Source organism: Pollicipes pollicipes, unplaced genomic scaffold (genome assembly GCF_011947565.3).
Source record: "Pollicipes pollicipes isolate AB1234 unplaced genomic scaffold, Ppol_2.1 Scaffold_7261;HRSCAF=8764_pilon_pilon_pilon, whole genome shotgun sequence".
Classification (NCBI taxonomy): domain Eukaryota; kingdom Metazoa; phylum Arthropoda; class Thecostraca; order Pollicipedomorpha; family Pollicipedidae; genus Pollicipes; species Pollicipes pollicipes.
The window spans coordinates 44298493-44370581 of NW_023597054.1; positions in this window are offsets into that span (position 1 = coordinate 44298493).

Consider the following 72089-nt stretch of genomic DNA (forward strand, 5'->3'; position numbering starts at 1 on the left):
ACAAATATGAAGAAACAGAGACAGAAGGGCAAGGCTGTGAGTCACAGGAGGGTTAGTCACAACGGCAAGGTTGATAAGAATCACTGATGATTCACTTCATAAAATCTTCTGCTATTACTTCAACACACCTTCTGTTTCACAACTTCAAGTACTTCATAAAACCTTTTGCTATCGCCCGTGTCTGCTCCACACATTAAGGCCCGTCAACAGAAGTGATAATGAAGCCTTCCAGAGCCGTCAGCAATTGTTTGGTGTAAGCACTTCCGCAATGCAACGAGCGAAATTATACCGTAAACTATTGGGCTCAGAGACTACTCGTTCATCCACCCATCAATAGCATGGTGCGACGTGAGCAGCCGTGGTCAAACAAATGGACGTGGTCGTGCTGCCAAGCCTTTTGGTTGCGCTGCCTTTGGTCCTAAGCGTGCGCCGAGTCGCCGCGAAACCCTGAGCATGCAAGCCATATTCCCCACCACAAGTTCCAGTCGGCTATGATTAGTAATTACCGTCCATGACCTGCAAGGGCAATGGCATTCGTCGGGTTGATGGCAGATACTGCAAAATGAATAGGTGTTTGATGATTGAGCACCAGTTCGGCAAAGAAAGCGTCCCTCCTCGCTTTAGTTTATTCGTGCCGTTGGCTTGCCGCCAGATGTGAGCGGTCTTGGTCTCGCAGCCAATCGCAAGCACGCTTCCTGTCGCTACAAGGCCAACGCCTTCCCTGGAAGGCGTGGCCTTGTGGCCGGTCGGTTTGTTCGCTGCTCGCGGCGAACAAACCGACCGGCCGGCCGGCCGCGTCAAACGCTGCTCACACGTCTGCTCGGGTGGACATGTCTGCCGCCGTGCCGCTGCTGGCCGTCGCCATGTTGGTCGGCGTCTGGTCGGTGCCGGAGAAGTTCCATCGCGCGGCGGCCGAGCCGAGCTCCGGTGTGACGCTGCTCTCCGTGCCGGCCGTCTCGCCGCTGCTCTGTGCACTCCGTTGCTCGCTCGACCGCACGCCCAGCTGTGGAGGCTTCGCATTCGGCGGCGGCGCGTGTCGCCTCGTCAGAATGTGACCGCTGCTAAGCCGGATGACCCAGCCCAGGTCGACTTCGTGCGCCAGCCGGCGTTGGTGGCGCCATGCTGGGCCACCTGGCACCTCTATCGGGATGGGTGCTACCTGCGCGGCAACCAGCCGGCCGGCGGCCGCGGCACCTGGACCGAGTCGCGCGCCATCTGCCGCGCTCAAGGCTCCGACCTGACCACGCTCACCGACCGCCAGCAGACCGTCTACCTGAACTACCACCGCTCTCGACCAAGCTTCGCGGAAGCGCTCGAGCGTACTTGCGAAACGATGTCATCACCAACATCGATGGAACGGCACCCACTAACCCGCCTGCACTCACACACGTGTGGGGTAACGGCACCATAGCCTTGCGCTTCCGTCGGTTCAAAGGACCCCTGTCGTCGCAGCCATTGACACACTTGTACCTTGGTTTTGTGTGTCGGTCACAGGCGCGCTGCCAGTACCGGCAGCCCTGCCCGGCCGGCTGGCTGAGCTTGGACCGGCACTGCTACTCGCTCCACCTCACGAACGCCGCCTGGGAGCAGGCCGAGCAGCAGTGCCGCCATCTGGCCGGCGCCCAGCTGGCGGTGCCCGCTGACAGCGGCACGGCGGCTATCCTGACCGCGCACTTCCCCGCGAGGCAGCCGCTGCTGTTGGGAGCAAGGCGTCTAGGGAACGAGGACGGATGGATAGACGTCCACGGCGTCTCGGTGAAGCTCGACTGGGCCGCCAACGCGACGGCCGCCGGCGCCGACAGCTGCCTGGCGCTCGACTCGGGGCTGGCCGTGGCCGCCGCGTGCTTGGATCCGTTACCGTTCCTCTGCCCAGGCGCCGGTCCAGCCCTGCTAGGAGAAGAACGGTCCGCACCACACCGCTGTTGTCATTCACGTCGGCGCTCTCAAGACAAGGTCGGCGTGCTAACCACTGCGCAGATGTGACGTGCGTGGCTGTCCAGTCAGGCCCACCGGCCTCGTCCCAGCGCATCGGCATGGATGTGGATCGAGTGTGGATGGGGACGGAAAATGGAAGTGGATAGACACAAACGTGGATGTGTGTGGACGTGAACGTCGTACGGACGTAGAAGTAGTGTAACGTGTACGGGGGTGGGGACGTGGGCGGCAACAAACCTGGGAAGGATGTGGACGCGGGCGGGGTGTGGACGTCAACGGGATGCCAACGCGTACGGGTGGATGGAATGCGGACGTGGTTGTGGTGTGGACGTAGACGGAGTTTAGACGTAGGCAACATGAGAGCGTGGATGATGCGTGCGCGTAGACTGGGTGTGGATGTGGATGGTGTGTGGACGTGGAAGGCGTGTGGACACAGACAGGGTGTGGATGTGGACGGTGTGTGGACGTGGACGGCGTGTGGACTCAGACAAGTTGTGGCTGTGGACGGTGTGTGGACGCAGAGAGGGTGTGGACGTGGACGTTGTGTTGACGCAGGCAGGGTGTGGACGTGGACGTGGATACCTCGAGCGACTAGTCCGCTCGTTTATCACATTATATGTAGAGATCACTGTCGACTACGTGTGACCACTGTGCTAATTTCGTCGTCGAAAACTACTTGTATCTCCAGTCTAAGACAATCTAAAGGCTTCACGTGCGCTCCATAGAGGCTCGTTGCCTCGTCCACGTGTTCGCGGTCCTTGAGGCGGCCCAGTTCTTTTTTCAGAAGTTCAGAGGGTGACTGTTCGGGCGAGCGAGGAGTCTACAGAACGGCAGTCTTCAGGCTAACGTTCGTTCCAGTGAAATGTTCCTCCGACAAGTCCAGTGAAGCCCGTGTCGTGTGCGGTGTCGCCCCGTCCTGCTGGAGCCAGTCTTCATCCCAATCAATCCCGTGAAGTGTCGCAAGGACTACCCAGCACCGCATCAGAGACGTACCGATGGCCTGCTACGAGGTGGTATTGACAGTCCTCATCCCAATCGATCCCGTGAAGTGTCGCAAGGACTACCCAGAACCGCATCAGAGAGGTACCGATGACATGCCCCGAGGTGGTATTGGCGGATCACTCGTTCTCGCCTTTGAAAAAAGTGTGTGCGGTACGATTGCCTGGATGTTTGATAACTGACAGCTTTCATTGTTCGACAACATGCTTTGCCATCGAAAAACAACTATGTGGGGTGCGATTTGCTGGATGTTTGCCAACAGCTATCATCGTTCGATAATATGCTTTGTCATCGATAGCATGTTTTGCCGTCAAAAAACAGCTGTATGGAGAGAGCTTTGCTGGATGTTTGGTAGCTGATAGCTATCATTTTTCGATAACATGCTTTGCCATCAAATTAGCATTAGGATACCACCACAGTCTTGATTATGCGAAAAATATATTTGGCACTGCTGAGGAAAGCGTTTGTTAATTTTATCTGGGTCACCCTATCTGGGAGTGCAGAATACTGATCACCTGGTATTTGCCTGGTATATATTAATAATCTTTTCTCAATGCATCCGTCCCGGGCGAAACGTCTGGGACGGATGCATTGATATACGTCATATGCAACGTCATATGTGATAGCTCACTCCAGTACTCAAGACTCAGTGTAGATAACCCCCGAATGAGCAAAAGCGCCAGAGCAGATTATCAAAAGGGGCCCGACAAGAGCGTAGGGCGCTCCATTCAAATTTAAAGTACTCAAGACCCAATGAACAGACTCCCCGAACGATCGAGTGTGCCAGAGCACGTTATCAAATGGGGCCCCGACCAGACCGTAGGGCCCTCTATTTAAATGAGAAGATTGCAAAACCTAGTGTGGAGGGCCCCCGAAAGGTTGAGTGTACCCAAGCAGGCTATCGGATGGCCCCGACAGGAGTGTAATGCCCTACATTCAGATACCGAAACCCAATGTGCATGGCCCCTAAACCATCCCGCTCACCCGAGCAGGTGAACAGATAGGGGGCCGACAAGTGCATAAGGCCCTCCATTGAAAAAGGAAATACCCAAGACCCAATTCATTTTTTTCCCCAATTCGGACGGCCCTGAACGACCGAGTGAGCCCAAGTAGGTCAACAGACAGGTCTCAGACGAGGGCGTAGGGGCCCAAGCAAGTGTCAGAACATTGGAAGGGCCCTGGACCAATAAAGACCGTGGGCCCGTCACTTTCGCTTGCGACTGTTATTGGCCGTCTGGAAACCCAAAGACATCCAATATTCTTGCGTTCTGTGGAAAAAACTGCGTCTCTTCGGCCGACTATGGCCCCTCGGAGCCCCCAAGGAGCCCATGACCCCGTGCTCCCCCCCCCCCCCTCTCTGGATCCGCTCCGATCAAGCAAGAGTCTGGTGAAAGAAACTTAAGTCATTACTTAGGTGGGTAGGCAGGTAAAAGCAAAATGCAGGTGTGTGCATTAGTTCGGATGGCTGGCATGGCATCAACGAAAAAAGATCGGGCGATCTCGGCGCATGGCTGGCTCGTGATCGGCCCGCGTGAGAAGCCTCTTCAAAGGCGTCCCAATCTCCATATGCCATGCACCTTTAACGAGCTGAACAGGATGGCATACACCACTTATTCACGATTAGGTGCCTCTGGATTCTAGCGCTGAATTTTCAGTCAGGCATAACAAGTTCTGTGTGAAGTGGTTGTAAAGCCAGTTGCTGATCCAAAGATAGACGCTAAATAAAGCAAAACAAAGTAAACCACTGAAAAGCATTCATCTGTAGAATCAGGTTTTGAAATTGGCACACCTGACTCAACATACTCTGGAGATGAGCATAAAAACGGATGGGAGAAAAAGCTCGCACGAAGAACGTTCCCAGGATAAATTCCTTTATCGTGATTCGGACACAGAAACGTCTAACATCTATCAACTCAGATGTATAGCACACCAAAGGTAGAGAGCCAGGAGCATAGCAAGGCAGATTTCCTTAAACACATGCTGTCAGCACAGGCTAACATCGTGAGCAATGTTGTAGTATTGATGCCTGAACGACAAAAGCACAGTCACGAACGAACGAACGCGCCCGGTGTGTATGTTTGCCTATCCATCTGTCTGTTCATCATCTGTTTCCCCCGGTATGTTAGCAAAAATTACTGGACCCTCGGGCGTACCTAATTTACCGACTTTGGAGCATAACTGAATAGGCCACTTATATGGGCTCCCTGCTTGCTAAACATGAAGTGATTATTAGGCTGTACTCACAGACATCAGACCTGGAGATATAGGCGTAGGGACGTTTCAAAAAGTGGGGGGGGGGGGCAAACGCCGGGCGTACATCAAAAACTTTTTCTGGCAAGCAAGCCCGATGACCGGGGGTGGGGGAGGGGGGGCTACAGTTGGAGGTTGTTATCGCTCTTTATTCAAATTTAACGGGTGCTATTCTAGATATGCATCTAGAGCTGCTTCTCACTGGCGTACACTCTTGCCTATCCGACTCATCTATGTCATTTGGCAAATAAAGCTATCCGGCTTCCCAAGATTATTCGTTCATTTCAACGTTGTCTTTCCTGGGGAGCCGAAATTCCACGAGCGGGTAGGTATTTTGGGTCAATGAGGAGCCATTTGTCTCCACAGGGTAGATGCCAAAATATGGCCTGAGCATAGGCTGGGGATAATTTTGAAAGTATATCGATGGTTCACAGTACAACAAATTTTGCATGCGCGTTCATTTCGCTGGCTGCTTTTCAAGAGATAAGACTTTTTGTTGGCGGCCACTGTCCTGGCCCGGTTGTCTCCGAATGACTGACCGCGAACTGACGGTATGGCTGCTTTGTCGCACATTTTTGGAACAGCAGTGGTACTAATTGGAATGTAAAACATGTGTTGGACACCTGCAACAGTACCTTTTCCGAATTATCTTTCCTTACACCACACCACCCTAGAAAAATGCTGCCCGACAGCCGCCTACTTAAGTTATGAATTGTCTCAACGGACATTTAATTGGCCGTCTTTCAACGTAGATGATTTGATTTGCTTTTGTGTGTAGGCAGGGGATAGCCAGAGCCTTGCTACGAGGAACACAGGGTTGAAAAAGTCCCTTTTATGGTGATGCCCCGCACAAAAAATTGTTCCCGGATATAGTTTATTTGTTTACAAGGGTTACGGTTTTCTTCGTTTCATTGTTATTTTTATGTTGAAACCAGAACAGAAACCAGAAGCTACCGTGAAATCTATTATGTTTACATTTTTAACACGCACCCGGCCGGCCGGCCAGATACCCCTCGCTCGGGTGGGGGTCAATTTGGCCCCCCTGAGATCTCGGGGACTAAGAGAGCTAGAGTCACTTAGTTCACAGAGTTGGTTGACTTGTAAGCGAACTCACTAAGGTCGCTTTTTGAGGTTCCTAGGTCATGACTTTCGGGTCAAATAAGGTCACACAAGGTCAAATTCCAGGTTGGTCTCCAAAGTGCCCCCAGAACCCAGTCAGCTCTTTCTAAGCAAAAGATCTCATGTTCAGTCAAGGTCAGTGACCTTTTTTGGCCTTTTGAAGGTCTTGGTGACCAAAATCATACAAGACTGCTCTGAGTTTTGCATTTGAATAAGTGAGAAACGTTACGCTAGGTAGTATGTTTCTAAAAAAGTCCTGACCTCGGTCATCTCAGGTCAATGACCTTTTCTGACGTCTTAAAAGTCCATGGAAGATGGCTAATGCGGTTCCTGCTATCAGTGAGTCGAAATAAGCACTAGAAACTATCCCGTACAGCAAGCCCTAGAGTAATAAAACAGGTTAGTTTTGACCTTGATCTGACCTTTATACCTGGCCTTAGGTCAACGAAATTTGCTCATTCAATATCTGTGTTGCCTAAGAAAGTATCTCAGAGATGTATGGCTTCGTCTAATGCTCCATTGTTGCATCAGATTGAACGATTCCCTGACTTTGACCTGTCAGAGGTCAGCGACCTTAAAAAGAACATCTACATTTTTATGCCAAACGATCCGCTATGCAATTGTCTCTGGGAGCTAGAATCGCTTTAGAACTAGGGTGGGAGTGAAAAATTACACCGCAAAAAGACCGTGCACGAGCGAAAAAATCGATTCACAAAGGATGGAACTTACGAGCTCGTGACTGATGTTCCAGCAAACAAAGACATGTTTTTCAAGTTGGCATGGACGTAATATTAGTAACCTGACAAAATCATTTCGTTGTTTGCATCTTAGGCCATGAAAGTGAAACAGAATACATTAACACGCGCTCGGGTGTGGGGGCAAATTGATTTTTGATTTGGGCAAATTGGGGGCAAATCGGGCAAACTGACCCCCCCCCCCCTCCCGAGGGTTTTCCCGAATGATTTCTGAAAGGCGCTGCATAGCCGCGCCAAATTTTGCAGAGCTGTAGACAATTGCATAGCGGATTTTTTGACAAACAGTTTTTACATGTACCTTGCAAGGTCGCTGACCTATGACAGGTCAAAGTCAGCCTATGATTTCGGCGAAGGCAATTCCTAGGGAATCGCTCAATCTGATACAACAACGGAGTGTTTGACGGAGACATACATATCTGAGATGCTTTCTTAGGCACCACAAATTTTGAATGAGCAAATTATGTTGACCTAAGGTCAGGTATGATGGTCAGACCAAGGGCAAAACCAACTTGATTTATCACTCTAGGGCTCGCTGTATGGGATAGTTTCTGGTGCTCATTTCGAATTTATTGGCAACAGGAACCGCATTATGCATCTTCGATTTACCCCTTAGAGGTCAGAACAGGCCACTGACCTAAGATGACCCGGGTCGAACGTTTTGTTTTAGGAACACACTGCCTAGCGTAATCATTGTCGCTTATTCAAATGCCAAAAACAGAACAGTCTTGTATCATTTTGGTCACCATGACCTTCAAAGGGTCAAACAAGGTCAATGATCTAAATGGGCTTGTGACCTTTTGCTTAGAGACAGTTGCCTAGGTTCTGGGGGCGCTTTGGAGACCAATCGGGAATTTGACCTTGTTTGACCTTATTCGACCTGAAGGTCATGACCTAGGAAGATGAAACCTAACCTAAGTGATTTCACGTATAGGCTAGGACACCCTGTAAATTTGATGTCTCTAGCTTTCTTAGTTCCCGAGATATCAGAGGGGGGAGGTCAAATTGACCCCCTCCCCACCTGAGCGAAGTGTATCTAGCCGGCCAACCGGGCGCGTGTTAAAGCATGGTAGTTTCATGACAGTGTTGACATGACATGACATGACAGTACAGCATAACGAATTATTAACACCAATAATTTGATGCTGCACTTTCAATTCCCTTCCACAGCACTTCTAAAACAAAACAAAGCAAAGGAATTCAAGAACAAAATAACAACACAAAATTCAACAAGCATGAAACTCTCAAACAAACAAAAAACCTTGGACTCCTACACATCAGCCCATCGCCAAGTCAAACACACATACTTCTGGCTTCTGTTAAGATGGGGTCTGGGAAAACAAACGTTTTGTCACTGTTTCTTACAAAATAGCAATGCTTATTCCATGAAAGTAGCCTATGCCTGACCTAAACAGGCCTTGCATCATCCCATCCTGTATAACCTGTTTGTATCACAGCAGCAGTTGTGAGTTACTGATTCTTGCACAATTCCTATTGCCACTTGCCATGCACTTGACCAACTTAACCTAACTTAGAGTAGCCCATATGATAAACATCATCTCAACTCACCTGTCTGTTGACAGCAGCACTTGTGGTAAAAACATGATATTTAAGGCTAGTTTTTGGCTGGTTTCAACTTGCATTTTTATTCAGTTCATTTGTGTATGCTTGTTGACATCAGACCAAGTTGACAACACACAAATCAAAACACTTTAAATCACTTTGAACAACTTATTTTGATTGTCATGGCTAACCCATGTCAAGGGGAACAATGGGCATACTCCACAAAACAATCTCTCTTCTCCAAAAATAACACAACTTTTAGATGAACATGCCAGTATTGTTGCCTGCCTTTTCAGCTGCACCAAATGCATGTTTGGGCTTGTTTATTCATTTGGGCTTGTTTATTCATATCTAATGACAAAGTTTGATATGTTGGCTTCACATTTTGAATGGGGTGGTCTATTTGTTACATATCAATATTTAACTCACATTATAAGTGGTATGCGGCTTAGAGTATTACTGTGTTAAAAATATAGCGCATATATACAGTAGTCATTTGCCAGTCAGCAAACCATGACATCTACAGAAAACATCTGGTTAAAGCAGTCATGAGGAACCACTTTAGGAAACTTGGGGAAAATAACCAAGAATGTGGAGAAAAATAAGCCCTTTGCAGGCCTTGTGGCATCATAATTTGTCTTAAGGCAACACTCGATGTATTTAAACAGGAAATGGCTAACTCTGGTTACCAATCATGTGTTGAAAGCAGGTGAGGCAAGCAACTACTTGGTCCACAGGAGACTTACTGGCTTCTTCCTGCTCCCCTCAAAACAAAAATTCAGTACATTTTGCGTGGTCTGCTGGCAGACAGGGTCATCCGACTCACCGTGAAATATAAATATCAACGATGCCCAGCAACCTTCGAGATTAAAATGCGAAACAAGTACAAGATGTGCATGATAAACATCTCCGGAGGGCAGAATTTCGCCATCAAACACTTTGTATTAGCTGCGTCAGGTCTGTCCCAAGGCTCTTTATGGCAGCATTATAATAGCCTTGCCAGGTAGCCTGGCGAGTCAAACACTCGAAAGGCTTGGAATTATCATTATTGAGCCCGGCCATGAACCAAGAAAACGGCTAACCGAAGGTTTAAGAGGGCAAAAATGGCGGTAAAAATAAGTTCCGTGCTTCAAATTGTCTCCTTCACTCCCTGTGAATTGTTCACGCTTGGGTGCATATCAAACATGTTTGGGCGGCTGGCGAATTAATCCAATTTGTGTATGAAACGCGTACAAGTTTGCAGTTGGAGCATCTTGCAGAGAAATTGGCTAAATTTTAAGCAGCAGATAGCACCTCTAAAGACCATCGAAAAAGAGGGAAAAATAAAGTGATATCACACTGGCATGATACCAAGAAAAGCAAAAGTAGCTAAATAAATATAAAGACTTGTACTTTTCTCGCAAAATTTTGTGATCAGCTGATTTGACTTAAAATCTGTTAATACAAGTGCTCAAACGGTGATATTCATCTTGCAAGTTAAATTTAGAAGACATTTCTTGAACTTTTCACTCATGTATTTCGGGAGTGATGCAATTTAGTGGTCAAGTTTCCTCGGGGAAACGAAAAACGTGGAGTAAAATCTCTACCAGTCCTTGCTGGTGTTTGCACCAGGCTCTGCTTTCGTGGTGTGGTGGTGACACCAAAAAAATGGGCGATGCGTGAAAACCTTGTAGTTGGCGCACAGCTGCATTTTGTGATGCATTTTGTAAACAAACCCAACTTAATGCGTGCAAGCGGCTGGGGTCGCTGGGGTTCTTGGGCTTGGAGGTACCTGGCGCCCTTGCTCTGTGCATACATAGACATGATTCAGATGTAGGTGAGCCAGGACATAGCCATAGGTGTCCAGGTTCTGCTCGTTTATGCTTGGTGGTTTTAAGTGAGCTCGGTTTGGGATGACATCTGAAAACCTCAGAAAGGGAAATAGGGGTTTGGCATGTGCGATTAGACAATGTCAGGCAGGAGTAAAAAATTCACATAAAATGTGGGGAAAAGGAGTGAAAAATTTCTCCTCATAGGGTGTTGCTTTACACCCAAAGTCGGCAACTCTGAATTGTCTAGAGTTATGCAAACCATGGTGCGGCTGTGCCGCGCCGTTTGAAAACCATTCTGGAAAAACCTTCCGAGTGCGAGTCAGTTTGAACCCTCATCAGAGTGCGTGTTAAAGTCAATTAACTGCAAAAATCGGGCGTTTAACGACCGCATGGAATAAATCACCGGTGTCCTTAACTTGCAATGGCTTAGTGGACTCTTTCTAAACCGACATAATTCAGAAGCTTTTTCATGTTTTATCTGCGTTCTACAGACATTGAGGACATGGCGAATGTAGGTTGCAGATCGATATGTTGGATCTAAATTTGAGGGTGAAAATTTTGATTGTAGATTGAGTCGTCAACAGTGTGTATTAACATCGCCAAGCCATGTTTGTCTGGAAATGTTTAATATTCATTCAGAACCCAGTAGTGACACATTTTATGTAACGTGGTTTTTAACATGCGCGCTCGCAAATCTAAGCAACAAAAACGTCTGCACCACGCGTTGCAGTCACCATTGTCCGCGGAGCGCTAGCTCAGTGGTTAATTTTTCGTCATGGTTCACCGGTGGACGAAAATGATAACGGTTCTGAAATAATTGCCTTCAAACGCTTGCATCGGTTAGTAATAAAGTTGTGACATAACTTTGAGCATGCGTGCTCGCAAATCTTAGTTTTAAAAAACCTCGACTCCAGGCGTTGCAGCCTCCGTACGTCGCGCAGCGTGCGCTCAACAGCTAATACTGAGTCGTGGCCAACGGGTGGATGAAAATGATGACGCTTCTGAAAGAAGTACTTTCGGATGTTTCCGGACATCAAGCCTTACATCTACAAGGCAATCTGGGCGCATATTTCACGTGTGCGATTTTTAGACTGGTGATAAGAACAGATTGGCCCTTAAAGCACCGCAAAGTGGGGCCGGAATCTGGTAGTGGAACTGGAAGGGTAAAGGTAGATTCACTATTTTTCGTGTTTCTGTAACTATCAATCTGTCCAGAAGACATTAGTACGGCGCCAGCCGTCTGGTGGCACTTGCAGTGACGGACGTCGTTCGGTTTTACGGAAGCTGCAATCTGGACCATCGCTGTCCCTGCTCTCGACTTTGCGGGCGGGCATGTTCAAACCTTTTGGTGCACTTTTTCACTAGAGCATTCTGAAAAATGAGCGTTCTTATATAATATTACATAATACAATTTAATTAATCATATATTATATTTAGATTTGATGTATTATATAGATAGATTTAATTTAATTAATATTATATGATAAACATTATAGGCAAACATGCGATGGCTTTGTTTTCGTTTTCTAAATTAATTTCGACCTACTCGTTTCAACAATAATGAGACCATCATTCTACTCAACAATAATGAGGCTCCTTACTTCCTTCCCGGCAAGGGGCCCCTTGAGTAGAACATCGAGGGCACGTTATCGGTTCCGGTCAAGAGCTGAAGGGTCACTCCGTCCCATCTCGGAGTGTCTTCTGGCTGTCATTCTAGTGACACGGGACGGGGTTTCCAGGTCGATCCGGAGGCAATTAGAAGGATATATCATATCACATTGTTCCCCTCCCTGACACGGGAAGCCTTCTGGGCCGCGCAGTTGGTCCCGGATCAGCATAGGAACCCTCAGTGACACAACAACATCTCTGATCGCCAAAGGCGGTCCAATAACTCTCACACAGGTCCCAATTCCGTGTTTTTCTGTTTTCTCCAGAGATATTGAGGAATCCCTGCACGTAGATTGTACATGAAATGGCGTCCTAAGCTCGTATTAACATGGCTAATCCATGTTCGTCTTTAAGTGTTCAAGATTTAGTCAGAACTAATTTTTGGTAAAAAACTATGTAATATGGTTTTCAACATTCGCGCTCGCCAGTCATAGCAACCACAGCCTGAACGCCCGACACTGCAGTCTCCATAGGCCGAGTGGCATGGGCCTGCAGCTGTGACACTAAGCGACGGCCAATAAGCAAACGAAAAAGATGATGCATATTGAGGAAGATGGCTGGTGAACTAGGTAAACGCGCATGTGCATTTAAACGTGGTGCCAAAGTAAGCTAAACACAACCTTAATCTGAGAAGTCGGGGCCAGTTAACACTGCCGGCCCCCCACCTTGAAAAGTGGGGGCCATGGTCCCCCTCGCCCTCCCTCTGTTCCGACACCCATGCCTGGAGCGCACAAATATGAAGAAACAGAGACAGAAGGGCAAGGCTGTGAGTCACAGGAGGGTTAGTCACAACGGCAAGGTTGATAAGAATCACTGATGATTCACTTCATAAAATCTTCTGCTATTACTTCAACACACCTTCTGTTTCACAACTTCAAGTACTTCATAAAACCTTTTGCTATCGCCCGTGTCTGCTCCACACATTAAGGCCCGTCAACAGAAGTGATAATGAAGCCTTCCAGAGCCGTCAGCAATTGTTTGGTGTAAGCACTTCCGCAATGCAACGAGCGAAATTATACCGTAAACTATTGGGCTCAGAGACTACTCGTTCATCCACCCATCAATAGCATGGTGCGACGTGAGCAGCCGTGGTCAAACAAATGGACGTGGTCGTGCTGCCAAGCCTTTTGGTTGCGCTGCCTTTGGTCCTAAGCCGGCGTCGAGTCGCCGCGAAATCCTGAGCATGCAATCCATATTCCCCACCACCGGTTCCAGTCGGCTATGATTAGTAATTACCGTCCGTGACCGTGCAAGGGCGGCGGCCTCCCCGGGTTTGATGGCAGCTGCTGCAAAATGAATAGGTGCCTGATGGTGGAGCACCATTTCGGCAAAGAAAGCGTCCCTCCTCGCATTAGCTTCTTTATGACGTTGGCTTGTAATACGATGTGAGCGGTCTCGGTCTCGCAGCCAATCGCACGCACGTTCCCGCTGTCCCCACAAGGCCACGTCCTCCCTGGCAACGCTGCCCGCTGCGAACAAACCGGCCGACCGGTCGGCCGCGTCAAACGCTGCTCGCACGTCTGCTCGGGTGGACATGTCTGCCACCCTGCCGCTGCTGGCCGTCGCCATGTTGGTCGGCGTCTTGTCGGTGCCGGAGCAGTTCCATCGTGCCGCCGACCCGAGCTCCGGCGTGAAGCTGCTCTACGTGCCGGCCGTCTCGCCGCTGCTCTGTGCACTCCGCTGCTCGCTCGACCGCATGCCCAGCTGTGGAGGCTTCGCATTTGGCGGCGGCGCGTGTCGCCTCGTCGAGAATGTGACCGCTGCTAAGCCGGATGGCCCAGCCCAGGTCGACTTCGTGCGCCAGCCGGCGTTGGTGGCGCCTTGCCGGGCCACCTGGCACCTCTATCGGGACGGGTGCTACCTGCGCGGCCACCACCCGGTCGGCGATCGCGGCACCTGGGCCGAGTCGCGCGCCATCTGCCGCGCCCAAGGCTCCGACCTGACTACGCTCACCGACCGCCAGCAGACCGTCTACCTGAACTACCACCGCTCTCGACCAGACACCACGGAAGCACTGGGAGTGTACGTGCGAAACGGTGTCATTACCAACATCGATGGAACGGCACCCACTGACCTGCCCGTACTCAAAAAATGGGAGATCAACGGCACCGTATCCGTGCGCTTCAGCCGGATCAAAGGAGGCTTATCGTCGCACCGTCATGGCAAAGAATACCCTGGTTTCGTATGTCGGTCACCGGTGCGCTGCCAGCACCGGCAGCCTTGCCCAGCTGGCTGGCTCAGCCTGGACCGGCACTGCTACTCGCTCCACCTCACGAACGCCGCCTGGGGGGAGGCCGCGCAGCAGTGCCGCCATCTGGCCGGCGCCCAGCTGGCGGTGCCCGCTGACAACGGCACGGCGGCTATCCTGACCGCGCACTTTCCCGCGAGGCAGCCGCTGCTGCTGGGAGCAAGGCGTCTGGGGAACGGGAACGGATGGGTCGACGTCTACGGCGTCCCGGTGCAGCTCGACTGGGCCGTCAACGCGACGGCCGCCGGCGCCGACGGCTGCCTGGCGCTCGACTCGGGCCTGACCGTGGCCGTCGCGTGCTCAGATCCGTTGCCGTTCCTCTGCCAGGTGCCGGCCCAGCTCTGCTAGGAGAAGAACGGTCCGCACCACACTGCTGTTGTCATTCACGTCGGCGCCCTCAAGACAAGGCCGGCATGCTAACGACTGCACCGATACGACGTGTGTGGCTGTCCAGCCAGGCCCATCGGGCTCGTCCTAGCGCATCGGAATGGATGTGGATCGAGTGTGGATGTGGACGGAATATGTAAGTGGATTGGTACGAGCGTGGACGTGTGTGGACGTGAACGTCGCACGGACATAGAAGTAGTGTAACGTGCACGGGGTGTGGACGTGGACTGGTTACGAACGTGGGAAGAGTGTGGACGCGGACAGGGTGTGGATGTCAACAGGATGTGGACGTGTACGGGTGGATGAATGGATGGAATGTGGACGTGGACGTGGTGTGGACGTAAAAGTTTGGGCGTGGACACCATGTAAGCGCAGATGATGTATGTGCATAGACAATGTGTGGATGTAGACGGTGTGTGGACACAGATACGGTGTGAAAGTGGACAGTTTGTGGACACAGACAGGGCGCTGACGTGGACGTGGGCGGCTCAAATAACTAGTCCGCCCGTTTTCGCGTTATATGCAAAGATTACTGTCGAAGATGTGTGACCAGTATGTTAATCCTGTGGTCAAAGACGACTTCTATCTCCCGTCTACAGGCAGCCGAAAGCTCCGTGAAGGCTCGCTGTCTCGTCCACGTGTGCTCGGTCCTTGAGGTAGCCCCGCATCTGGCGTACAGGATGACTGGTCGGGAGGGTAAGGAGTCCACAGAACGGTAGTCTTTGGGCTGACGTACCTGCCAGTGGAATGTTCCTCCAACAAGTCCAGCGAAGCCCGTGCCGTTTGCGGTGTCGCCCCATCCTGCTGGAGCCAGTCCTCATCTCAATCGATTCCGTGAAGTCGCTTCGGGACCGCCCAGAAGTGTAGAGTGGTACCCATGTCACGCTTCTAGGCAGTGTTGACGAAGTACTCGCTCTCGCCTTCAAAAAAACATCTGTATGGGTACGATTTGCCGAAGGTGTGTTCGCTGATAACTAGCATTGATTTGTGGCATCATTTTCCATTGAATTGGCATTCGCATGCCACCACAGTCTTGAGTATGTGATAAATACACTCAGCACTGTCGAGGAAACTTTTTTTTAAAAATCCATCTGGGGTACCCTACCACTTATTTAGAAGTGTATACAGCTGATCACATGGTATATGCTATGTATTCGCCAAAGCTTTATTGAGCAGAAATACCGTGGGCGAAAAGTGTGAAAATGATATGTTTGGGGTGTTTCTTAGCATCCAACGCTATGGGCAGGCGACAAATTTTCCATTGTTGTGGAGATGTGTCTTCAGTGGTGTTACCAACGACGGAGCTAAAGCCCTTTTCAGCACAATAAGTCCTTTTTATGTCTGCATCCAGCATTGATGCCTAAGTCACTTCATATGCAAGACCACACAGCAAAGGATTCCGTTTTAATGAAATTCTATCCTGGAATCGAGGGACATCTCTAATCAACATCTGCGTCGCCTAAAAATCGTGCTGCGCTGCTGGAACTCGAGTCGAAGTCAGTTTCATGCTAGCAGCAAGTCGACATTTACTAGTGGGATCAATCACGAGTCTGGTGAAAGCAACTGAGTTCCTAAATTCTGCGGGTAGACAAGCAAAAACAAAACGCGGGTGTGTGCGTTAGTCCGGATGGCTGGCATGGCATCAAGGCAGACAAGATCGGACGCGTTCGGCCCATGGCTGGCCCCTGATCAGCCCACGTGAGCAGCCTCTTCATAAACTTTCCAAGCTCCATACGTCGCGCGCCCCTACGAGCTAAACAGAGTGGCACCCTCCATTCCTTCACGATACTCTAGACTCTAGCGCTAAGGGTCTAGACTTTACTGTGAAAAGTTTTTTGTGTGGAGCAGTTAAAATCTATTTCAAGAGCCAAAATGGAGCAAAACGAAATCAAACCACTGAAAACATTATCCCCAGAATCAGATTTTGAAACAGAGGCACCTGGCACAACATCGTCAAGGGAAAATTTGGAAAAACAAATGAGAGAGGAAAGCTGGGGCGAAGAACGCCCACCGGATAAATTCCTTTGTTGCGTTTCGGACACAAATGTCTGAGTCGATTAATTTGGATGCGTAACACACCAGAGGTAGACGACAGTCAGAAGGATAGCGAGGTAGGTTTGTTTAAAGGCATGCTGTCAGCACAGAACAACATTGTGGTCAATGTTGTAGCACAAATGTCTGAACGACAAAAAAAATTGTTTGGTGCTGACCATCCAACAGCAAAACAGAGAGCCCTGCAGAACCCCTTGAATACGTGCTCGGGTGGGGGCCGAATTGACCCTCCGAAGATTTTTCCAAAACGGTTTCCGAACGGCGCGGCGAAGCCGCGCCAAATTTTCCATAGCTGTCGATATTGGGATAGCGGATCGTTCAGCATCAAAAACTTAGATGCATCTTGCAAGATCGCTGACCTAGGACAGGCCAAAGTCAGGCATTGGTTTCAGCGAGGTCAATTCCTGGGGAATTGTTCAATTTGATGCAACAATGGAGTTTTAGACGAAGCCATACATCTCTGAGATGTTTTCTTAAGCAATACAAATATTGAATAAGCAAATTACGTTAACCTAAGGTCAGGTACAAAGGTCTGACCAAGGTCAAAACCAACCTGTTTTATCACTCGAGGGCTTGCTATATGGGATAGTTTCTGGTGCCTAGCTTCAATTTATTAATAGCAGGAACCGCATTATATACCTTCCATAGACTTCTCAAAGATCAGAAAGGATCGCTGGCCTAAAATGACGCAGGTTGACGCTTTGTTTTTAGAAACATGCTGCCTAGCGTAATCTTTATCGCCTATTCAAATGCAAAACACAGAGCAATCTTGCATAATTTTGGTCACCATCACCTTCAAAAGGTCAAGCAACGTCACTGACTTTAAATGAGCATGTGATCTTTTGATTAGAAACAGTTATCTAGGTTCTGGGGGCACTTCGGAACCCAAGCTGGAACTTAATCTTGTTTTACTTTCTTTGACCCGAAGGTCATGACCTAGGAACCTCAAGCTTTGACCTAAGTGAGTCACGTACAGGCCAACACACCCTGTAAATTTTGTGTCTCTAGCTTTCTTAGTTCCCGAGATCTTAGGGGGTCAAATTGACCCCCACCCCACCCGAGCGAAGGGTAACCAGCCGGCCACCCGGGCGCGTGCCAAGGAATACACAACTGTCACGGATAACTTTTAACCATGCCAACACCATCACACCACACACACCGAGTTTGCCGGCGGAGGCATTTCAATGTTAGGCGGTGGTCGGCCACTGCCTGTGTGCAGTGATACACATCATGATCATGAGATATTGTAAGATGCACACGATGCGGGCCCAAATGTTTATCCGCATCAGCCTTTGCCTCTTTGTGGTCCAACCCGTTGTCCTGTTTTTATATCGTGCACATTTTAACCATTTCTTTGATGGATGGCACATACAGCTCCCGATTATCATAACACATTCTTCGTTTTGAAACAAACGGCGCATTGGTGCCGCGCAACAAGATAAAGCGCAACCCATCGGGTAGCTCAAAACGAGCCTACTCTTTCTTGGAGACATTTTCGGTTCTTTATAGCAAGTGCAACGACATTAAATTGTGATGAATAATGAAAGGAATGAACATCCTAGATAATGCCTAAAAAGAGATGTTCTATAACGCAATTATGTAACAACGGCCAGCGACGTATCTCATTTGAAATTACATATAAAAGCGGCTCATACTCTGGGGCAAGTATGACCAGGCAACTTCCTCGCCTATGGAGCTCACCAGCATTCGCAAGCGCCAGGCGGTGTTTTGCACGATCTCTGAACTACCAGCGTTGTACTTGCCCCGCGCACGATCATCTACTCAGCTGGAATCTACTGAGCGTTAACGCCCGAGATTAATAATGACCGCGCGAGGGTGGTGGCCTTCGTGTTGGATGGCAGCTACTGCGAAATGAAAAGGTGTCTGACGATGAAGCACCAGTTCGGCAAAGAAAGCGTCCCTCCTCGCATTAGCTTCTCCGTGTTGTTGACTTTCAGTCCGATGTGAAGGCTCTCGGTCTCGCAGCCAATCGCACGCACGCTTCCGCTGTCGGCCGGCGTCCATCGCGTTCCATCGCGCGGCCGAGCCGAGCTCCGGCGGGACGCTGCTCTCCGTGCCGGCCGTCTCGCCGCTGCTCTGTGCACTCCGCTGCTCGCTCGACCGCATGCCCAGCTGTGGAGGCTTCGCATTTGGCGGCGGCGCGTGTTGCCTTGTTGAGAATGTGACCGCTGCTAAGCCGGATGACTCAGCTCAGGTCGACTTCGTGCGCCAGCTAGCGTTGGTGGCGCCATGCCGGGCCACCTGGCATCTCTACCGGGACGAGTGCTACCTGCGCGGCCACCACCCGGCCGGCGGCCGCGGCACCTGGGCCGAGTCGCGCGCTATCTGCCGCGCCCAAGGCTCCGACCTGACCACGCTCACCGACCGCCAGCAGACCGTCTACCTGAACTACCACCGCTCTCGACCAATCCCCACGGAAGTGCTCGGGGCGTACTTGTGAAACGGTGTCATCACCAACATTGATGGAACGACACCCACTGACCTGCCCGTGATCAAGAAATGGAAGGACAACGGCACCGTAGCCGTGCGCTTCAACCGGACCAAAGAAGGCTTAACGTCCCATAGCCGTGGCAAAAACTACTATGGTTTCGTATGTCGGTCACCGGCGCGCTGCCAGCACCGGCAACCTTGCCCGGCTGGCTGGCTCAGCCTGGACCGGCACTGCTACTCGCTCCACCTCACGAACGCCGCCTGGGAGGAGGCTGAGCAGCAGTGCCGCCATCTGGCCGGCGCCCAGCTGGCGGTGCCAGCTGACAGCGGCACGGCGGCTATCCTGACCGTGCACTTCCCCGCGAGGCAGCCGCTGCTGCTGGGAGCACGGCGTCTAGGGAACGAGGACGGATGGGTCGACGTCCACGGCGTCCCAGTGAAGCTCGACTGGGCCGCCAACGCGACGGCCGCCGGCGCCGACGGCTGCCTGGCGCTCAACTCGGGCCTAGCCGTAGCCGTCGCGTGCTCGGATCCGTTACCGTTCCTCTGCCAGGCGCCGGTCCAGCTCTGCTAGGAGAAGAACGGTCCGCACCACACTGCTGTTGCCATTCACATTGGCGTTCTCAAGACAAGGCCGGCGTGCTAACCACTGCACCGATGCGACGTGCGTGGCTGTCCAGCCAGGCCCACCGGGCTCGTCCTAGTGCATCGGCATGGACGTGGATCGAGTGTGGATGTGGACGGAATATGTGAGTGGATGGGCACGAACGTGGACGTGAGTGGACGTGAACGTCGCACGGACATAGAAGTAGTGCAACGTTTACGGGGTGTGTGGACGTGGACTTGTACGAACGTGGGAACGGTGTGGACGCGGAAAGGGTGTGGATGTTAACAGGATGTGGGCGTGTACGGATGGATGGAATGTGGGCGTGGACGTGGTGTGGAAGTAAACGCAGTTTAAACACAGGCAAGGTGTAGGCGTGGATGATGCATGTGCGTAGACGGTGTGTGTGTAGACACGTCCATACCCTGTCTGTGTGTGCACACAGACAGCGTATGGACGTGGACGGTATGTGGACACAGACAAGGTGTGGACGTGGACGGTGTGCGAGCAGACAGTGAGTGGGCGTGGACGTGGACGGGTAACTAGTCCGCTCGCTTACAACGTCACATGTAGAATCACTGTCGAAGATGTATGACCACTGCGTTAATTCTGTCGTCGAAGACGACTTACATCTCTAGTCTTAAGGCAGCCTTGAGCTCTGTGCAGGCTCCCTGTCCCGTCCACGCGTATGCGGTCCTTGAGGTAGGCCAGCATCATGGAGTGCAGGGGTGACTGGCTGGGCAAGTGAGGAGCCCACAGAACGGCAGTCTTCAGGTTAATGTGTCTGCCATTGAAATGTTCCTCAAACAAGTCCAGTGAAACCCCTGTCGTGTGCGGTGTCACTTCATTTTGCTGGACCCAGTCCTCAGTCAGGACCTCATCCCAATCAATCCCGTGAAGTCGCCTCAGGACCGCCCAGAGCCGTATCAGGGTCATGCTCCTACGTGGTACTGACAGAGTGCTAGTTCACGCCTTCGAAAAGCACCTGTGTGGTACTTTTTTATCACACCACACCTATCAGTGAGCTAGCCTCGGTTTCCCCACGCAAGCCCAATGATAACTACAATTGTTTTTTGGCATGTGCCATTGAGACGCCATTCGAATGTCACCACAGTCGTTACTTCGCATCTATCGCTAAGGGCAAATGCTATATCCCCAAAGTTGTGAAGACGCGTCCGCTGTCATCTTGCTAGCGACGAACCCCAGATATTTGTTAGAAAAATTAGTTGTATTATGTTAATAAGTGTCTAATAAGTGCCTAATAGGTTAATGGTATATATCACCCCTCAGCCCCTTCGCTATAACCACGTCCTGTTCAAGACAACATGGAATCGATTCCGTCCCCATTGAAATCGGTTCTGGAATCGGGTCACAGCTTTAATCAACATCGGAGTCGACTAAGAATTGTGCTCCGCTGCTCGAAGTCGAGTTGAAATCAGTTATATATCAACAGCGAGTCGCTTTTGGAATCTAGCAATTTAGTAGTGGAATCAAGCACGACTCTGGTGATAGAAAATGAGTTCCTAACTTAAGTGGATAGATAAACCAAAACAAAATGCGGGAGTCTGCATTAGTCCGGATAGCTGGCATGGCATCAAGGCAGATAAGATGGGGTGTACTCGGCCCATGGATGCGGCTCACTATCAGCCCACGTGAGCAGCCTCTTCAAAAACGTTCCAAAACCTCATGACGCGCATCATCTGCGAACTGGACAGGGGGTTCACTGTTTTCCTTCACGACAGGTGTACCCTAGATCCTATCGCTAAATGCTCAGACTCGGCAGTGGAAGGTTGGTTAGTGGAGCATTTAGGGAACTATTTGTAACTCTATGAACAAACGCCAAATGAGGCAAACAACATGATAACAAATTATGTTTTTAAATAACAGGCATTGACCTCGGTATCACGCAGGTAGTAAATGTTTATACTATAGTCCTCGCGCCTCGTATGTATGTTTGTCTAGCCATCTGTTACCTACCGGCTTTGGAGCATACTTGAATTGGCCGCTCCTATAGGCTCGCTGCACGCTAAACATCAACCGATTGCGGGCTGTACTGACATACATTAGACCTGGAGAACACAAATAGGGGCTTTCAAAAGAGATAGAAGCAGAAGGGTAAAGTTGTAAGTCACAGAAGGATAAGTCACAATGGCAAGGTGGATAAGAATCACCGAGGCTTCACGTTATAAAATCTTCGGCTGTCACTTGAAGGCATCTTCTGCTTCGTATCTTGAAGTGCGTCACAAAACCTTCTGCGCTCGCCCCTGCCTGCTCCCCGGAATAATCCCCGTCAACAGAAGTGATCATGAAACATTGCAGTGCCGTCAGCGATTGTTTGGTGCAAGCACTTTCGCAATGCAACGAGCGAAATTATACCGTAAGCTATTGGTCTCAGACACTACTCGTTCATCCACTCATCAATAGCATGGTGCGACGTGAGCAGCGGTGGGGTCCTAAGCGTGCGCCGAGTCGCCGCGAAACTCTTAACATGCAATCCATATTCCCCACCACAAGTACCAGTCGGCTATGATTAGTAACTACCGTCCATGACCTGCAAGGGCAATGGCATTCGTCGGGTTGATGGCAGATACTGCAAAATGAATAGGTGTTTGATGATGGAGCACCAGTTCGGCAAAGAAAACATCTCTCCTCGCATTAGCTTATTCGTGCCGTTGGCTTGCCGCCCGATGTGAGGGGTCTTGGTCCCGCAGCCAATCGCAAGCACGCTTCCGCTGTCGCTACAAGGCCATGCCTTCCCTGGAAACGCTGCTCGCGGCGAACAAACCGACCGGCCGGCCGGCCGCGTCAAACGCTGCTCACACGTCTGCTCGGGTGGACATGTCTGCCGCCCTGCCGTTGCTGGCTGTCGCCATGTTGGTCGGCGTCTGGTCGGTGCCGGAGAAGTTCCATCGCGCTGCCGAGCCGAGCTCCGGCGGGACGCTGTTCTCCGTGCCGGCCGTCTCGCCGCTGCTCTGTGCACTCCGCTGCTCGCTCGACCGCATGCCCAGCTGTGGAGGCTTCGCATTTGGCGGCGGCGCGTGTCGCCTCGTCGAGAATGTGACCGCTGCTAAGCCGGGTGACCCAGCCCAGGTCGACTTCGTGCGCCAGCCGGCGTTGGTGGCGCCATGCTGGGCCACCTGGCACCTCTATCGGGATGGGTGCTACCTGCGCGGCAACCAGCCGGCCGGCGGCCGCGGCACATGGACCGAGTCGCGCGCCATCTGCCGCGCTCAAGGCTCCGACCTGACTACGCTCACCGACCGCCAGCAGACCGTCTACCTGAACTACCACCGCTCTCGACCAAGCTTCGCGGAAGCGCTCGGAGCGTACTTGCGAAACGATGTCATCACCAACATCGATGGAACGGCACCCACTAACCCGCCTGCACTCAACACACGTGTGGGTAACGGCACCATAGCCTTGCGCTTCCGTCGGTTCAAAGGACCCCCTGTCGTCGCAGCCATTGACACACTTGTACCTTGGTTTTGTGTGTCGGTCACAGGCGCGCTGCCAGTACCGGCAGCCTTGCCCGGCCGGCTGGCTGAGCTTGGACCGGCACTGCTACTCGCTCCACCTCACGAACGCCGCCTGGGAGCAGGCCGAGCAGCAGTGCCGCCATCTGGCCGGCGCCCAGCTGGCGGTGCCCGCTGACAACGGCACGGCGGCTATCCTGACCGTGCACTTCCCCGCGAGGCAGCCGCTGCTGCTGGGAGCACGGCGTCTAGGGAGCGAGGACGGATGGGTCGACGTCCACGGCGTCCCGGTGCAGCTCGACTGGGCCGCCAACGCGACGGCCGCTGGCGCCGACGGCTGCCTGGCGCTCGACTCGGGTCTGGCCGTGGCCGCCGCGTGCTTGGATCCGTTACCGTTCCTCTGCCAGGCGCCGGTCCAGCCCTGCTAGGAGAAGAACGGTCCGCACCACACCGCTGTTGTCATTCACGTCGGCGCTCTCAAGACAAGGTCGGCGTGCTAACCACTGCGCAGATGTGACGTGCGTGGCTGTCCAGTCAGGCCCACCGGCCTCGTCCCAGCGCATCGGCATGGATGTGGATCGAGTGTGGATGGGGACGGAAAATGGAAGTGGATAGACACAAACGTGGATGTGTGTGGACGTGAACGTCGTACGGACGTAGAAGTAGTGTAACGTGTACGGGGGTGGGGACGTGGGCGGCAACAAACCTGGGAAGGATGTGGACGCGGGCGGGGTGTGGACGTCAACGGGATGCCAACGCGTACGGGTGGATGGAATGCGGACGTGGTTGTGGTGTGGACGTAGACGGAGTTTAGACGTAGGCAACATGAGAGCGTGGATGATGCGTGCGCGTAGACTGGGTGTGGATGTGGATGGTGTGTGGACGTGGAAGGCGTGTGGACACAGACAGGGTGTGGATGTGGACGGTGTGTGGACGTGGACGGCGTGTGGACTCAGACAAGTTGTGGCTGTGGACGGTGTGTGGACGCAGAGAGGGTGTGGACGAGGACGTTGTGTTGACGCAGGCAGGGTGTGGACGTGGACGTGGATACCTCGAGCGACTAGTCCGCTCGTTTATCACATTATATGTAGAGATCACTGTCGACTACGTGTGACCACTGTGCTAATTTCGTCGTCGAAAACTACTTGTATCTCCAGTCTAAGACAATCTAAAGGCTTCACGTGCGCTCCATAGAGGCTCGTTGCCTCGTCCACGTGTTCGCGGTCCTTGAGGCGGCCCAGTTCTTTTTTCAGAAGTTCAGAGGGTGACTGTTCGGGCGAGCGAGGAGTCTACAGAACGGCAGTCTTCAGGCTAACGTTCGTTCCAGTGAAATGTTCCTCCGACAAGTCCAGTGAAGCCCGTGTCGTGTGCGGTGTCGCCCCGTCCTGCTGGAGCCAGTCTTCATCCCAATCAATCCCGTGAAGTGTCGCAAGGACTACCCAGGACCGCATCAGAGACGTACCGATGGCCTGCTCCGAGGTGGTATTGACAGTCCTCATCCCAATCGATCCCGTGAAGTGTCGCAAGGACTACCCAGAACCGCATCAGAGAGGTACCGATGACATGCCCCGAGGTGGTATTGGCGGATCACTCGTTCTCGCCTTTGAAAAAAAGTGTGTGCGGTACGATTGCCTGGATGTTTGATAACTGACAGCTTTCATTGTTCGACAACATGCTTTGCCATCGAAAAACAACTATGTGGGGTGCGATTTGCTGGATGTTTGCCAACAGCTATCATCGTTCGATAATATGCTTTGTCATCGATAGCATGTTTTGCCGTCAAAAAACAGCTGTATGGAGAGAGCTTTGCTGGATGTTTGGTAGCTGATAGCTATCATTTTTCGATAACATGCTTTGCCATCAAATTAGCATTAGGATACCACCACAGTCTTGATTATGCGAAAAATATATTTGGCACTGCTGAGGAAAGCGTTTGTTAATTTTATCTGGGTCACCCTATCTGGGAGTGCAGAATACTGATCACTTGGTATTTGCCTGGTATATATTAAACTTTTCTCAATGCATCCGTCCCGGGCGAAACGTCTGGGACGGATGCATTGATATACGTCATATGCAACGTCATATGTGATAGCTCACTCCAGTACTCAAGACTCAGTGTAGATAACCCCCGAATGAGCAAAAGCGCCAGAGCAGATTATCAGAAGGGGCCCGACAAGAGCGTAGGGCGCTCCATTCAAATTTAAAGTACTCAAGACCCAATGAACAGACTCCCCGAACGATCGAGTGTGCCAGAGCACGTTATCAAATGGGGCCCCGACCAGACCGTAGGGCCCTCTATTTAAATGAGAAGATTGCAAAACCTAGTGTGGAGGGCCCCCGAAAGGTTGAGTGTACCCAAGCAGGCTATCGGATGGCCCCGACAGGAGTGTAATGCCCTACATTCAGATACCGAAACCCAATGTGCATGGCCCCTAAACCATCCCGCTCACCCGAGCAGGTGAACAGATAGGGGGCCGACAAGTGCATAAGGCCCTCCATTGAAAAAGGAAATACCCAAGACCCAATTCATTTTTTTCCCCAATTCGGACGGCCCTGAACGACCGAGTGAGCCCAAGTAGGTCAACAGACAGGTCTCAGACGAGGGCGTAGGGGCCCAAGCAAGTGTCAGAACATTGGAAGGGCCCTGGACCAATAAAGACCGTGGGCCCGTCACTTTCGCTTGCGACTGTTATTGGCCGTCTGGAAACCCAAAGACATCCAATATTCTTGCGTTCTGTGGAAAAAACTGCGTCTCTTCGGCCGACTATGGGCCCCTCGGAGCCCCCAAGGAGCCCATGACCCCGTGCTCCCCCCCCCCCCCCTCTCTGGATCCGCTCCGATCAAGCAAGAGTCTGGTGAAAGAAACTTAAGTCATTACTTAGGTGGGTAGGCAGGTAAAAGCAAAATGCAGGTGTGTGCGTTAGTTCGGATGGCTGGCATGGCATCAACGAAAAAAGATCGGGCGATCTCGGCGCATGGCTGGCTCGTGATCGGCCCGCGTGAGAAGCCTCTTCAAAGGCGTCCCAATCTCCATATGCCATGCACCTTTAACGAGCTGAACAGGATGGCATACACCACTTATTCACGATTAGGTGCCTCTGGATTCTAGCGCTGAATTTTCAGTCAGGCATAACAAGTTCTGTGTGAAGTGGTTGTAAAGCCAGTTGCTGATCCAAAGATAGACGCTAAATAAAGCAAAACAAAGTAAACCACTGAAAAGCATTCATCTGTAGAATCAGGTTTTGAAATTGGCACACCTGACTCAACATACTCTGGAGATGAGCATAAAAACGGATGGGAGAAAAAGCTCGCACGAAGAACGTTCCCAGGATAAATTCCTTTATCGTGATTCGGACACAGAAACGTCTAACATCTATCAACTCAGATGTATAGCACACCAAAGGTAGAGAGCCAGGAGCATAGCAAGGCAGATTTCCTTAAACACATGCTGTCAGCACAGGCTAACATCGTGAGCAATGTTGTAGTATTGATGCCTGAACGACAAAAGCACAGTCACGAACGAACGAACGCGCCCGGTGTGTATGTTTGCCTATCCATCTGTCTGTTCATCATCTGTTTCCCCCGGTATGTTAGCAAAAATTACTGGACCCTCGGGCGTACCTAATTTACCGACTTTGGAGCATAACTGAATAGGCCACTTATATGGGCTCCCTGCTTGCTAAACATGAAGTGATTATTAGGCTGTACTCACAGACATGAGACCTGGAGATATAGGCGTAGGGACGTTTCAAAAAGTGGGGGGGGGGGCAAACTCAGGGCGTACATCAAAAACTTTTTCTGGCAAGCAAGCCCGATGACCGGGGGTGGGGGAGGGGGGGCTACAGTTGGAGGTTGTTATCGCTCTTTATTCAAATTTAACGGGTACTATTCTAGATATGCATCTAAAGCTGCTTCTCACTGGCGTACACTCTTGCCTATCCGACTCATCTATGTCATTTGGCAAATAAAGCTATCCGGCTTCCCAAGATTATTCGTTCATTTCAACGTTGTCTTTCCTGGGGAGCCGAAATTCCACGAGCGGGTAGGTATTTTGGGTCAATGAGAAGCCATTTGTCTCCACAGGGTAGATGCCAAAATATGGCCTGAGCATAGGCTGGGGATAATTTTGAAAGTATATCGATGGTTCACAGTACAACAAATTTTGCATGCGCGTTCATTTCGCTGGCTGCTTTTCAAGAGATAAGACTTTTTGTTGGCGGCCACTGTCCTGGCCCGGTTGTCTCCGAATGACTGACCGCGAAGTGACGGTATGGCTGCTTTGTCGCACATTTTTGGAACAGCAATGGTACTAATTGGGATGTAAAACATGTGTTGGACACCTGCAACAGCACCTTTTCCGAATTATCTTTCCTTACACCACACCACCCTAGAAAAATGCTGCCCGACAGCCGCCTACTTAAGTTATGAATTGTCTCAACGGACATTTAATTGACCGTCTTTCAACGTAGATGATTTGATTTGCTTTTGTGTGTAGGCAGGGGATAGCCAGAGCCTTGCTACGAGGAACACAGGGTTGAAAAAGTCCCTTTTATGGTGATGCCCCGCACAAAAAATTGTTCCCGGATATAGTTTATTTGTTAACAAGGGTTACGGTTTTCTTCGTTTCATTGTTATTTTTATGTTGAAACCAGAACAGAAACCAGAAGCTACCGTGAAATCTATTATGTTTACATTTTTAACACGCACCCGGCCGGCCGGCCAGATACCCTTCGCTCGGGTGGGGGTCAATTTGGCCCCCCCTGAGATCTCGGGGACTAAGAGAGCTAGAGCCACTTAGTTCACAGAGTTGGTTGACTTGTAAGTGAATTCACTAAGGTCGCTTTTTGAGGTTCCTAGGTCATGACTTTCGGGTCAAATAAGGTCACACAAGGTCAAATTCCAGGTTGGTCTCCAAAGTGCCCCCAGAACCCAGTCAGCTCTTTCTAAGCAAAAGATCTCATGTTCAGTCAAGGTCAGTGACCTTTCTTGGCCTTTTGAAGGTCTTGGTGACCAAGATCATACAAGACTGCTCTGAGTTTTGCATTTGAATAAGTGAGAAACGTTACGCTAGGTAGTATGTTTCTAAAAAAGTCCTGACCTCGGTCATCTCAGGTCAATGACCTTTTCTGACGTCTTAAAAGTCCATGGAAGATGGCTAATGCGGTTCCTGCTATCAGTGAGTCGAAATAAGCACTAGAAACTATCCCGTACAGCAAGCCCTAGAGTAATAAAACAGGTTAGTTTTGACCTTGATCTGACCTTTATACCTGGCCTTAGGTCAACGAAATTTGCTCATTCAATATCTGTGTTGCCTAAGAAAGTATCTCAGAGATGTATGGCTTCGTCTAATGCTCCATTGTTGCATCAGATTGAACGATTCCCTGACTTTGACCTGTCAGAGGTCAGCGACCTTAAAAAGAACATCTACATTTTTATGCCAAACGATCCGCTATGCAATTGTCTCTGGGAGCTAGAATCGCTTTTGAACTAGGGTGGGAGTGAAAAATTACACCGCAAAAAGACCGTGCACGAGCGAAAAAATCGATTCACAAAGGATGGAACTTACGAGCTCGTGACTGATGTTCCAGCAAACAAAGACATGCTTTTCAAGTTGTTATGGACGTAATATTAGTAACCTGACAAAATCATTTCGTTTTTAACATCTTACGCCATGAAAGTGAAACAGGATACATTAACACGCACTCGGGTGTGGGGGCAAATTGATTTTTGATTTGGGTAAATTGGGGGCAAATTGGGCAAATTGACCCCCACCCCGAGGGTTTTTCCCGAATGGTTTCTGAAAGGCGCTGCCTAGCCGCGCAAAATTTTGCAGAGCTGTAGACAATTGCATAGCGGATTTTTTGACAGACAGTTTTTACATGTACCTTGCAAGGTCGCTGACCTATGACAGGTCAAAGTCAGCCTACGATTTCGGCGAAGGCAATTCCTAGGGAATCGCTCAATCTGATACAACAACGGAGTGTTTGACGGAGACATACATATCTGAGATGCTTTCTTAGGCACCACAAATTTTGAATGAGCAAATTATGTTGACCTAAGGTCAGGTATGATGGTCAGACCAAGGGCAAAACCAACTTGATTTATCACTCTAGGGCTCGCTGTATGGGATAGTTTCTGGTGCTCATTTCGAATTTATTGGCAACAGGAACCGCATTATGCATCTTCGATTTACCCCTTAGAGGTCAGAACAGGCCACTGACCTAAGATGACTCGGGTCGAACGTTTTGTTTTAGGAACATACTGCCTAGCGTAATCATTGTCGCTTATTCAAATGCCAAAAGCACAACAGTCTTGTATCATTTTGGTCACCATGACCTTCAAAGGGTCAAACAAGGTCAATGGCCTCAAATGGGCTTGTGACCTTTTGCTTAGAGACAGTTGCCTAGGTTCTGGGGGCGCTTTGGAGACCAATCGGGAATTTGACCTTGTTTAACCTTATTCGACCTGAAGGTCATGACCTAGGAAGATGAAACCTAACCTAAGTGATTTCACGTATAGGCTAGGACACCCTGTAAATTTGATGTCTCTAGCTTTCTTAGTTCCCGAGATATCAGAGAGGGGAGGTCAAATTGACCCCCTCCCCACCTGAGCGAAGTGTATCTAGCCGGCCAACCGGGCGCGTGTTAAAGCATGGTAGTTTCATGACAGTGTTGACATGACATGACATGACAGTACAGCATAACGAATTATTAACACCAATAATTTGATGCTGCACTTTCAATTCCCTTCCACAGCACTTCTAAAACAAAACAAAGCAAAGGAATTCAAGAACAAAATAACAACACAAAATTCAACAAGCATGAAACTCTCAAACAAACAAAAAACCTTGGACTCCTACACATCAGCCCATCGCCAAGTCAAACACACATACTTCTGGCTTCTGTTAAGATGGGGTCTGGGAAAACAAACGTTTTGTCACTGTTTCTTACAAAATAGCAATGCTTATTCCATGAAAGTAGCCTATGCCTGACCTAAACAGGCCTTGCATCATCCCATCCTGCATAACCTGTTTGTATCACAGCAGCAGTTGTGAGTTACTATTCTTGCACAATTCCTATTGCCACTTGCCATGCACTTGACCAACTTAACCTAACTTAGAGTAGCCCATATGATAAACATCATCTCAACTCACCTATCTGTTGACAGCAGCACTTGTGGTAAAAACATTATATTTAAGGCTAGTTTTTGGCTGGTTTCAACTTGCATTTTTATTCAGTTCATTTGTGTATGCTTGTTGACATCAGACCACGTTGACAACACACAAATCAAAACACTTTAAATCACTTTGAACAACTTATTTTGATTGTCATGGCTAACCCATGTCAAGGGGAATAATGGGCATACTCCAAAAACAATCTCTCTTCTCCAAAAATAATACAACTTTTAGATGACCATGCCAGTATTGTTGCCTGCCTTTTCAGCTGCACCAAATGCATGTTTGGGCTTGTTTATTCATTTGGGCTTGTTTATTCATATCTAATGACAAAGTTTGATATGTCGGCTTCACATTTTGAATGGGGTGGTCTATTTGTTACATATCAATATTTAACTCACATTATAAGTGGTATGCAGCTTAGAGTATTACTGTGTTAAAAATATAGCGCATATATACGGTAGTCATTTGCCAGTCAGCAAACCATGACATCTACAGAAAACATCTGGTTAAAGCAGTCATGAGGAACCACTTTAAGAAACTTGGGGAAAATAACCAAGAATGTGGAGAAAAATAAGCCCATTGCAGGCCTTGTGGCATCATAATTTGTCTTAAGGCAACACTCGATGTATTTAAACAGGAAATGGCTAACTCTGGTTACCAATCATGTGTTGAAAGCAGGTGAGGCAAGCAACTACTTGGTCCACAGGAGACTTACTGGCTTCTTCCTGCTCTCCTCAAAACAAAAATTCAGTACATTTTGCGTGGTCTGCTGGCAGACAGGGTCATCCGACTCACCGTCAAATATAAATATCAACGATGCCCAGCAACCTTCGAGATAAAAATGCGAAACAAGTACGAGATGTGCATGATAAACATCTCCGGAGGGCAGAATTTCGCCATCAAACACTTTGTATTAGCTGCGTCAGGTCTGTCCCAAGGCTCTTTATGGCAGCATTATAATAGCCTTGCCAGGTAGCCTGGCGAGTCAAACACTCGAAAGGCTTGGAATTATCATTATTGAGCCCGGCCATGAACCAAGAAAACGGCTAACCGAAGGTTTAAGAGGGCAAAAATGGCGGTAAAAATAAGTTCCGTGCTTCAAATTGTCTCCTTCACTCCCTGTGAATTGTTCACGCTTGGGTGCATATCAAACATGTTTGGGCGGCTGGCGAATTAATCCAATTTGTGTATGAAACGCGTACAAGTTTGCAGTTGGAGCATCTTGCAGAGAAATTGGCTAAAATTTTAAGCAGCAGATAGCACCTCTAAAGACCATCGAAAAAGAGGGAAAAATAAAGTGATATCACACTGGTATGATACCAAGAAAAGCAAAAGTAGCTAAATAAATATAAAGACTTGTACTTTTCTCGCAAAATTTTGGCATCAGCTGATTTGACTTAAGATATGTTAATACAAGTGCTCAAACGGTGATATTCATCTTGCAAGTTAAATTTAGAAGACATTTCTTGAACTTTTCACTCACGTATTTCGGGGGTGATGCAATTTAGTGGTCAAGTTTCCTCGGGGAAACGAAAAACGTGGAGTAAAATCTCTACCAGTACTTGCTGGTGTTTACACCAGGCTCTGCTTTCGTGGTGTGGTGGTGAGACTAAAAAAATAGGGATGCGTGAATACCTTGTAGTTGGCGCACAGCTGCATTTTGTGATGCATTTTGTAAACAAACCCAACTTAATGCGTGCAAGCGGCTGGGGTCGCTGGGGTTCTTGGGCTTGGAGGTACCTGGCGCCCTTGCTCTGTGCATACATAGACATGATTCAGATGTAGGTGAGCCAGGACATAGCCATAGGTGTCCAGGTTCTGCGAAGCCTCGTTTATGCTTGGTGGTTTTAAGTGAGCTCGGTTTGGGATGACATCTGAAAACCTCAGAAAGGGAAATAGGGGTTTGGCATGTGCGATTAGACAATGTCAGGCAGGAGTAAAAAATTCACATAAAATGTGGGGAAAAGGAGTGAAAAATTTCTCCTCATAGGGTGTTGCTTTACACCCAAAGTCGGCAACTCTGAATTGTCTAGAGTTATGCAAACCATGGTGCGGCTGTGCCGCGCCGTTTGAAAACCATTCTGGAAAAACCTTCCGAGTGCGAGTCAGTTTGAACCCTCATCAGAGTGCGTGTTAAAGTCAATTAACTGCAAAAATCAGGCGTTTAACGACCGCATGGAATAAATCACCGGTGTCCCTAACTTGCAATGGCTTAGTGGACTCTTTCTAAACCGACATAATTCAGAAGCTTTTTCATGTTTTATCTGCGTTCTACAGACATTGAGGACATGGCGAATGTAGGTTGCAGATCGATATGTTGGATCTAAATTTGAGGGTGAAAATTTTGACTGTAGATTGAGTCGTCAACACTGTGTATTAACATCGCCAAGCCATGTTTGTCTGGAAATGTTTAATATTCATTCAGAATCCAGTAGTGACACATTTTATGTAACGTGGTTTTTAACATGCGCGCTCGCAAATCTAAGCAACAAAAACGTCTGCACCACGCGTTGCAGTCACCATTGTCCGCGGAGCGCTAGCTCAGTGGTTAATTTTTCGTCATGGTTCACCGGTGGACGAAAATGATAACGGTTCTGAAATAACTGCCTTCAAACGCTTGCATCGGTTAGTAATAAAGTTGTGACATAACTTTGAGCATGCGTGCTCGCAAATCTTAGTTTTAAAAAACCTCGACTCCAGGCGTTGCAGCCTCCGTACGTCGCGTAGCGTGCGCTCAACAGCTTATACTGAGTCGTGGCCAACGGGTGGATGAAAATGATGACGCTTCTGAAAGAAGTACTTTCGGATGTTTCCGGACATCAAGCCTTACATCTACAAGGCAATCTGGGCGCATATTTCACGTGTGCGATTTTTAGACTGGTGATAAGAACAGTTTGGCCCTTAAAGCACCGCAAAGTGGAGCCGGAATCTGGTAGTGGAACTGGAAGGGTAAAGGTAGATTCACTATTTTTCGTGTTTCTGTAACTATCAATCTGTCCAGAAGACATTAGTACGGCGCCAGCCGTCTGGTGGCACTTGCAGTGGCGGACGTCGTTCGGTTTTACGGAAGCTGCAATCCAGACCATCGCTGTCCCTGCTCTCCACTTTGCGGGCGGGCATGTTCAAACCTTTTGGTGCATTTTTTCACTAGAGCATTCTGAAAAATGAGCGTTCTTATATAATATTATATAATACAATTTAATTAATCATATATTATATTTAGATTTGATGTATTATATAGATAGATTTAATTTAATTAATATTATATGATAAACATTATAGGCAAACATGCGATGGCTTTGTTTTCGTTTTCTAAATTAATTTCGACCTATTCGTTTCAACAATAATGAGACCATCATTCTACTCAACAATAATGAGGCTCCTTACTTCCTTCCCGGCAAGGGGCCCCTTGAGTAGAACATCGAGGGCACGTTATCGGTTCCGGTCAAGAGCTGAAGGGTCACTCCGTCCCATCTCGGAGTGTCTTCTGGCTGTCATTCTAGTGACACGGGACGGGGTTTCCAGGTCGATCCGGAGGCAATTAGAAGGATATATCATATCACATTGTTCCCCTCCCTGACACGGGAAGCCTTCTGGGCCGCGCAGTTGGTCCCGGATCAGCATAGGAACCCTCAGTGACACAACAACATCTCTGATCGCCAAAGGTGGTCCAATAACTCTCACACAGGTCCCAATTCCGTGTTTTTCTGTTTTCTTCAGAGATATTGAGGAACCCCTGCACGTAGATTGTACATGAAATGGGGTCCTAAGCTCGTATTAACATGGCTAATCCATGTTCGTCTTTAAGTGTTCAAGATTTAGTCAGAACTAATTTTTGGTAAAAAACTATGTAATATGGTTTTAAACATTCGCGCTCGCCAGTCATAGCAACCACAGCCTGAACGCCCGACACTGCAGTCTCCATAGGCCGAGTGGCATGGGCCTGCAGCTGTGACACTAAGCGACGGCCAATAAGCAAACGAAAAAGATGATGCATATTGAGGAAGATGGCTGGTGAACTAGGTAAATGCGCATGTGCATTTAAACGTGGTGCCAAAGTAAGCTAAACACAACCTTAATCTGAGAAGTCGGGGGCCAGTTAACACTGCCGGCCCCCCACCTTGAAAAGTGGGGGCCATGGTCCCCCTCGTCCTCCCTCTGGTCCGACACCCATGCCTGGAGAGCACAAATATGAAGAAACAGAGACAGAAGGGCAAGGCTGTGAGTCACAGGAGGGTTAGTCACAACGGCAAGGTTGATAAGAATCACTGATGATTCACTTCATAAAATCTTCTGCTATTACTTCAACACACCTTCTGTTTCACAACTTCAAGTACTTCATAAAACCTTCTGCTATCGCCCGTGTCTGCTCCACACATTAATGCCCGTCAACAGAAGTGATAATGAAGCCTTCCAGAGCCGTCAGCAATTGTTTGGTGTAAGCACTTCCCCAATGCAACGAGCGAAATTACACCGTAAACTATTGAGCTCAGAGACTACTCGTTCATCCACTCATCAATAGCATGGTGCGACGTGAGCAGCGGTGGTCAAACAAATGGACGTGGTCGTGCTGCCAAGCCTTTTGGTTGCGCCGCCTTTGGTCCTAAGCCGGCGTCGAGTCGCCGCGAAATCCTGAGCATGCAATCCATATTCCCCACCACCGGTTCCAGTCGGCTATGATTAGTAATTACCGTCCGTGACCGTGCAAGGGCCGCGGCCTCCCCGGGTTTGATGGCAGCTGCTGCAAAATGAATAGGTGCCTGATGGTGGAGCACCATTTCGGCAAAGAAAGCGTCCCTCCTCGCATTAGCTTCTTTATGACGTTGGCTTGTAATACGATGTGAGCGGTCTCGGTCTCGCAGCCAATCGCACGCACGTTCCCGCTGTCCCCACAAGGCCACGTCCTCCCTGGCAACGCTGCCCGCTGCGAACAAACCGGCCGACCGGTCGGCCGCGTCAAACGCTGCTCGCACGTCTGCTCGGGTGGACATGTCCGCCACCCTGCCGCTGCTGGCCGTCGCCATGTTGGTCGGCGTCTTGTCGGTGCCGGAGCAGTTCCATCGTGCCGCCGACCCGAGCTCCGGCGTGAAGCTGCTCTACGTGCCGGCCGTCTCGCCGTTGATCTGTGCACTCCGCTGCTCGCTCGACCGCATGCCCAGCTGTGGAGGCTTCGCATTTGGCGGCGGCGCGTGTCGCCTCGTCAAGAATGTGACCGCTGCTAAGCCGGATGGCCCAGCCCAGGTCGACTTCGTGCGCCAGCCGGCGTTGGTGGCGCCTTGCCGGGCCACCTGGCACCTCTATCGGGACGGGTGCTACCTGCGCGGCCACCACCCGGCCGGCGATCGCGGCACCTGGGCCCAGTCGCGCGCCATCTGCCGCGCCCAAGGCTCCGACCTGACTACGCTCACCGACCGCCAGCAGACCGTCTACCTGAACTACCACCGCTCTCGACCAGACACCACGGAAGCACTGGGAGCGTACGTGCGAAACGGTGTCATTACCAACATCGATGGAACGGCACCCACTGACCTGCCCGTACTCAGAAAATGGGAGATCAACGGCACCGTATCCGTGCGCTTCAACCGGATCAAAGGAGGCTTATCGTCGCACCGTCATGGCAAAGAATACCCTGGTTTCGTATGTCGGTCACCGGTGCGCTGCCAGCACCGGCAGCCTTGCCCAGCTGGCTGGCTCAGCCTGGACCGGCACTGCTACTCGCTCCACCTCACGAACGCCGCCTGGGAGGAGGCTGAGCAGCAGTGCCGCCATCTGGCCGGCGCCCAGCTGGCGGTGCCCGCTGACAGCGGCACGGCGGCTGTCCTGACCGTGCACTTCCCCGCGAGGCAGCCGCTGCTGCTGGGAGCACGGCGTCTAGGGAACGGGGACGGATGGGTCGACGTCCACGGCGTCCCAGCGAAGCTCGACTGGGCCGCCAACGCGACGGCCGCCGGCGCCGACGGCTGCCTGGCGCTCAACTCGGGCCTAGCCGTAGCCGTCGCGTGCTCGGATCCATTACCGTTCCTCTGCCAGGCGCCGGTCCAGCTCTGCTAGGAGAAGAACGGTCCGCACCACACTGCTGTTGTCATTCACGTCGGCGCCCTCAAGACAAGGCCGGCGTGCTAACCACTGCACCGATGCGACGTGCGTGGCTGTCCAGCCAGGCCCACCGGGCTCGTCCTAGTGCATCGGCATGGATGTGGATCGAGTGTGGATGTGGACGGAATATGTGAGTGGATGGGCACGAACGTGGACGTGAGTGGACGTGAACGTCGCACGGACGTAGAAGTAGTGCAACGTTTACGGGGTGTGTGGACGTGGACTTGTACGAACATGGGAACGGTGTGGACGCGGAAAGGGTGTGGATGTTAACAGGATGTGGGCGTGTACGGGTGGATGGAATGTGGGCGTGGACGTGGTGTGGAAGTAAACGCAGTTTAAACACAGGCAAGGTGTAAGCATGGATGATGCATGTGCGTAGACGGTGTGTGTGTAGACACGTCCATACCCTGTCTGTGTGTGCACACAGACAGGGTATGGACGTGGACGGTATGTGGACACAGACAAGGTGTGGACGTGGACGGTGTGCGAGCAGACAGTGAGTGGGCGTGGACGTGGACGGGTAACTAGTCCGCTCGCTTACAACGTCACATGTAGAATCACTGTCGAAGATGTATGACCATTGCGTTAATTCTGTCGTCGAAGACGACTTACATCTCTAGTCTTAAGGCAGCCTTGAGCTCTGTGCAGGCTCCCTGTCCCGTCCACGCGTATGCGGTCCTTGATGTAGGCCAGCATCATGGAGTGCAGGGGTGACTGGCTGGGCAAGTGAGGAGCCCACAGAACGGCAGTCTTCAGGTTAATGTGTCTGCCATTGAAATGTTCCTCAAACAAGTCCAGTGAAACCCCTGTCGTGTGCGGTGTCACTTCATTTTGCTGGACCCAGTCCTCATCCCAATCAATCCCGTGAAGTCGCCTCAGGATCGCCCAGAGCCGTATCAGGGTCATGCTCCTACGTGGTGCTGACAGAGTGCTAGTTCACGCCTTCGAAAAGCACCTGTGTGGTACTTTTTCATCATACCACACCTATCAGTGAGCTAGCATCGATTTCCCCACGCAAGCCCAATGATAACTACAATTGTTTTTTGGCATGTTGTGCCATTGAGACGCCATTCGAATGTCACCACAGTCGTTACTTCGCATCTATCGCTAAGGGCAAATGCTATATCCCCAAAGTTGTGAAGACGCGTCCGCTGTCATCTTGCTAGCGACGAACCCCAGATATTTGTTAGAAAAATTAGTTGTATTATGCTAATAAGAGTCTAATAAGTGCCTAATAGGTTAATGGTATATATCACCCCTCAGCCCCTTCGCTATAACCACGTCCTGTTCAAGACAACATGGAATCGATTCCGTCCCCATTGAAATCGGTTCTGGAATCGGGTCACAGCTTTAATTCAACATCGGAGTCGACTAAGAATTGTGCTCCGCTGCTCGAAGTCGAGTTGAAATCAGTTATATATCAACAGCGAGTCGCTTTTGGAATCTAGCAATTTAGTAGTGGAATCAAGCACGACTCTGGTGATAGAAAATGAGTTCCTAACTTAAGTGGATAGATAAACCAAAACAAAATGCGGGTGTCTGCATTAGTCCGGATAGCTGGCATGGCATCAAGGCAGATAAGATGGGGTGTACTCGGCCCATGGATGCGGCTCACTATCAGCCCACGTGAGCAGCCTCTTCAAAAACGTTTCAAAACCTCATGACGCGCATCATCTGCGAACTGGACAGGGGGTTCACTGTTTTCCTTCACGACAGGTGTACCCTAGATCCTATCGCTAAATGCTCAGACTCGGCAGTGGAAGGTTGGTTAGTGGAGCATTTAGGAAACTATTTGTAACTCTATGAACAAACGCCAAATGAGGCAAACAACATGATAACAAATTATGTTTTTAAATAACAGGCATTGACATCGGTATCACGCAGGTAGTAATTGTTTATACTATAGTCCTCGCGCCTCGTATGTATATTTGTCTAGCCATCTGTTACCTACCGGCTTTGGAGCATACTTGAATTGGCCGCTCCTATAGGCTCGCTGTACGCTAAACATGAACCGATTGCGGGCTGTACTGACATACATTAGACCTGGAGAACACAAATAGGGGCTTTCAAAAGAGATAGAAGCAGAAGGGTAAAGTTGTAAGTCACAGAAGGATAAGTCACAACGGCAAGGTGGATAAGAATCACCGAGGCTTCACTTTATAAAATCTTCGGCTGTCACTTGAAGGCATCTTCTGCTTCGTATCTTGAAGTACGTCACAAAACCTTCTGCGCTCGCCCCTGCCTGCTCCCCGGAATAATCCCCGTCAACAGAAGTGATCATGAAACATTGCAGTGCCGTCAGCGACTGTTTGGTGCAAGCACTTTCGCAATGCAACGAGCGAAATTATACCGTAAGCTATTGGTCTCAGACACTACTCGTTCATCCACTCATCAATAGCATGGTGCGACGTGAGCAGCGGTGGGGTCCTAAGCGTGCGCCGAGTCGCCGCGAAACTCTGGACATGCAATACATATTCCCCACCACAAGTACCAGTCGGCTATGATTAGTAATTACCGTCCATGACCTGCAAGGGCAATGGCATTCGTCGGGTTGATGGCAGATACTGCAAAATGAATAGGTGTTTGATGATGGAGCACCAGTTCGGCAAAGAAAACATCTCTCCTCGTATTAGCTTATTCGTGCCGTTGGCTTGCCGCCCGATGTGAGGGGTCTTGGTCCCGCAGCCAATCGCAAGCACGCTTCAGCTGTCGCTACAAGGCCACGCCTTCCCTGGAAACGCTGCTCGCGGCGAACAAACCGACCGGCCGGCCGGCCGCGTCAAACGCTGCTCACACGTCTGCTCGGGTGGACATGTCTGCCGCCGTGCCGCTGCTGGCCGTCGCCATGTTGGTCGGCGTCTGGTCGGTGCCGGAGAAGTTCCATCGCGCGGCAGAGCCGAGCTCCGGTGTGACGCTGCTCTCCGTGCCGGCCGTCTCGCCGCTGCTCTGTGCACTCCGTTGCTCGCTCGACCGCACGCCCAGCTGTGGAGGCTTCGCATTCGGCGGCGGCGCGTGTCGCCTCGTCAAGAATGTGACCGCTGCTAAGCCGGATGACCCAGCCCAGGTCGACTTCGTGCGCCAGCCGGCGTTGGTGGCGCCATGCTGGGCCACCTGGCACCTCTATCGGGATGGGTGCTACCTGCGCGGCAACCAGCCGGCCGGCGGCCGCGGCACCTGGACCGAGTCGCGCGCCATCTGCCGCGCTCAAGGCTCCGACCTGACCACGCTCACCGATCGCCAGCAGACCGTCTACCTGAACTACCATCGCTCTCCACCAAGCTTCGTGGAAGCGCTCGGAGCGTACTTGCGAAACGATGTCATCACCAACATCGATGGAACGGCACCCACTAACCCGCCTGCACTCAACACACGGGTGGGTAACGGCACCATAGCTTTGCGTTTCCGTCGGTTCAAAGGACCCCTGTCGTCGCAGCCATTGACACACTTGTACCTTGGTTTCGTATGTCGGTCACCGGCACGCTGCCAGCACCGGCAGCCTTGCCCAGCTGGCTGGCTCAGCCTGGACCGGCACTGCTACTCGCTCCACCTCACGAACGCCGCCTGGAGGGGGGCCGCGCAGCAGTGCCGCCATCTGGCCGGCGCCCAGCTGGCGGTGCCAGCTGACAACGGCACGGCGGCTATCCTGACCGCGCACTTCCCCGCGAGGCAGCCGCTGTGGACGGGGTGTGGACGTCAACGGGATGTGAACGTGTACGGATGGATGGAATGTGGACGTGGACGTGGTTTGGGCATACACGTAGTTTAGACGTAGCCAAGATGTAAGCATGGATGATGCATGTACGTAGACAGTGTGTGTACATGGACGGTGTTTGGACACAGATGAGGTATGGACGTGGACGGTGTTTGGACACAGATGAGGTATGGACGTGGACGGTATGTGGACATGGGTGTGAAGGTGGACGGTGTGGGGACGTGGGCGGTGTGTGGGCACAGACAGGGCGTGGACTTGGACGGTGTGTGGACAGACAGGGTGTAGACGTGGACGTGGACGGCTCGGGTAACTAGTCCGCTTGTTCATAACATTAGATGTAGAGATCACTGTCGAGGATGTGTGACCACTGTGTTAATTCTGTCATGGAAGACGACTTCTATCTACAGCCTTAAGGCAGCATTGAGCTCTGTGCAGGCTCGCTGTCCCGTCCACGTGTAAGCGGTCCTTGATGTAGGCCTGCATCATGGAGTACAGGGGTGACTGGCTGGACAAGTGAGGAGCCCACAGAACGGCAGTCTTCAGGCTGACATGCGTTCCAGTCAAATGTTCCTCCAACAAGTCCAGTGAAGCTCGTGCCGTGTGCGGTGTCACCCCATCCTGCTGGATCCAGTCCTCATCCCAATCAACCCCGTGAAGTTGCCTCAGGACCGCCCAGAGCCGTATGAGGGTCATGCTCCCAGGTGGTGTCGACGGAGTGCTCGTTCCCGCCTTCGAAAAACACCCGTGTGGTACTTTTTTATCATAGCTCACCTATCAGTGAGCTAGCAGCGATTTCCCTCATGCTAGCTCACTGATAACTACAATTGTTTTTTTTAGCATGTTTTGCCATTGCCAAGTCTTATTTAGCTAATAAGAGTCTAATCAGTGTCCACGGGGCTACCAATGGTATATATTTGTCCTTTAGCCCCGTCGCTAGAACTACGTCCTGTTCAAGACAACATGGAATCGATTCCGTCCCCCAATGAAATCTGTTCTGGAATCGAGTCACATCTTTAATCAGCATCGGAGTCGACTAAGAATTGTGCTCCACTGCTCGAAGTCGAGTCGAAATCAGTTCTATGTCAACAGCGAGTCGCTATTGGAATCCAGCAATTTTATAGTGGAATCGAGCACGATTCTGGTGAGTGAAAATGAGCTCCTAACTTATATGGATAGATAAACTAAAACAAAATGCGGGTGTCTGCATTAGTCCGGATGGCTGGCATGGCATCAAGGCAGGCAAGATGGGGCGTACTCGGCCCATGGATGCGGCCCACGATCAGCCCACGTGAGCAGCCTCTTCAAAAACGTTCCAAAACCCCATCCCGTGCATCTTCTGCGAACTGGATACGGTGGGGCGGGGTACACTTTATTCCTTCACGACAGGCGTACCCTAGATTCTATCGCTAAATGCTCAGGCTCGGTTATGGAAGGATAGTTAGTGGAACATTTATGAAACTGTAACTCTATGAATAGACGCCAAATGAAGCAAATTAAATGGCAACAAATTATGTTTTTAAATAATAAGCATCGGCATCGGTGTCACGCATGTAATAATTGTTTATACTTTAGTTCTCGCGCCCGGTGTGTATGTTTGCCTATCCATCTGTCTGTTCATCATCTGTTTCCCCTGGTATGTTAGCAAAAATTACTTGACCCTCGGGCGTACCTAATTTACCGACTTTGGAGCATAATTGAATAGGCCACTTATATGGGCCCGCTGCTTGCTAAACATGAAGTGATTATTAGGCTGTACTCACAGACATCAGACCTGGGGATATAGGCGTAGGGACGTTTCAAAAAGTGGGGGGGGGGCAAACTCAGGGCGTAGATCAAAAACTTTTTCTGGCAAGCAAGCCCGATGACCGGGGGTGGGGGGGGGGGGCTACAGTTGGAGGTTCTTATCGCTCTTTATTCAAGTTTAATGGGTGCTATTGTAGATATGCATCCAGAGCTGTTTCTCACTGGCGTACACTCTTGCCTATCCGACTCATCTATGTCATTTGGCAAATAAAGCTATCCGGCTTCCCAAGATTATTCGTTCATTTCAACGTTGTCTTTCCTGGGGAGCCGAAATTCCACGAGTGGGTAGGTATTTTGGGTCAATGAGGAGCCATTTGTCTCCACAGGGTAGATGCCAAAATATGGCCTGAGCATAGGCTGGGGATAATTTTGAAAGTAAATCGATGGTTCACAGTACAACAAATTTTGCATGCGCGTTCGTTTCGCTGGCTGCTTCTCAAGAGATAAGACTTTTTGTTGGCGGCCACTGTCCTGGCCCGGTTGTCTCCGAATGACTGACCGCGAACTGACGGTATGGCTGCTTTGTCGCACATTTTTGGAACAGCAGTGGTACTAATTGGAATGTAAAACATGTGTTGGACACCTGCAACAGTACCTTTTCCGAATTATCTTTCCTTACACCACACCACCCTAGAAAAATGCTGCCCGACAGCTGCCTACTTAAGTTATGAATTGTCTCAACGGACATTTAATTGACCGTCTTTCAACGTAGATGACTTGATTTGCTTTTGTGTGTAGGCAGGGGATAGCCAGAGCCTTGCTACGAGGAACACAGGGTTGAAAAAGTCCCTTTTATGGTGATGCCCCGCACAAAAAAATGCTCCCGGATATAGTCTTTTTGTTAACAAGGGTTACGGTTTTCTTCGTTTCATTGCTATTTTTATGTTGTAACCAGAACAGCAACCAGAGGCTACCGTGAAATCTATTATGTTTACATTTTTAACACGCGCCCGGCCGGCCGGCCAGATACCCTTCGCTCGGGTGGGGGTCAATTTGGCCCCCTGAGATCTCGGGGACTAAGAGAGCTAGAGCCACTTAGTTCACAGAGTTGGTTGACTTGTAAGTGAACTCACTAAGGTCGCTTTTTGAGGTTCCTAGGTCATGACTTTCGGGTCAAATAAGGTCACACAAGGTCAAATTCCAGGTTGGTCTCCAAAGTGCCCCCAGAACCCAGTCAGCTCTTTCTAAGCAAAAGATCTCATGTTCAGTCAAGATCAGTGACCTTTTTTGGCCTTTTGAAGGTCTTGGTGACCAAAATCATACAAGACTGCTCTGAGTTTTGCATTTGAATAAGTGAGAAACGTTACGCTAGGTAGCATGTTTCTAAAAAATCCTGACCTCGGTCATCTCAGGTCAATGACCTTTTCTGACGTCTTAAAAGTCCATGGAAGATGGCTAATGCGGTTCCTGCTATCAGTAAGTCGAAATAAGCACTAGAAACTACCCCGTACAGCAAGCCCTAGAGTAATAAAACAGGTTAGTTTTGACCTCGATCTGACCTTTATACCTGGCCTTAGGTCAACGAAATTTGCTCATTCAATATCTGTGTTGCCTAAGAAAGTATCTCAGAGATGTATGGCTTCGTCTAATGCTCCATTGTTGCATCAGATTGAACGATTCCCTGACTTTGACCTGTCAGAGGTCAGCGACCTTAAAAAGAGCATCTACATTTTTATGCCAAACGATCCGCTATGCAATTGTCTCTGGGAGCTAGAATCGCTTTTGAACTAGGGTGGGAGTGAAAAATTACACCGCAAAAAGACCGTGCACGAGCGAAAAAATCGATTCACAAAAGATGGAACTTACGAGCTCGTGACTGATGTTCCAGCAAACAAAGACATGCTTTTCAAGTTGTTATGGACGTAATATTAGTAACCTGACAAAATCATTTCGTTTTTAACATCTTACGCCATGAAAGTGAAACAGGATACATTAACACGCACTCGGGTGTGGGGGCAAATTGATTTTTGATTTGGGTAAATTGGGGGCAAATTGGGCAAATTGACCCCCACCCCGAGGGTTTTTCCCGAATGGTTTCTGAAAGGCGCTGCCTAGCCGCGCAAAATTTTGCAGAGCTGTAGACAATTGCATAGCGGATTTTTTGACAGACAGTTTTTACATGTACCTTGCAAGGTCGCTGACCTATGACAGGTCAAAGTCAGCCTATGATTTCGGCGAAGGCAATTCCTAGGGAATCGTTCAATCTGATACAACAACGGAGTGTTTGACGGAGACATACATATCTGAGATGCTTTCTTAGGCACCACAAATTTTGAATGAGCAAATTATGTTGACCTAAGGTCAGGTATGATGGTCAGACCAAGGGCAAAACCAACTTGATTTATCACTCTAGGGCTCGCTGTATGGGATAGTTTCTGGTGCTCATTTCGAATTTATTGGCAACAGGAACCGCATTATACATCTTCAATTTATTCCTTACAGGTCAGAACAGGCCACTGCCCTAAGATGACCCGGGTCGAACGTTTTGTTTTAGGAACATACTGCCTAGCGTAATCATTGTCGCTTATTCAAATGCCAAAAGCACAACAGTATTGTATCATTTTGGTCACCATGACCTTCAAAGGGTCAAACAAGGTCAATGGCCTCAAATGGGCTTGTGACCTTTTGCTTAGAGACAGTTGCCTAGGCTCTGGAGGCGCTCTGGAGACCAATCGGGAATTTGACCTTGTTTGACCTTATTAGACCTGAAGGTCATGACCTAGGACGATGAAACCTTAACCTAAGTGATTTCACGTATAGGCTAAGACACCCTGTAAATTTGATGTCTCTAGCTTTCTTAGTTCCCGAGATATCAGAGGGGGGAGGTCAAATTGACCCCCTCCTCACCTGAGCGAAGTGTATCTAGCCGGCCAACCGGGCGCGTGTTAAAGCATGGTAGTTTCATGACAGTGTTGACATGACATGACATGACAGTACAGCATAACGAATTATTAACACCAATAATTTGATGCTGCACTTTCAATTCCCTTCCACAGCACTTCTAAAACAAAGCAAAGCAAAGGAATTCAAGACCAAAATAACAACAGAAAATTCAACAAGCATGAAACTCTCAAACAAACAAAAACCTTGGACTCCTACACATCAGCCCATCGCCAAGTCAAACACACATACTTTTAGCTTCTGTTAAGATGGGGTCTGGGAAAACAAACGTTTTGTCACTGTTTCTTACAAAATAGCAATGCTTATTCCATGAAAGTAGCCTATGCCTGACCTAAACAGGCCTTGCATCATCCCATCCTGTATAACCTGTTTGTATCACAGCAGCAGTTGTGAGTTACTGATTCTTGCACAATTCCTATTGCCACTTGCCATGCACTTGACCAACTTAACCTAACTTAGAGTAGCCCATATGATAAACATCATCTCAACTCACCTGTCTGTTGACGGCAGCACTTGTGGTAAAAACATGATATTTAAGGCCAGTTTTTGGCTGGTTTCAACTTGCATTTTTATTCAGTTCATTTGTGTATGCTTGTTGACATCAGACCAAGTTGACAACACACAAATCAAAACACTTTAAATCACTTTGAACAACTTATTTTGATTGTCATGGCTAACCCATGTCAAGGGGAATAATGGACATACTCCACAAAACAATCTCTCTTCTCCAAAAATAACACAACTTTTAGATGACCATGCCAGTATTGTTGCCTGCCTTTTCAGCTGCACCAAATGCATGTTTGGGCTTGTTTATTCATATCTAATGACAAAGTTTGATATGTTGGCTTCACATTTTGAATGGGGTGGTCTATTTGTTACATATCAATATTTAACTCACATTATAAGTGGTATGCAGCTTAGAGTATTACTGTGTTAAAAATATAGCGCATATATACAGTAGTCATTTGCCAGTCAGCAAACCATGACATCTACAGAAAACATCTGGTTAAAGCTGTCATGAGGAACCACTTTAGGAAACTTGGGGAAAATAACCAAGAATGTGGAGAAAAATAAGCCCATTGCAGGCCTTGTGGCATCATAATCTGTCTTAAGGCAACACTCGATGTATTTAAACAGGAAATGGCTAACTCTGGTTACCAATCATGTGTTGAAAGCAGGTGAGGCAAGCAACTACTTGGTCCACAGGAGACTTACTGGCTTCTTCCTGCTCCCCTCAAAACAAAAATTCAGTACATTTTGCGTGGTCTGCTGGCAGACAGGGTCATCCGACTCACCGTGAAATATAAATATCAACGATGCCCAGCAACCTTCGAGATTAAAATGCGAAACAAGTACAAGATGTGCATGATAAACATCTCCGGAGGGCAGAATTTCGCCATCAAACACTTTCTATTAGCTGCGTCAGGTCTGTCCCAAGGCTCTTTATGGCAGCATCATAATAGCCTTGCCAGGTAGCCTGGCGAGTCAAACACTCGAAAGGCTTGGAATTATCATTATTGAGCCCGGCCATGAACCAAGAAAACGGCTAACCGAAGGTTTAAGGGGGCAAAAATGGCGGTAAAAATAAGTTCCGTGCTTCAAATTGTCTCCTTCACTCCCTGTGAATTGTTCACGCTTGGGTGCATATCAAACATGTTTGGGCAGCTGGCGAATTAATCCAATTTGTGTATGAAACGCGTACAAGTTTGCAGTTGGAGCATCTTGCAGAGAAATTGGCTAAATTTTAAGCAGCAGATAGCACCTCTAAAGACCATCGAAAAAGAGGGAAAAATAAAGTGATATCACACTGGCATGATACCAAGAAAAGCAAAAGTAGCTAAATAAATATAAAGACTTGTACTTTTCTCGCAAAATTTTGTGATCAGCTGATTTGACTTAAAATCTGTTAATACAAGTGCTCAAACGGTGATATTCATCTTGCAAGTTAAATTTAGAAGACATTTCTTGAACTTTTCACTCATGTATTTCGGGAGTGATGCAATTTAGTGGTCAAGTTTCCTCGGGGAAACGAAAAACGTGGAGTAAAATCTCTACCAGTCCTTGCTGGTGTTTGCACCAGGCTCTGCTTTCGTGGTGTGGTGGTGAGACCAAAAAAATGGGCGATGCGTGAAAACCTTGTAGTTGGCGAACAGCTGCATTTTGTGATGCATTTTGTAAACAAACCCAACTTAATGCGTGCAAGCGGCTGGGATCGCTGGGGTTCTTGGGCTTGGAGGTACCTGGCGCCCTTGCTCTGTGCATACATAGACATGATTCAGATGTAGGTGCGCCAGGACATAGCCATAGGTGTCCAGGTTCTGCGGAGCCTCGTTTATGCTTGGTGGTTTTAAGTGAGCTCGGTTTGGGATGACATCTGAAAACCTCAGAAAGGGAAATAGGGGTTTGGCATGTGCGATTAGACAATGTCAGGCAGGAGTAAAAAATTCACATAAAATGTGGGGAAAAGGAGTGAAAAATTTCTCCTCATAGGGTGTTGCTTTACACCCAAAGTCGGCAACTCTGAATTGTCTAGAGTTATGCAAACCATGGTGCGGCTGTGCCGCGCCGTTTGGAAACCATTCTGGAAAAACCTTCCGGGTGCGAGTCAGTTTGAACCCTCATCAGAGTGCGTGTTAAGGTCAATTAACTGCAAAAATCAGGCGTTTAACGACCGCATGGAATAAATCACCGGTGTCCTTAACTTGCAAGGGTTTAGTGGACTCTTTCTAAACCGACATAATTCAGAAGCTTTTTCATGTTTTATCTGCGTTCTACAGACATTGAGGACATGGCGAATGTAGGTTGCAGATCGATATGTTGGATCTAAATTTGAGGGTGAAAATTTTGACTGTAGATTGAGTCGTCAACAGTGTGTATTAACATCGCCAAGCCATGTTTGTCTGGAAATGTTTAATATTCATTCAGAACCCAGTAGTGACACATTTTATGTAACGTGGTTTTTAACATGCGCGCTCGCAAATCTAAGCAACAAAAACGTCTGCACCACGCGTTGCAGTCACCATTGTCCGCGGAGCGCTAGCTCAGTGGTTAATTTTTCGTCATGGTTCACCGGTGGACGAAAATGATAACGGTTCTGAAATAATTGCCTTCAAACGCTTGCATCGGTTAGTAATAAAGTTGTGACATAACTTTGAGCATGCGTGCTCGCAAATCTTAGTTTTAAAAAACCTCGACTCCAGGCGTTGCAGCCTCCGTACGTCGCGTAGCGTGCGCTCAACAGCTTATACTGAGTCGTGGCCAACGGGTGGATGAAAATGATGACGCTTCTGAAAGAAGTACTTTCGGATGTTTCCGGACATCAAGCCTTACATCTACAAGGCAATCTGGGCGCATATTTCACGTGTTCGATTTTTAGACTGGTGATAAGAACAGATTGGCCCTTAAAGCACCGCAAAGTGGAGCCGGAATCTGGTAGTGGAACTGGAAGGGTAAAGGTAGATTCACTATATTTCGTGTTTCTGTAACTATCAATCTGTCCAGAAGACATTAGTACGGCGTCCGCCGTCTGGTGGCACTTGCAGTGACGGACGTCGTTCAGTTTTACGGAAGCTGCAATCCAGACCATCGCTGTCCCTGCTCTCGACTTTGCGGGCGGGCATGCTGAAACCTTTTGGTGCACTTTTTTTCACTAGAGCATTCTGAAAAAATAAAAGTTCTTATAAAGTATTATATACTATGATTTAATCAATCTATATTATATTTAGATTTGATGTATTATATAGATAGATTTAATTTAATTAATAATAATAAATATTATGTAATAAACATTCTAGGCAAACATGGGATGGCTTTGTTTTCGTTTTCTAAATTAATTTCGACCTACTCTTTTCAACAATAATGAGACCATCATTCTACTCAACAATAATGAGGCTCCCTATTTCCTTCCGGGCAAGGGGCCCCTTGAATAGAACACAATTAGGATTAGAACACAATTAGGCAATTAGAAGGATATATCATATCACATTGTTCCCCTCTCTGACACGGGAAGCCTTCTGGCCCGCGCAGTTGGTCCCGGATCAGCATAGGAACCCTCAGTGACGCAACAACATATCTGATCGCCAAAGGTGGTCCAATAATTCTCACACAGGCTCCAATTCCGTGTTTTTCTGTTTTCTTCAGAGATATTGAGGAATCCCTGAACGTAGATTGTACATGAAATGGGGTCCTAAGCTCGTATTAACATGACTAATCCATGTTCATCTTTAGGTGTTCAAGATTTAGTCAGAGCTAATTTCTGATAAAAAAACTACGTAATATGGTTTTCAACATTCGCGCTCACCAGTCATAGCAGCCACAGCCTGAACGCCCGGCGCTGCAGTCTCCATAGGCCGAGTGGCATGGGCCTGCAGCTGTGACGCTAAGCGACGGCCAGTAAACAAACGAAAAAGATGATGCATATTGAGGAAGATGGCTGGTGAACTAGGTAAATGCGGATGTGCATTTAAACGCGGTGCCAAAGTAAGCTAAACACAACCTTAATCTGAGAAGTCGGGGGCCAGTTAACACTGCCGGCCCCCCACCTTGAAAAGTGGGGGGACATGGTCCCCGTCGCCCTCCCTCTGTTCCGACACCCATGTCTGGAGAGCACAGGAGGGTTAGTCACAGGAGGGTTAGTCACAGGAGGGTTAGTCACAACGGCAAGGTGGATAAGAATCACCGAGGCTTCACTTCATAAAATATTCGGCTATCACTCCAAAGCATCTTCTGCTTCGTATCTTCAAGTATGTCACAAAACCTTCTGCTCTCGCCCCTGCCTGCTCCCCGGAATAATTTCCGTCAACAGAAGTGATAATGAAACCTTTTTTAATTAATTAATCATATTTTTTAATTAATCATATATCATATTTAGATTTGATGTATTAAATAGATAGATTTAATTTAATTAATATTATGTAATAAACATTATGTTGATAAGAATCACTGATGATTCACTTCATAAAATCTTCTGCTATTACTTCAACACACCTTCTGTTTCACAACTTCAAGTACTTCATAAAACCTTCTGCTATCGCCCGTGTCTGCTCCACACATTAATGCCCGTCAACAGAAGTGATAACGAAGCCTTCCAGAGCCGTCAGCAATTGTTTGGTGCAAGCACTTTCGCAATGCAACGAGCGAAATTATACCGTAAACTATTGGGCTCAGAGACTACTCGTTCATCCACTCATCAATAGCATGGTGCGACGTGAGCAGCCGTGGTCAAACAAATGGCCGTGGTCGTGCTGCCAAGCCTTTTGGTTGCGCCGCCTTTGGTCGTAAGCCGGCGTCGAGTCGCCGCGAAATCCTGAGCATGCAATCCATATTCCCCACCACCGGTTCCAGTCGGCTATGATTAGTAATTACCGTCCGTGACCGTGCAAGGGCCGCGGCCTCCCCGGGTTTGATGGCAGCTGCTGCAAAATGAATAGGTGCCTGATGGTGGAGCACCATTTCGGCAAAGAAAGCGTCCCTCCTCGCATTAGCTTCTTTATGACGTTGGCTTGTAATACGATGTGAGCGGTCTCGGTCTCGCAGCCAATCGCACGCACGTTCCCGCTGTCCCCACAAGGCCACGTCCTCCCTGGCAACGCTGCCCGCTGCGAACAAACCGGCCGACCGGTCGGCCGCGTCAAACGCTGCTCGCACGTCTGCTCGGGTGGACATGTCCGCCACCCTGCCGCTGCTGGTCGTCGCCATGTTGGTCGGCGTCTTGTCGGTGCCGGAGCAGTTCCATCGTGCCGCCGACCCGAGCTCCGGCGTGAAGCTGCTCTACGTGCCGGCCGTCTCGCCGTTGATCTGTGCACTCCTCTGCTCGAATGACCGCACGCCCAGCTGTGGAGGCTTCGCATTTGGCGGCGGCGCGTGTCGCCTCGTCGAGAATGTGACCGCTGCTAAGCCGGATGGCCCAGCCCAGGTCGACTTCGTGCGCCAGCCGGCGTTGGTGGCGCCTTGCCGGGCCACCTGGCACCTCTATCGGGACGGGTGCTACCTGCGCGGCCACCACCCGGCCGGCGATCGCGGCACCTGGGCCGAGTCGCGCGCCATCTGCCGCGCCCAAGGCTCCGACCTGACTACGCTCACCGACCGCCAGCAGACCGTCTACCTGAACTACCACCGCTCTCGACCAGACACCACGGAAGCACTGGGAGCGTACGTGCGAAACGGTGTCATTACCAACATCGATGGAACGGCACCCATTGACCTGCCCGTACTAAAAAAATGGGAGATCAACGGCACCGTATCCGTGCGCTTCAACCGGATCAAAGGAGGCTTATCGTCGCACCGTCATGGCAAAGAATACCCTGGTTTCGTATGTCGGTCACCGGTGCGCTGCCAGCACCGGCAGCCTTGCCCAGCTGGCTGGCTCAGCCTGGACCGGCACTGCTACTCGCTCCACCTCACGAACGCCGCCTGGGAGGAGGCCGCGCAGCAGTGCCGCCATCTGGCCGGCGCCCAGCTGGCGGTGCCAGCTGACAACGGCACGGCGGCTATCCTGACCGCGCACTTTCCCGCGAGGCAGCCGCTGCTGCTGGGAGCAAGGCGTCTGGGGAACGGGGACGGATGGGTCGACGTCTACGGCGTCCCGGTGCAGCTCGACTGGGCCGTCAACGCGACGGCCGCCGGCGCCGACGGCTGCCTGGCGCTCGACTCGGGCCTGACCGTGGCCGTCGCGTGCTCAGATCCGTTGCCGTTCCTCTGCCAGGTGCCGGCCCAGCTCTGCTAGGAGAAGAACGGTCCGCACCACACTGCTGTTGTCATTCACGTCGGCGCCCTCAAGACAAGGCCGGCATGCTAACGACTGCACCGATACGACGCGTGTGGCTGTCCAGCCAGGCCCATCGGGCTCGTCCTAGCGCATCGGAATGGATGTGGATCGAGTGTGGATGTGGACGGAATATGTAAGTGGATTGGTACGAGCGTGGACGTGTGTGGACGTGAACGTCGCACGGACATAGAAGTAGTGTAACGTGCACGGGGTGTGGACGTGGACTGGTTACGAACGTGGGAAGAGTGTGGACGCGGACGGGGTGTGGATGTCAACAGGATGTGGACGTGTACGGGTGGATGAATGGATGGAATGTGGACGTGGACGTGGTGTGGACGTAAGAGTTTGGGCGTGGACACGATGTAAGCGCAGATGATGTATGTGCATAGACAATGTGTGGATGTAGACGGTGTGTGGACACAGATACGGTGTGAAAGTGGACAGTTTGTGGACACAGACAGGGCGCTGACGTGGACGTGGGCGGCTCAAGTAACTAGTCCGCCCGTTTTCGCCTTATATGCAAAGATCACTGTCGAAGATGTGTGACCAGTATGTTAATCCTGTGGTCAAAGACGACTTCTATTTCCCGTCTACAGGCAGCCGAAAGCTCCGTGAAGGCTCGCTGTCTCGTCCACGTGTGCTCGGTCCTTGAGGTAGCCCCGCATCTGGCGTACAGGGTGACTGGTCGGGAGGGTAAGGAGTCCACAGAACGGTAGTCTTTGGGCTGACGTACCTGCCAGTGGAATGTTCCTCCAACAAGTCCAGTGAAGCCCGTGCCGTTTGCGGTGTCGCCCCATCCTGCTGGAGCCAGTCCTCATCCCAATCGATTCCGTGAAGTCGCTTCGGGACCGCCCAGAAGTGTAGAGTGGTACCCATGTCACGCTTCTAGGCAGTGTTGACGGAGTACTCGCTCTCGCCTTAAAAAAAAAAACATCTGTATGGGTACGATTTGCCGAAGGTGTGTTCGCTGATAACTAGCATTGATTTGTGGCATCATTTTCCATTGAATTGGCATTCGAATGCCACCACAGTCTCGAGTATGTGATAAATACACTCAGCACTGTCCAGGAAACTTTTTTTTAAAAATCCATCTGGGGTACCCTACCACTTATTTAGAAGTGTATACAGCTGATCACATGGTATATGCTATGTATTCGCCAAAGCTTTATTGAGCAGAAATACCGTGGGCGAAAAGTGTGAAAATGACATGTTTGGGGTGTTTCTTAGCATCCAACGCTATGGGCAGGCGACAAATTTTCCATTGTTGTGGAGATGTGTCTTCAGTGGTGTTACCAACGACGGAGCTAAAGCCCTTTTCAGCACAATAAGTCCTTTTTATGTCTGCATCCAGCATTGATGCCTAAGTCACTTCATATGCAAGACCACACAGCAAAGGATTCCGTTTTAATGAAATTCTATCCTGGAATCGAGGGACATCTCTAATCAACATCTGCGTCGCCTAAAAATCGTGCTGCGCTGCTGGAACTCGAGTCGAAGTCAGTTTCATGCTAGCAGCAAGTCGACATTTACTAGTGGGATCAGTCACGAGTCTGGTGAAAGCAACTGAGTTCCTAAATTCTGCGGGTAGACAAGCAAAAACAAAACGCGGGTGTGTGCGTTAGTCCGGATGGCTGGCATGGCATCAAGGCAGACAAGATCGGACGCGTTCGGCCCATGGCTGACCCCTGATCAGCCCACGTGAGCAGCCTCTTCATAAACTTTCCAAGCTCCATACGTCGCGCGCCCCTACGAGCTAAACAGAGTGGCACCCTCCATTCCTTCACGATACTCTAGACTCTAGCGCTAAGGGTCTAGACTTAACTGTGAAAAGTTTTTTGTGTGGAGCAGTTAAAATCTATTTCAAGATCTATAAATGGGAGCCAAAATGGAGCAAAACGAAATCAAATCACTGAAAACATTATCCCCAGAATCAGATTTTGAAACAGAGGCACCTGGCACGACATCGTCAAGGGAAAATTTGGAAAAACAAATGAGAGAGGAAAGCTGGGGCGAAGAACGCCCACCGGATAAATTCCTTTGTTGCGTTTCGGACACAAATGTCTGAGTCGATTAATTTGGATGCGTAACACACCAGAGGTAGACGACAGTCAGAAGGATAGCGAGGTAGGTTTGTTTAAAGGCATGCTGTCAGCACAGAACAACATAGTGGTCAATGTTGTAGCACAAATGTCTGAACGACAAAAAAATTGTTTGGTGCTGACCATCCAACAGCAAAACAGAGAGCCCTGCAGAACCCCTCGAATACGTGCTCGGGTGGGGGCCGAATTGACCCTCCGAAGATTTTTCCAAAACGGTTTCCGAACGGCGCGGCGAAGCCGCGCCAAATTTTCCATAGCTGTCGATATTGGGATAGCGGATCGTTCAGCATCAAAAACTTAGATGCATCTTGCAAGATCGCTGACCTAGGACAGGCCAAAGTCAGGTATTGGTTTCAGCGAGGTCAATTTCTGGGGAATTGTTCAATTTGATGCAACAATGGAGTTTTAGACGAAGCCATACATCTCTGAGATGTTTTCTTAAGCAATACAAATATTGAATGAGCAAATTACGTTAACCTAAGGTCAGGTACGAAGGTCTGACCAAGGTCAAAACCAACCTGTTTTATCACTCGAGGGCTTGCTATATGGGATAGTTTCTGGTGCCTAGCTTCAATTTATTAATAGCAGGAACCGCATTATATACCTTCCATAGACTTCTCAAAGATCAGAAAGGATCGCTGGCCTAAAATGACGCAGGTTAACGCTTTGTTTTTAGAAACATGCTGCCTAGCGTAATCTTTATCGCCTATTCAAATGCAAAACACAGAGCAATCTTGCATAATTTTGGTCACCATCACCTTCAAAAGGTCAAGCAACGTCACTGACTTTAAATGAGCATGTGATCTTTTGATTAGAAACAGCTATCTAGGTTCTGGGGGCACTTCGGAACCCAACCTGGAACTTAATCTTGTTTTACTTTCTTTGACCCGAAGGTCATGACCTAGGAACCTCAAGCTTTGACCTAAGTGAGTCACGTACAGGCCAACACACCCTGTAAATTTTGTGTCTCTAGCTTTCTTAGTTCCCGAGATCTTAGGGGGTCAACTTGACTCCCACCCCACCCGAGCGAAGGGTAACCAGCCGGCCACCCGGGCGCGTGCCAAGGAATGCACAACTGTCACGGATAACTTTTAACCATGCCAACACCATCACACCACACACACCGAGTTTGCCGGCGGAGGCATTTCAATGTTAGGCGGTGGTTGGCCACTGCCTGTGTGCAGTGATACACATCATGATCATGAGATATTGTAAGATGCACACGATGCGGGCTCAAATGTTTATCCGCATCAGCCTTTGCCTCTTTGTGGTCCAACCCGTTGTCCTGTTTTTATATCGTGCACATTTTAACCATTTCTTTGATGGATGGCACATACAGCTCCCGATTATCATAACACATTCTTCGTTTTGAAACAAACGGCGCATTGGTGCCGCGCAACAAGATAAAGCGCAACCCATCGGGTAGCTCAAAACGAGCCTACTCTTTCTTGGAGACATTTTCGGTTTTTTATAGCAAGTGCAACGACATTAAATTGTGATGAATAATGAAAGGAATGAACATCCTAGATAATGCCTAAAAAGAGATGTTCTATAACGCAATTATGTAACAACGGCCAGCGACGTATCTCATTTGAAATTACATATAAAAGCGGCTCATACTCTGGGGCAAGTATGACCAGGCAACTTCCTCGCGTATGGAGCTCACCAGCATTCGCAAGCGCCAGGCGGTGTTTTGCACGATCTCTGAACTACCAGCGTTGTACTTGCCCCGCGCACGATCATCTACTCAGCTGGAATCTACTGAGCGTTAAAGCCCGAGATTAATAATGACCGCGCGAGGGTGGTGGCATTCGCCGGTTGGATGGCAGCTACTGCGAAATGAAAAGGTGTCTGACGATGAAGCACCAGTTCGGCAAAGAAAGCGTCCCTCCTCGCATTAGCTTATCCGTGTCGTTGACTTTCAGTCCGATGTGAAGGCTCTCGGTCTCGCAGCCAATCGCACGCACGCTTCCGCTGTCGGCCGGCGTCCATCGCGTTCCATCGCGCGGCCGAGCCGAGCTCCGGCGGGACGCTGCTCTCCGTGCCGGCCGTCTCGCCGCTGCTCTGTGCACTCCGCTGCTCGCTCGACCGCATGCCCAGCTGCGGAGGCTTCGCATTTGGCGGCGGCGCGTGTTGCCTCGTTGAGAATGTGACCGCTGCTAAGCCGGATGACTCAGCTCAGGTCGACTTCGTGCGCCAGCTAGCGTTGGTGGCGCCATGCCGGGCCACCTGGCATCTCTACCGGGACGAGTGCTACCTGCGCGGCCACCACCCGGCCGGCGATCGCGGCACCTGGGCCGAGTCGCGCGCCATCTGCCGCGCCCAAGGCTCCGACATGACCACACTCACCGACCGCCAGCAGACCGTCTACCTGAACTACCACCGCTCTCGACCAAACACCACGGAAGCGCTCGGGGCGTACTTGCGAAACGGTGTCATCACCAACATTGATGGAACGACACCCACTGACCTGCCCGTGATCAAGAAATGGAAGGACAACGGCACCGTAGCCGTGCGCTTCAACCGGACCAAAGAAGGCTTAACGTCCCATAGCCATGGCAAAAACTACTATGGTTTCGTATGTCGGTCACCGGCGCGCTGCCAGCACCGGCAACCTTGCCCGGCCGGCTGGCTCAGCCTGGACCGGCACTGCTACTCGCTCCACCTCACGAACGCCGCCTGGGAGGAGGCTGAGCAGCAGTGCCGCCATCTGGCCGGCGCCCAGCTGGCGGTGCCCGCTGACAGCGGCACGGCGGCTGTCCTGACCGTGCACTTCCCCGAGAGGCAGCCGCTGCTGCTGGGAGCACGGCGTCTAGGGAACGGGGACGGATGGGTCGACGTCCACGGCGTCCCAGTGAAGCTCGACTGGGCCGCCAACGCGACGGCCGCCGGCGCCGACGGCTGCCTGGCGCTCAACTCGGGCCTAGCCGTAGCCGTCGCGTGCTCGGATCCGTTACCGTTCCTCTGCCAGGCGCCGGTCCAGCTCTGCTAGGAGAAGAACGGTCCGCACCACACTGCTGTTGTCATTCACGTCGGCGCCCTCAAGACAAGGCCGGCGTGCTAACCACTGCACCGATGCGACGTGCGTGGCTGTCCAGCCAGGCCCACCGGGCTCGTCCTAGTGCATCGGCATGGATGTGGATCGAGTGTGGATGTGGACGGAATATGTGAGTGGATGGGCACGAACGTGGACGTGAGTGGACGTGAACGTCGCACGGACGTAGAAGTAGTGCAACGTTTACGGGGTGTGTGGACGTGGACTTGTACGAACATGGGAACGGTGTGGACGCGGAAAGGGTGTGGATGTTAACAGGATGTGGGCGTGTACGGGTGGATGGAATGTGGGCGTGGACGTGGTGTGGAAGTAAACGCAGTTTAAACACAGGCAAGGTGTAAGCATGGATGATGCATGTGCGTAGACGGTGTGTGTGTAGACACGTCCATACCCTGTCTGTGTGTGCACACAGACAGGGTATGGACGTGGACGGTATGTGGACACAGACAAGGTGTGGACGTGGACGGTGTGCGAGCAGACAGTGACTGGGCGTGGACGGGTAACTAGTCCGCTCGCTTACAACGTCACATGTAGAATCACTGTCGAAGATGTATGACCACTGCGTTAATTCTGTCGTCGAAGACGACTTACATCTCTAGTCTTAAGGCAGCCTTGAGCTCTGTGCAGGCTCCCTGTCCCGTCCACGCGTATGCGGTCCTTGAGGTAGGCCAGCATCATGGAGTGCAGGGGTGACTGGCTGGGCAAGTGAGGAGCCCACAGAACGGCAGTCTTCAGGTTAATGTGTCTGCCATTGAAATGTTCCTCAAACAAGTCCAGTGAAACCCCTGTCGTGTGCGGTGTCACTTCATTTTGCTGGACCCAGTCCTCATCCCAATCAATCCCGTGAAGTCGCCTCAGGACCGCCCAGAGCCGTATCAGGGTCATGCTCCTACGTGGTGCTGACAGAGTGCTAGCTCACGCCTTCGAAAAGCACCCGTGTGGTACTTTTTCATCATACCACACCTATCAGTGAGCTAGCCTCGATTTCCCCACGCAAGCCCAATGATAACTACAATTGTTTTTTGGCATGTTGTGCCATTGAGACGCCATTCGAATGTCACCACAGTCGTTACTTTGCATCTATCGCTAAGGGCAAATGCTATATCCCCAAAGTTGTGAAGACGCGTCCGCTGTCATCTTGCTAGCGACGAACCCCAGATATTTGTTAGAAAAATTAGTTGTATTATGCTAATAAGAGTCTAATAAGTGCCTAATAGGTTAATGGTATATATCACCCCTCAGCCCCTTCGCTATAACCACGTCCTGTTCAAGACAACATGGAATCGATTCCGTCCCCATTGAAATCGGTTCTGGAATCGGGTCACAGCTTTAATCAACATCGGAGTCGACTAAGAATTGTGCTCCGCTGCTCGAAGTCGAGTTGAAATCAGTTATATATCAACAGCGAGTCGCTTTTGGAATCTAGCAATTTAGTAGTGGAATCAAGCACGACTCTGGTGATAGAAAATGAGTTCCTAACTTAAGTGGATAGATAAACCAAAACAAAATGCGGGTGTCTGCATTAGTCCGGATAGCTGGCATGGCATCAAGGCAGATAAGATGGGGTGTACTCGGCCCATGGATGCGGCTCACTATCAGCCCACGTGAGCAGCCTCTTCAAAAACGTTCCAAAACCTCATGACGCGCATCATCTGCGAACTGGACAGGGGGTTCACTGTTTTCCTTCACGACAGGCGTACCCTAGATCCTATCGCTAAATGCTCAGACTCGGCAGTGGAAGGTTGGTTAGTGGAGCACTTAGGAAACTATTTGTAACTCTATGAACAAACGCCAAATGAGGCAAACAACATGATAACAAATTATGTTTTTAAATAACAGGCATTGACATCGGTATCACCTAGGTAGTAATTGTTTATACTATAGTCCTCGCGCCTCGTATGTATGTTTGTCTAGCCATCTGTTACCTACCGGCTTTGGAGCATACTTGAATTGGCCGCTCCTATAGGCTCGCTGTACGCTAAACATGAACCGATTGCGGGCTGTACTGACATACATTAGACCTGGAGAACACAAATAGGGGCTTTCAAAAGAGATAGAAGCAGAAGGGTAAAGTTGTAAGTCACAGAAGGATAAGTCACAACGGCAAGGTGGATAAGAATCACCGAGGCTTCACTTTATAAAATCTTCGGCTGTCACTTGAAGGCATCTTCTGCTTCGTATCTTGAAGTACGTCACAAAACCTTCTGCGCTCGCCCCTGCCTGCTCCCCGGAATAATCCCCGTCAACAGAAGTGATCATGAAACATTGCAGTGCCGTCAGCGACTGTTTGGTGCAAGCACTTTCGCAATGCAACGAGCGAAATTATACCGTAAGCTATTGGTCTCAGACACTACTCGTTCATCCACTCATCAATAGCATGGTGCGACGTGAGCAGCGGTGGGGTCCTAAGCGTGCGCCGAGTCGCCGCGAAACTCTGAACATGCAATCCATATTCCCCACCACAAGTACCAGTCGGCTATGATTAGTAATTACCGTCCATGACCTGCAAGGGCAATGGCATTCGTCGGGTTGATGGCAGATACTGCAAAATGAATAGGTGTTTGATGATGGAGCACCAGTTCGGCAAAGAAAACATCTCTCCTCGCATTAGCTTATTCGTGCCGTTGGCTTGCCGCCCGATGTGAGGGGTCTTGGTCCCGCAGCCAATCGCAAGCACGCTTCCGCTGTCGCTACAAGGCCATGCCTTCCCTGGAAACGCTGCTCGCGGCGAACAAACCGACCGGCCGGCCGGCCGCGTCAAACGCTGCTCACACGTCTGCTCGGGTGGACATGTCTGCCGCCCTGCCGTTGCTGGCTGTCGCCATGTTGGTCGGCGTCTGGTCGGTGCCGGAGCAGTTCCATCGCGCGGCCGAGCCGAGCTCCGGCGGGACGCTGTTCTCCGTGCCGGCCGTCTCGCCGCTGCTCTGTGCACTCCGTTGCTCGCTCGACCGCACGCCCAGCTGTGGAGGCTTCGCATTTGGCGGCGGCGCGTGTCGCCTCGTCGAGAATGTGACCGCTTCTAAGCCGGGTGACCCAGCCCAGGTCGACTTCGTGCGCCAGCCGGCGTTGGTGGCGCCATGCTGGGCCACCTGGCACCTCTATCGGGATGGGTGCTACCTGCGCGGCAACCAGCCGGCCGGCGGCCGCGGCACCTGGACCGAGTCGCGCGCCATCTGCCGCGCTCAAGGCTCCGACCTGACCACGCTCACCGACCGCCAGCAGACCGTCTACCTGAACTACCATCGCTCTCCACCAAGCTTCGCGGAAGCGCTCGGAGCGTACTTGCGAAACGATGTCATCACCAACATCGATGGAACGGCACCCACTAACCCGCCTGCACTCAACACACGTGTGGGTAACGGCACCATAGCCTTGCGCTTCCGTCGGTTCAAAGGACCCCTGTCGTCGCAGCCATTGACACACTTGTACCTTGGTTTTGTGTGTCGGTCACAGGCGCGCTGCCAGTACCGGCAGCCTTGCCCGGCCGGCTGGCTGAGCTTGGACCGGCACTGCTACTCGCTCCACCTCACGAACGCCGCCTGGGAGCAGGCCGAGCAGCAGTGCCGCCATCTGGCCGGCGCCCAGCTGGCGGTGCCCGCTGACAACGGCACGGCGGCTATCCTGACCGCGCACTTCCCCGCGAGGCAGCCGCTGCTGCTGGGAGCACGGCGTCTAGGGAACGGGGACGGATGGGTCGACGTCCACGGCGTCCCGGTGCAGCTCGACTGGGCCGCCAACGCGACGGCCGCTGGCGCCGACGGCTGCCTGGCGCTCGACTCGGGTCTGGCCGTGGCCGCCGCGTGCTTGGATCCGTTACCGTTCCTCTGCCAGGCGCCGGTCCAGCCCTGCTAGGAGAAGAACGGTCCGCACCACACCGCTGTTGTCATTCACGTCGGCGCTCTCAAGACAAGGTCGGCGTGCTAACCACTGCGCAGATGTGACGTGCGTGGCTGTCCAGTCAGGCCCACCGGCCTCGTCCCAGCGCATCGGCATGGATGTGGATCGAGTGTGGATGGGGACGGAAAATGGAAGTGGATAGGCACAAACGTGGATGTGTGTGGACGTGAACGTCGTACGGACGTAGAAGTAGTGTAACGTGTACGGGGGTGGGGACGTGGGCGGCAACAAACATGGGAAGGATGTGGACGCGGGCGGGGTGTGGACGTCAACGGGATGCCAACGCGTACGGGTGGATGGAATGCGGACGTGGTTGTGGTGTGGACGTAGACGGAGTTTAGACGTAGGCAACATGAGAGCGTGGATGATGCGTGCGCGTAGACTGGGTGTGGATGTGGATGGTGTGTGGACGTGGAAGGCGTGTGGACACAGACAGGGTGTGGATGTGGACGGTGTGTGGACGTGGACGGCGTGTGGACTCAGAGAAGTTGTGGCTGTGGACGGTGTGTGGACGCAGAGAGGGTGTGGACGAGGACGTTGTGTTGACGCAGGCAGGGTGTGGACGTGGACGTGGATACCTCGAGCGACTAGTCCGCTCGTTTATCACATTATATGTAGAGATCACTGTCGACTACGCGTGACCACTGTGCTAATTTCGTCGTCGAAAACTACTTGTATCTCCAGTCTAAGACAATCTAAAGGCTTCACGTGCGCTCCATAGAGGCTCGTTGCCTCGTCCACGTGTTCGCGGTCCTTGAGGCGGCCCAGTTCTTTTTTCAGAAGTTCAGAGGGTGACTGTTCGGGCGAGCGAGGAGTCTACAGAACGGCAGTCTTCAGGCTAACGTTCGTTCCAGTGAAATGTTCCTCCGACAAGTCCAGTGAAGCCCGTGTCGTGTGCGGTGTCGCCCCGTCCTGCTGGAGCCAGTCTTCATCCCAATCAATCCCGTGAAGTGTCGCAAGGACTACCCAGGACCGCATCAGAGACGTACCGATGGCCTGCTCCGAGGTGGTATTGACAGTCCTCATCCCAATCGATCCCGTGAAGTGTCGCAAGGACTACCCAGAACCGCATCAGAGAGGTACCGATGACATGCCCCGAGGTGGTATTGGCGGATCACTCGTTCTCGCCTTTGAAAAACAAGTGTGTGCGGTACGATTGCCTGGATGTCTGATAACTGACAGCTTTCATTGTTCGACAACATGCTTTGCCATCGAAAAACAACTATGTGGGGTGCGATTTGCTGGATGTTTGCCAACAGCTATCATCGTTCGATAATATGCTTTGTCATCGATAGCATGTTTTGCCGTCAAAAAACAGCTGTATGGAGAGAGCTTTGCTGGATGTTTGGTAGCTGATAGCTATCATTTTTCGATAACATGCTTTGCCATCAAATTAGCATTAGGATACCACCACAGTCTTGATTATGCGAAAAATATATTTGGCACTGCTGAGGAAAGCGTCTGTTAATTTTATCTGGGTCACCCTATCTGGGAGTGCAGAATACTGATCACTTGGTATTTGCCTGGTATATATTAATAAACTTTTCTCAATGCATCCGTCCCGGGCGAAACGTCTGGGACGGATGCATTGATATACGTCATATGCAACGTCATATGTGATAGCTCACTCCAGTACTCAAGACTCAGTGTAGATAACCCCCGAATGAGCAAAAGCGCCAGAGCAGATTATCAAAAGGGGCCCCGACAAGAGCGTAGGGCGCTCCATTCAAATTTAAAGTACTCAAGACCCAATGAACAGACTCCCCGAACGATCGAGTGTGCCAGAGCACGTTATCAAATGGGGCCCCGACCAGACCGTAGGGCCCTCTATTTAAATGAGAAGATTGCAAAACCTAGTGTGGAGGGCCCCCGAAAGGTTGAGTGTACCCAAGCAGGCTATCGGATGGCCCCGACAGGAGTGTAATGCCCTACATTCAGATACCGAAACCCAATGTGCATGGCCCCTAAACCATCCCGCTCACCCGAGCAGGTGAACAGATAGGGGGCCGACAAGTGCATAAGGCCCTCCATTGAAAAAGGAAATACCCAAGACCCAATTCATTTTTTTTTTCCCAATTCGGACGGCCCTGAACGACCGAGTGAGCCCAAGTAGGTCAACAGACAGGTCTCAGACGAGGGCGTAGGGGCCCAAGCAAGTGTCAGAACATTGGAAGTGCCCTGGACCAATAAAGACCGTGGGCCCGTCACTTTCGCTTGCGACTGTTATTGGCCGTCTGGAAACCCAAAGACATCCAATATTCTTGCGTTCTGTGGAAAAAACTGCGTCTCTTCGGCCGACTATGGGCCCCTCGGAGCCCCCAAGGAGCCCATGACCCCGTGCTCCCCCCCCCCCCCCCCTCTCTGGATCCGCTCCGATCAAGCAAGAGTCTGGTGAAAGAAACTTAAGTCATTACTTAGGTGGGTAGGCAGGTAAAAGCAAAATGCAGGTGTGTGCATTAGTTCGGATGGCTGGCATGGCATCAACGAAAAAAGATCGGGCGATCTCGGCGTATGGCTGGCTCGTGATCGGCCCGCGTGAGAAGCCTCTTCAAAGGCGTCCCAATCTCCATATGCCATGCACCTTTAACGAGCTGAACAGGATGGCATACACCACTTATTCACGATTAGGTGCCTCTGGATTCTAGCGCTGAATTTTCAGTCAGGCATAACAAGTTCTGTGTGAAGTGGTTGTAAAGCCAGTTGCTGATCCAAAGATAGACGCTAAATAAAGCAAAACAAAGTAAACCACTGAAAAGCATTCATCTGTAGAATCAGGTTTTGAAATTGGCACACCTGACTCAACATACTCTGGAGATGAGCATAAAAACGGATGGGAGAAAAAGCTCGCACGAAGAACGTTCCCAGGATAAATTCCTTTATCGTGATTCGGACACAGAAACGTCTAACATCTATCAACTCAGATGTATAGCACACCAAAGGTAGAGAGCCAGGAGCATAGCAAGGCAGATTTCCTTAAACACATGCTGTCAGCTCAGGCTAACATCGTGAGCAATGTTGTAGTATTGATGCCTGAACGACAAAAGCACAGTCACGAACGAACGAACGCGCCCGGTGTGTATGTTTGCCTATCCATCTGTCTGTTCATCATCTGTTTCCCCCGGTATGTTAGCAAAAATTACTGGACCCTCGGGCGTACCTAATTTACCGACTTTGGAGCATAACTGAATAGGCCACTTATATGGGCTCCCTGCTTGCTAAACATGAAGTGATTATTAGGCTGTACTCACAGACATCAGACCTGGAGATATAGGCGTAGGGACGTTTCAAAAAGTGGGGGGGGGGCAAACTCAGGGCGTACATCAAAAACTTTTTCTGGCAAGCAAGCCCGATGACCGGGGGTGGGGGAGGGGGGGCTACAGTTGGAGGTTGTTATCGCTCTTTATTCAAATTTAACGGGTGCTATTCTAGATATGCATCTAGAGCTGCTTCTCACTGGCGTACACTCTTGCCTATCCGACTCATCTATGTCATTTGGCAAATAAAGCTATCCGGCTTCCCAAGATTGTTCGTTCATTTCAACGTTGTCTTTCCTGGGGAGCCGAAATTCCACGACCGGGTAGGTATTTTGGGTCAATGAGGAGCCATTTGTCTCCACGGGGTAGATGCCAAAATATGGCCTGAGCATAGGCTGGGGATAATTTTGAAAGTATATCGATGGTTCACAGTACAACAAATTTTGCACGCGCGTTCATTTCGCTGGCTGCTTTTCAAGAGATAAGACTTTTTGTTGGCGGCCACTGTCCTGGCCCGGTTGTCTCCGAATGACTGACCGCGAAGTGACGGTATGGCTGCTTTGTCGCACATTTTTGGAACAGCAATGGTACTAATTGGAATGTAAAACATGTGTTGGACACCTGCAACAGCACCTTTTCCGAATTATCTTTCCTTACACCACACCACCCTAGAAAAATGCTGCCCGACAGCCGCCTACTTAAGTTATGAATTGTCTCAACGGACATTTAATTGACCGTCTTTCAACGTAGATGATTTGATTTGCTTTTGTGTGTAGGCAGGGGATAGCCAGAGCCTTGCTACGAGGAACACAGGGTTGAAAAAGTCCCTTTTATGGTGATGCCCCGCACAAAAAATTGTTCCCGGATATAGTTTATTTGTTTACAAGGGTTACGGTTTTCTTCGTTTCATTGTTATTTTTATGTTGAAACCAGAACAGAAACCAGAAGCTACCGTGAAATCTATTATGTTTACATTTTTAACACGCACCCGGCCGGCCGGCCAGATACCCTTCGCTCGGGTGGGGGTCAATTTGGCCCCCCTGAGATCTCGGGGACTAAGAGAGCTAGAGCCACTTCGTTCACAGAGTTGGTTGACTTGTAAGTGAACTCACTAAGGTCGCTTTTTGAGGTTCCTAGGTCATGACTTTCGGGTCAAATAAGGTCACACAAGGTCAAATTCCAGGTTGGTCTCCAAAGTGCCCCCAGAACCCAGTCAGCTCTTTCTAAGCAAAAGATCTCATGTTCAGTCAAGGCCAGTGACCTTTTTTGGCCTTTTGAAGGTCTTGGTGACCAAAATCATACAAGACTGCGCTGAGTTTTGCATTTGAATAAGTGAGAAACGTTACGCTAGGTAGTATGTTTCTAAAAAAAGTCCTGACCTCGGTCATCTCAGGTCAATGACCTTTTCTGACGTCTTAAAAGTCCATGGAAGATGGCTAATGCGGTTCCTGCTATCAGTAAGTCGAAATAAGCACTAGAAACTACCCCGTACAGCAAGCCCTAGAGTAATAAAACAGGTTAGTTTTGACCTCGATCTGACCTTTATACCTGGCCTTAGGTCAACGAAATTTGCTCATTCAATATCTGTGTTGCCTAAGAAAGTATCTCAGAGATGTATGGCTTCGTCTAATGCTCCATTGTTGCATCAGATTGAACGATTCCCTGACTTTGACCTGTCAGAGGTCAGCGACCTTAAAAAGAGCATCTACATTTTTATGCCAAACGATCCGCTATGCAATTGTCTCTGGGAGCTAGAATCGCTTTTGAACTAGGGTGGGAGTGAAAAATTACACCGCAAAAAGACCGTGCACGAGCGAAAAAATCGATTCACAAAAGATGGAACTTACGAGCTCGTGACTGATGTTCCAGCAAACAAAGACATGCTTTTCAAGTTGTTATGGACGTAATATTAGTAACCTGACAAAATCATTTCGTTTTTAACATCTTACGCCATGAAAGTGAAACAGGATACATTAACACGCACTCGGGTGTGGGGGCAAATTGATTTTTGATTTGGGTAAATTGGGGGCAAATTGGGCAAATTGACCCCCACCCCGAGGGTTTTTCCCGAATGGTTTCTGAAAGGCGCTGCCTAGCCGCGCAAAATTTTGCAGAGCTGTAGACAATTGCATAGCGGATTTTTTGACAGACAGTTTTTACATGTACCTTGCAAGGTCGCTGACCTATGACAGGTCAAAGTCAGCCTATGATTTCAGCGAAGGCAATTTCTAGGGAATCGTTCAATCTGATACAACAACGGAGTGTTTGACGGAGACATACATATCTGAGATGCTTTCTTAGGCACCACAAATTTTGAATGAGCAAATTATGTTGACCTAAGGTCAGGTATGATGGTCAGACCAAGGGCAAAACCAACTTGATTTATCACTCTAGGGCTCGCTGTATGGGATAGTTTCTGGTGCTCATTTCGAATTTATTGGCAACAGGAACCGCATTATGCATCTTCGATTTACCCCTTAGAGGTCAGAACAGGCCACTGCCCTAAGATGACCCGGGTCGAACGTTTTGTTTTAGGAACATACTGCCTAGCGTAATCATTGTCGCTTATTCAAATGCCAAAAGCACAACAGTATTGTATCATTTTGGTCACCATGACCTTCAAAGGGTCAAACAAGGTCAATGACCTCAAATGGGCTTGTGACCTTTTGCTTAGAGACAGTTGCCTAGGTTCTGGGGGCGCTTTGGAGACCAATCGGGAAATTGACCTTGTTTGACCTTATTCGACCTGAAGGTCATGACCTAGGAAGATGAAACCTAACCTAAGTGATTTCACGTATAGGCTAGGACACCCTGTAAATTTGATGTCTCTAGCTTTCTTAGTTCCCGAGATATCAGAGGGGGAGGTCAAATTGACCCCTCCCCACCTGAGCGAAGTGTATCTAGCCGGCCAACCGGGCGCGTGTTAAAGCATGGTAGTTTCATGACAGTGTTGACATGACATGACATGACAGTACAGCATAACGAATTATTAACACCAATAATCTGATGCTGCACTTTCAATTCCCTTCCACAGCACTTCTAAAACAAAGCAAAGCAAAGGAATTCAAGACCAAAATAACAGCAGAAAATTCAACAAGCATGAACCTCTCAAACAAACAAAAACCTTGGACTCCTACACATCAGCCCATCGCCAAGTCAAACACACATACTTCTAGCTTCTGTTAAGATGGGGTCTGGGAAAACAAACGTTTTGTCACTGTTTCTTACAAAATAGCAATGCTTATTCCATGAAAGTAGCCTATGCCTGACCTAAACAGGCCTTGCATCATCCCATCCTGTATAACCTGTTTGTATCACAGCAGCAGTTGTGAGTTACTGATTCTTGCACAATTCCTATTGCCACTTGCCATGCACTTGACCAACTTAACCTAACTTAGAGTAGCCCATATGATAAACATCATCTCAACTCACCTGTCTGTTGACAGCAGCACTTGTGGTAAAAACATGATATTTAAGGCTAGTTTTTGGCTGGTTTCAACTTGCATTTTTATTCAGTTCATTTGTGTATGCTTGTTAACATCAGACCAAGTTGACAACACACAAATCAAAACACTTTAAATCACTTTGAACAACTTATTTTGATTGTCATGGCTAACCCATGTCAAGGGGAATAATGGGCATACTCCACAAAACAATCTCTCTTCTCCAAAAATAACACAACTTTTAGATGACCATGCCAGTATTGTTGCCTGCCTTTTCAGCTGCACCAAATGCATGTTTGGGCTTGTTTATTCATTTGGGCTTGTTTATTCATTTGGGCTTGTTTATTCATATCTAATGACAAAGTTTGATATGTTGGCTTCACATTTTGAATGGGGTGGTCTATTTGTTACATATCAATATTTAACTCACATTATAAGTGGTATGCGGCTTAGAGTATTACTGTGTTAAAAATATAGCGCATATATACAATAGTCATTTGCCAGTCAGCAAACCATGACATCTACAGAAAACATCTGGTTAAAGCAGTCATGAGGAACCACTTTAGGAAACTTGGGGAAAATAACCAAGAATGCGGAGAAAAATAAGCCCATTGCAGGCCTTGTGGCATCATACTTTGTCTTAAGGCAACACTCGATGTATTTAAACAGGAAATGGCTAACTCTGGTTACCAATCATGTGTTGAAAGCAGGTGAGGCAAGCAACTACTTGGTCCACAGGAGACTTACTGGCTTCTTCCTGCTCCCCTCAAAACAAAAATTCAGTACATTTTGCGTGGTCTGCTGGCAGACAGGGTCATCCGACTCACCGTGAAATATAAATATCAACGATGCCCAGCAACCTTCGAGATTAAAATGCGAAACAAGTACAAGATGTACATGATAAACATCTCCGGAGGGCAGAATTTCGCCATCAAACACTTTCTATTAGCTGCGTTCCGTGCTTCAAATTGTCTCCTTCACTCCCTGTGAATTGTTCACGCTTGGGTGCATATCAAACATGTTTGGGCGGCTGGAGAATTAATCCAATTTGTGTATGAAACGCGTACAAGTTTGCAGTTGGAGCATCTTGCAGAAAAATTGGCTAAATTTTAAGCAGCAGATAGCACCTCTAAAGACCATCGAAAAAGAGGGAAAAATAAAGTGATATCACACTGGCATGATACCAAGAAAAGCAAAAGTAGCTAAATAAATATAAAGACCTGTACTTTTCTCACAAAATTTTGGGATCAGCTGATTTGACTTAAAATCTGTTAATACAAGTGCTCAAACGGTGATATTCATCTTGCAAGTTAAATTTAGAAGACATTTCTTGAACTTTTCACTCATGTATTTCGGGAGTGATGCAATTTAGTGGTCAAGTTTCCTCGGGGAAACGAAAAACGTGGAGTAAAATCTCTACCAGTACTTGCTGGTGTTTACACCAGGCTCTGCTTTCGTGGTGTGGTGGTGAGACTAAAAAAATAGGGGATGCGTGAAAACCTTGTAGTTGGCGCACAGCTGCATTTTGTGATGCATTTTGTAAACAAACCCAACTTAATGCGTGCAAGCGGCTGGGATCGCTGGGGTTCTTGGGCTTGGAGGTACCTGGCGCCCTTGCTCTGTGCATACATAGACATGATTCAGATGTAGGTGAGCCAGGACATAGCCATAGGTGTCCAGGTTCTGCGAAGCCTCGTTTATGCTTGGTGGTTTTAAGTGAGCTCGGTTTGGGATGACATCTGAAAACCTCAGAAAGGGAAATAGGGGTTTGGCATGTGCGATTAGACAATGTCAGGCAGGAGTAAAAAATTCACATAAAATGTGGGGAAAAGGAGTGAAAAATTTCTCCTCATAGGGTGTTGCTTTACACCCAAAGTCGGCAACTCTGAATTGTCTAGAGTTATGCAAACCATGGTGCGGCTGTGCCGCGCCGTTTGGAAACCATTCTGGAAAAACCTTCCGGGTGCGAGTCAGTTTGAACCCTCATCAGAGTGCGTGTTAAGGTCAATTAACTGCAAAAATCAGGCGTTTAACGACCGCATGGAATAAATCACCGGTGTCCTTAACTTGCAAGGGTTTAGTGGACTCTTTCTAAACCGACATAATTCAGAAGCTTTTTCATGTTTTATCTGCGTTCTACAGACATTGAGGACATGGCGAATGTAGGTTGCAGATCGATATGTTGGATCTAAATTTGAGGGTGAAAATTTTGACTGTAGATTGAGTCGTCAACACTGTGTATTAACATCGCCAAGCCATGTTTGTCTGGAAATGTTTAATATTCATTCAGAACCCAGTAGTGACACATTTTATGTAACGTGGTTTTTAACATGCGCGCTCGCAAATCTAAGCAACAAAAACGTCTGCACCACGCGTTGCAGTCACCATTGTCCGCGGAGCGCTAGCTCAGTGGTTAATTTTTCGTCATGGTTCACCGGTGGACGAAAATGATAACGGTTCTGAAATAATTGCCTTCAAACGCTTGCATCGGTTAGTAATAAAGTTGTGACATAACTTTGAGCAAGCGTGCTCGCAAATCTTAGTTTTAAAAAACCTCGACTCCAGGCGTTGCAGCCTCCGTACGCCGCGCAGCGTGCGCTCAACAGCTAATACTGAGCCGTGACCAACGGGTGGATGAAAATGATGGCGCTTCTGAAAGAAGTACTTTCGGATGTTTCCGGACATCAAGCCTTACATCTACAAGGCAATCTGGGCGCATATTTCACGTGTGCGATTTTTAGACTGGTGATAAGAACAGATTGGCCCTTAAAGCACCGCAAAGTGGAGCCGGAATCTGGTAGTGGAACTGGAAGGGTAAAGGTAGATTCACTATATTTCGTGTTTCTGTAACTATCAATCTGTCCAGAAGACATTAGTACGGCGTCCGCCGTCTGGTGGCACTTGCAGTGACGGACGTCGTTCAGTTTTACGGAAGCTGCAATCCAGACCATCGCTGTCCCTGCTCTCGACTTTGCGGGCGGGCATGCTGAAACCTTTTGGTGCACTTTTTTCACTAGAGCATTCTGAAAAAATAAAAGTTCTTATAAAGTATTATATACTATGATTTAATCAATCTATATTATATTTAGATTTGATGTATTATATAGATAGATTTAATTTAATTAATATTATGTAATAAACATTATGGGCAAACATGGGATGGCTTTGTTTTCGTTTTCTAAATTCATTTCGACCTGCTCGTTTCAACAATAATGAGACCATCATTCTACTCAACAATAATGAAGCTCCTTACTTCCTTCCCGGCAAGGGGCCCCTTGAGTAGAACATCGAGGGCACGTTATCGGTTCCGGTCAAGAGCTGAAGGGCCACTCCGTCCCATCTCAGAGTGTCTTCTGGCTGTCATTCTAGTGACACGGGACGGGGTTTCCAGGTCGATCCGGAGGCAATAGAAGGATATATCATATCACATTGTTCCCCTCCCTGACACGGGAAGCCTTCTGGGCCGCGCAGTTGGTCCCGGATCAGCATAGGAACCCTCAGTGACACAACAACATCTCTGATCGCCAAAGGTGGTCCAATAATTCTCACACAGGTCCCAATTCCGTGTTTTTCTGTTTTCTTCAGAGATATTGAGGAATCCCTGCACGTAGATTGTACATGAAATGGGGTCCTAAGCTCGTATTAACATGGCTAATCCATGTTCGTCTTTAAGTGTTCAAGAATTTAGTCAGAACTAATTTTGGTAAAAATACTATGTAATATGGTTTTAACATTCGCGCTCACCAGTCATAGCAACCACAGCCTGAACGCCGGCAACTGCAGTCTCCCATAGGCCGAGTGGCATGGGCCCTGCAGCTGTGACACTAAGCGACGGCCAATAAGCAAACGAAAAAGATGATGCATATTGAGGAAGATGGCTGGTGAACTAGGTAAATGCGCATGTGCATTTAAACGTGGTGCCAAAGTAGCTAAACACAACCCTTAATCTGAGAAGTCGGGGGCCAGTTAACACTGCCGGCCCCCCACCTTGAAAAGTGGGGGCCATGGTCCCCCTCGCCCTCCCTCTGTTCCGACACCCATGCCTGGAGAGCACAAATATGAAGAAACAGAGACAGAAGGGCAAGGCTGTGAGTCACAGGAGGGTTAGTCACAACGGCAAGGTTGATAAGAATCACTGATGATTCACTTCATAAAATCTTCTGCTATTACTTCAACACACCTTCTGTTTCACAACTTCAAGTACTTCATAAAACCTTCTGCTATCGCCCGTGTCTGCTCCACACATTAATGCCCGTCAACAGAAGTGATAACGAAGCCTTCCAGAGCCGTCAGCAATTGTTTGGTGCAAGCACTTTCGCAATGCAACGAGCGAAATTATACCGTAAACTATTGGGCTCAGAGACTACTCGTTCATCCACTCATCAATAGCATGGTGCGACGTGAGCAGCCGTGGTCAAACAAATGGACGTGGTCGTGCTGCCAAGCCTTTTGGTTGCGCTGCCTTTGGTCCTAAGCCGGCGTCGAGTCGCCGCGAAATCCTGAGCATGCAATCCATATTCCCCACCATCAGTTCCAGTCGGCTATGATAAGTGATTACCGTCCGTGACCGT